This window comes from Phocoena phocoena, chromosome 8, assembly GCF_963924675.1.
Source record: "Phocoena phocoena chromosome 8, mPhoPho1.1, whole genome shotgun sequence".
NCBI lineage: Eukaryota > Metazoa > Chordata > Mammalia > Artiodactyla > Phocoenidae > Phocoena > Phocoena phocoena.
Window position 1 is genome coordinate 25,641,135 of NC_089226.1, and position 71,388 is coordinate 25,712,522.

Consider the following 71,388-nt stretch of genomic DNA (forward strand, 5'->3'; position numbering starts at 1 on the left):
AAACGACTTCTCCACGTTGCGGGCAGCAGCTCAGTGTCTGGACCCAGGACCCACTGCTCGTTCAGTCTTCCTGCAGTCAGCACTTCATCCTGAGAGCGATGCTTTCAAAGGCTGCAACGGGGAACACGGGGACAGTTTACTGAGTTGTGCAGCCGTCATTACTGCCGTGCTGTGGACCACTTCCGTGAACTCAAAAATGTCCCTCACGCCCTTAGCTATCAATCCGTCCTGTCGCTAGAGCCTGACTACCAGGAATCCACTCTCTGAATATGTGGATCTACCTGTTCTGGACGATTGTCCTCAGTCATATCACACACTGTGTGTCTTTTGGGGTCTGACGCCTCTCGCTGATCATCGTGTTCTCAGGATGCATCCAAGTGGCAGCGAGTGTCAGGGCTTCACCCTTTACCTGCACAGGGACTGAGAAAAGGCGAAAGAAGAGCAAGGAACACTGCATGCAAGTCTGGAGACAGGCGTTGAGGAAAACCAGCGGGAAGCCTCTGGCAACGGAGCGTCATGCCCTGTGAGGCCCTGGGGCTGCTGCGAGTCTCCGTGGAGGCTCAGTGACTCACAGTCACTTCCCCAAGTGGGGCGCCGGCAATTGAGGATCTGGGACCATGACCCACTGCTCGTTCAGTCTTCTTGCAGTCAGCCCTTCGCTCTTACTGCCATGTTCTCACAAGGCACGTCGGGCAGCATGGGGACAGTTTACTGAGCTGTGCAGTCGTCCCCCTTGCCGTGCTTCGGATAACTTCCATCACCCACTGAATGTCCCTAACGAACTGAGCTATCACTCCGTCCCCTCGCTAGACCCTATCCACCAGGAACCCACTCTCTGACTATGTGGATCTACCTGTTCTGGACGATTCTCCTCAGTCATATCACACACTGTGTGTCTTTCGGTGTCTGACGCCTCTCGCTGAGCATCGTGTTCTCAGGATGCATCCAAGTGGCAGCGAGTGTCAGGGCTTCACCCTTTACCTGCACAGGGACTGAGAAAAGGAGAAAGAAAAGCAAGGAACACTGCAGGCAAGTCTGGAGACAGGCGTTGAGGAAAACCAGCGGGAAGCCTCTGGCACCGGGGCGTTGTGCCCTGTGAGGCCCTGGGGCTGCTGCGAGTCTCCGTGGAGGCTCAGTAACTCACAGTCACTTCCCCAAGTGGGGCGCCGGCAATTGAGGATCTGCGACCATGACCCACTGCTCGTTCACTCTTCTTGCAGTCAGCCCTTCGCTCTGACAGCCATGTTCTCACAGGTCACGTCGGGCAGCATGGGGACAGTTTACTGAGCTGTGCAGTCGTCCCCCTGCCGTGCTTCGGATAACTTCCATCACCCACTGAATGTCCCTAACGCACTTAGCTATCACTCCGTCCCCTCGCTAGCCCCTACCCACCAGGAACCCACTCTCTGACTACGTGGATCTACCTGTTCTGGACGTTTCTCCGCAGTGGTGTCACACCCTGTGTGTCCTTCTGTATCTGGCTTCTCTTACTGAGCACTGTGATCTCAGGACGCAGCCACGTGGCATCGTCAGGGCTTCACCCCGCTGCATCGCCTAGTGATGTAAAGAAGACAAGAGAAGAGAAAGGAAAGTTGCTTGCAAATCTGGTGACAGCCGCTGATGAGGTTCAGCGGGGAGGCTCTGGGGCCGAGGGGAACAATGAACAGTGAGGCCCTGGGGCTGCTGCAAGTCTCCGTGGAGGCGCAGCAAGTCCAAACGACTTCTCCACGTTGGGGGCAGCAGCTCAGTGTCTGGACCCACTGCTCGTTCAGTCTTCCTGCAGTCAGCACTTCATTCTGAGAGCGATTCTTTCAAAGGCTGCAACGGGGAACACGGGGACAGTTTACTGAGTTGTGCAGCCGTCATGACTGCCGTGCTGTGGACCACTTCCGTCACCTCAAAAATGTCCCTCACACCCTTAGCTATCAATCCGTCCTCTCGCTAGACCCTGACAACCAGGAATCCACTCTCTGAATATGTGGATCTACCTATTCTGGACGATTCTCCTCAGTCATATCACACACTGTGGTCTTTCGGTGTCTGACGCCTCTCGCTGAGCATCGTGTTCTCAGGATGCATCCAAGTGGCAGCGAGTGTCAGGGCTTCACCCTTTACCTGCACAGGGACTGAGAAAAGGAGAAAGAAAAGCAAGGAACACTGCATGCAAGTCTGTAGACAGGTGTTGAGGAAAACCAGCGGGAAGCCTCTGGCAACGGAGCGTCGTGCCCTGTGAGGCCCTGGGGCTGCTGCGAGTCTCCGTGGAGGCTCAGTAACTCACAGTCACTTCCCCAAGTGGGGTGCTGGCAATTGAGGATCTGGGACCATGACCCACTGCTCGTTCAGTCTTCTTGCAGTCAGCCCTTCGCTCTTACTGCCATGTTCTCACAAGGCACGTCGGGCAGCATGGGGACAGTTTACTGAGCTGTGCAGTCGTCCCCACTGCCGTGCTTCGGATAACTTTCATCACCCACTAAATGTCCCTAACGCATTTAGCTATCACTCCGTCACCTCGCTAGACCCTACCCACCAGGAACCCACTCTCTGACTTCGTGGATCTACCTGTTCTGGACGTTTCTCCGCAGTGGTGTCACACCCTGTGTGTTCTTCTGTATCTGGCTTCTCTCACTGAGCACTGTGATCTCAGGACGCAACCAATTGGCAGCATCAGGGCTTCACGCCGCGGCGTCGCCTAGTGATGTAAAGAAGACAAGAGAAGAGAAAGGAAAGTTGCTTGCAAGTCTGGTTACAGCCGCTGATGAGGTTCATCGGGGAGGCTCTGGGGCCGAGTGGAACAATGAACAGTGAGTCACTGGGACTGCTGCAAGTCTCCGTGGAGGCGCAGCAAGTCCAAACGACTTCTCCACGTTGCGGGCAGCAGCTCAGTGTCTGGACCCAGGACCCACTGCTCGTTCAGTCTTCCTGCAGTCAGCACTTCATCCTGAGAGCGATGCTTTCAAAGGCTGCAACGGGGAACACGGGGACAGTTTACTGAGTTGTGCAGCCGTCATTACTGCCGTGCTGTGGACCACTTCCGTGAACTCAAAAATGTCCCTCACGCCCTTAGCTATCAATCCGTCCTGTCGCTAGAGCCTGACTACCAGGAATCCACTCTCTGAATATGTGGATCTACCTGTTCTGGACGATTGTCCTCAGTCATATCACACACTGTGTGTCTTTTGGGGTCTGACGCCTCTCGCTGATCATCGTGTTCTCAGGATGCATCCAAGTGGCAGCGAGTGTCAGGGCTTCACCCTTTACCTGCACAGGGACTGAGAAAAGGCGAAAGAAGAGCAAGGAACACTGCATGCAAGTCTGGAGACAGGCGTTGAGGAAAACCAGCGGGAAGCCTCTGGCAACGGAGCGTCATGCCCTGTGAGGCCCTGGGGCTGCTGCGAGTCTCCGTGGAGGCTCAGTGACTCACAGTCACTTCCCCAAGTGGGGCGCCGGCAATTGAGGATCTGGGACCATGACCCACTGCTCGTTCAGTCTTCTTGCAGTCAGCCCTTCGCTCTTACTGCCATGTTCTCACAAGGCACGTCGGGCAGCATGGGGACAGTTTACTGAGCTGTGCAGTCGTCCCCCTTGCCGTGCTTCGGATAACTTCCATCACCCACTGAATGTCCCTAACGAACTGAGCTATCACTCCGTCCCCTCGCTAGACCCTATCCACCAGGAACCCACTCTCTGACTATGTGGATCTACCTGTTCTGGACGATTCTCCTCAGTCATATCACACACTGTGTGTCTTTCGGTGTCTGACGCCTCTCGCTGAGCATCGTGTTCTCAGGATGCATCCAAGTGGCAGCGAGTGTCAGGGCTTCACCCTTTACCTGCACAGGGACTGAGAAAAGGAGAAAGAAAAGCAAGGAACACTGCAGGCAAGTCTGGAGACAGGCGTTGAGGAAAACCAGCGGGAAGCCTCTGGCACCGGGGCGTTGTGCCCTGTGAGGCCCTGGGGCTGCTGCGAGTCTCCGTGGAGGCTCAGTAACTCACAGTCACTTCCCCAAGTGGGGCGCCGGCAATTGAGGATCTGCGACCATGACCCACTGCTCGTTCACTCTTCTTGCAGTCAGCCCTTCGCTCTGACAGCCATGTTCTCACAGGTCACGTCGGGCAGCATGGGGACAGTTTACTGAGCTGTGCAGTCGTCCCCCTGCCGTGCTTCGGATAACTTCCATCACCCACTGAATGTCCCTAACGCACTTAGCTATCACTCCGTCCCCTCGCTAGCCCCTACCCACCAGGAACCCACTCTCTGACTTCGTGGATCTACCTGTTCTGGACGTTTCTCCGCAGTGGTGTCACACCCTGTGTGTCCTTCTGTATCTGGCTTCTCTTACTGAGCACTGTGATCTCAGGACGCAGCCACGTGGCATCGTCAGGGCTTCACCCCGCTGCATCGCCTAGTGATGTAAAGAAGACAAGAGAAGAGAAAGGAAAGTTGCTTGCAAATCTGGTGACAGCCGCTGATGAGGTTCAGCGGGGAGGCTCTGGGGCCGAGGGGAACAATGAACAGTGAGGCCCTGGGGCTGCTGCAAGTCTCCGTGGAGGCGCAGCAAGTCCAAACGACTTCTCCACGTTGGGGGCAGCAGCTCAGTGTCTGGACCCACTGCTCGTTCAGTCTTCCTGCAGTCAGCACTTCATTCTGAGAGCGATTCTTTCAAAGGCTGCAACGGGGAACACGGGGACAGTTTACTGAGTTGTGCAGCCGTCATGACTGCCGTGCTGTGGACCACTTCCGTCACCTCAAAAATGTCCCTCACACCCTTAGCTATCAATCCGTCCTCTCGCTAGACCCTGACAACCAGGAATCCACTCTCTGAATATGTGGATCTACCTATTCTGGACGATTCTCCTCAGTCATATCACACACTGTGGTCTTTCGGTGTCTGACGCCTCTCGCTGAGCATCGTGTTCTCAGGATGCATCCAAGTGGCAGCGAGTGTCAGGGCTTCACCCTTTACCTGCACAGGGACTGAGAAAAGGAGAAAGAAAAGCAAGGAACACTGCATGCAAGTCTGTAGACAGGTGTTGAGGAAAACCAGCGGGAAGCCTCTGGCAACGGAGCGTCGTGCCCTGTGAGGCCCTGGGGCTGCTGCGAGTCTCCGTGGAGGCTCAGTAACTCACAGTCACTTCCCCAAGTGGGGCGCCGGCAATTGAGGATCTGGGACCATGACCCACTGCTCGTTCAGTCTTCTTGCAGTCAGCCCTTCGCTCTTACTGCCATGTTCTCACAAGGCACGTCGGGCAGCATGGGGACAGTTTACTGAGCTGTGCAGTCGTCCCCACTGCCGTGCTTCGGATAACTTTCATCACCCACTAAATGTCCCTAACGCATTTAGCTATCACTCCGTCACCTCGCTAGACCCTACCCACCAGGAACCCACTCTCTGACTTCGTGGATCTACCTGTTCTGGACGTTTCTCCGCAGTGGTGTCACACCCTGTGTGTTCTTCTGTATCTGGCTTCTCTCACTGAGCACTGTGATCTCAGGACGCAACCAATTGGCAGCATCAGGGCTTCACGCCGCGGCGTCGCCTAGTGATGTAAAGAAGACAAGAGAAGAGAAAGGAAAGTTGCTTGCAAGTCTGGTTACAGCCGCTGATGAGGTTCATCGGGGAGGCTCTGGGACCGAGTGGAACAATGAACAGTGAGTCACTGGGACTGCTGCAAGTCTCCGTGGAGGCGCAGCAAGTCCAAACGACTTCTCCACATTGCGGGCAGCAGCTCAGTGTCTGGACCCAGGACCCACTGCTCGTTCAGTCTTCCTGCAGTCAGCACTTCATCCTGAGAGCGATGCTTTCAAAGGCTGCAACGGGGAACACGGGGACAGTTTACTGAGTTGTGCAGCCGTCATTACTGCCGTGCTGTGGACCACTTCCGTGAACTCAAAAATGTCCCTCACGCCCTTAGCTATCAATCCGTCCTGTCGCTAGAGCCTGACTACCAGGAATCCACTCTCTGAATATGTGGATCTACCTGTTCTGGACGATTGTCCTCAGTCATATCACACACTGTGTGTCTTTTGGGGTCTGACGCCTCTCGCTGATCATCGTGTTCTCAGGATGCATCCAAGTGGCAGCGAGTGTCAGGGCTTCACCCTTTACCTGCACAGGGACTGAGAAAAGGCGAAAGAAGAGCAAGGAACACTGCATGCAAGTCTGGAGACAGGCGTTGAGGAAAACCAGCGGGAAGCCTCTGGCAACGGAGCGTCGTGCCCTGTGAGGCCCTGGGGCTGCTGCGAGTCTCCGTGGAGGCTCAGTGACTCACAGTCACTTCCCCAAGTGGGGCGCCGGCAATTGAGGATCTGGGACCATGACCCACTGCTCGTTCAGTCTTCTTGCAGTCAGCCCTTCGCTCTTACTGCCATGTTCTCACAAGGCACGTCGGGCAGCATGGGGACAGTTTACTGAGCTGTGCAGTCGTCCCCCTTGCCGTGCTTCGGATAACTTCCATCACCCACTGAATGTCCCTAACGAACTGAGCTATCACTCCGTCCCCTCGCTAGACCCTATCCACCAGGAACCCACTCTCTGACTATGTGGATCTACCTGTTCTGGACGATTCTCCTCAGTCATATCACACACTGTGTGTCTTTCGGTGTCTGACGCCTCTCGCTGAGCATCGTGTTCTCAGGATGCATCCAAGTGGCAGCGAGTGTCACGGCTTTACCCTTTACCTGCACAGGGACTGAGAAAAGGAGAAAGAAAAGCAAGGAACACTGCATGCAAGCCTGGAGACCGGCGTCGAGGAAAACCAGCGGGAAGCCTCTGGCAACGGAGCGTCGTGCCCTGTGAGGCCCTGGGGCTGCTGCGAGTCTCCGTGGAGGCTCAGTAACTCACAGTCACTTCCCCAAGTGGGGCGCCGGCAATTGAGGATCTGGGCCCATGACCCACTGCTCGTTCAGTCTTCTTGCAGTCAGCCCTTCGCTCTGACAGCCATGTTCTCACAGGTCACGTCGGGCAGCATGGGGACAGTTTACTGAGCTGTGCAGTCGTCCCCCTGCCGTGCTTCGGATAACTTCCATCACCCACTGAATGTCCCTAACGCACTTAGCTATCACTCCGTCCCCTCGCTAGCCCCTACCCACCAGGAACCCACTCTCTGACTACGTGGATCTACCTGTTCTGGACGTTTCTCCGCAGTGGTGTCACACCCTCTGTGTCCTTCTGTATCTGGCTTCTCTTACTGAGCACTGTGATCTCAGGACGCAGCCACGTGGCATCGTCAGGGCTTCACCCCGCTGCATCGCCTAGTGATGTAAAGAAGACAAGAGAAGAGAAAGGAAAGTTGCTTGCAAATCTGGTGACAGCCGCTGATGAGGTTCAGGGGGGAGGCTCTGGGGCCGAGGGGAACAATGAACAGTGAGGCCCTGGGGCTGCTGCAAGTCTCCGTGGAGGCGCAGCAAGTCCAAACGACTTCTCCACGTTGGGGGCAGCAGCTCAGTGTCTGGACCCACTGCTCGTTCAGTCTTCCTGCAGTCAGCACTTCATCCTGAGAGCGATTCTTTCAAAGGCTGCAACGGGGAACACGGGGACAGTTTACTGAGTTGTGCAGCCGTCATTACTGCCGTGCTGTGGACCACTTCCGTCACCTCAAAAATGTCCCTCACACCCTTAGCTATCAATCCGTCCTCTCGCTAGACCCTGACAACCAGGAATCCACTCTCTGAATATGTGGATCTACCTATTCTGGAAGATTCTCCTCAGTCATATCACACACTGTGGTCTTTCGGTGTCTGACGCCTCTCGCTGAGCATCGTGTTCTCAGGATGCATCCAAGTGGCAGCGAGTGTCAGGGCTTCACCCTTTACCTGCACAGGGACTGAGAAAAGGAGAAAGAAAAGCAAGGAACACTGCATGCAAGTCTGTAGACAGGTGTTGAGGAAAACCAGCGGGAAGCCTCTGGCAACGGAGCGTCGTGCCCTGTGAGGCCCTGGGGCTGCTGCGAGTCTCCGTGGAGGCTCAGTAACTCACAGTCACTTCCCCAAGTGGGGCGCCGGCAATTGAGGATCTGGGACCATGACCCACTGCTCGTTCAGTCTTCTTGCAGTCAGCCCTTCGCTCTTACTGCCATGTTCTCACAAGGCACGTCGGGCAGCATGGGGACAGTTTACTGAGCTGTGCAGTCGTCCCCACTGCCGTGCTTCGGATAACTTCCATCACCCACTAAATGTCCCTAACGCATTTAGCTATCACTCCGTCACCTCGCTAGACCCTACCCACCAGGAACCCACTCTCTGACTTCGTGGATCTACCTGTTCTGGACGTTTCTCCGCAGTGGTGTCACACCCTGTGTGTTCTTCTGTATCTGGCTTCTCTCACTGAGCACTGTGATCTCAGGACGCAACCAATTGGCAGCGTCAGGGCTTCACGCCGCGGCGTCGCCTAGTGATGTAAAGAAGACAAGAGAAGAGAAAGGAAAGTTGCTTGCAAGTCTGGTTACAGCCGCTGATGAGGTTCATCGGGGAGGCTCTGGGGCCGAGTGGAACAAAGAACAGTGAGGCCCTGGGGCTGCTGCAAGTCTCCGTGGAGGTGCAGCAAGTCCAAACGACTTCTCCACGTTGCGGGCAGCAGCTCAGTGTCTGGACCCAGGACCCACTGCTCGTTCAGTCTTCCTGCAGTCAGCACTTCATCGTGAGAGCGATGCTTTCAAAGGCTGCAACGGGGAACACGGGGACAGTTTACTGAGTTGTGCAGCCGTCATTACTGCCGTGCTGTGGACCACTTTCGTCACCTCAAAAATGTCCCTCACGCCCCTAGCTATCAATCCGTCCTTTCGCTAGAGCCTGACAACCAGGAATCCACTCTCTGAATATGTGGATCTACCTGTTCTGGACGATTCTCCTCAGTCATATCACACACTGTGTGTCTTTCGGTGTCTGACGCCTCTCGCTGAGCATCGTGTTCTCAGGATGCATCCAAGTGGCAGCGAGTGTCAGGGCTTTACCCTTTACCTGCACAGGGACTGAGAAAAGGAGAAAGAAAAGCAAGGAACACTGAATGCAAGTCTGGAGACAGGCGTTGAGGAAAACCAGCGGGAAGCCTCTGGCAACGGAGCGTCGTGCCCTGTGAGGCCCTGGGGCTGCTGCGAGTCTCCGTGGAGGCTCAGTAACTCACAGTCACTTCCCCAAGTGGGGCGCCGGCAATTGAGGATCTGGGACCATGACCCACTGCTCGTTCAGTCTTCTTGCAGTCAGCCCTTCGCTCTTACTGCCATGTTCTCAGAAGGCACGTCGGGCAGCATGGGGACAGTTTACTGAGCTGTGCAGTCGTCACCCTTGCCGTGCTTCGGATAACTTCCATCACCCACTGAATGTCCCTAACGGACTGAGCTATCACTCCGTCCCCTCGCTAGCCCCTATCCACCAGGAACCCACTCTCTGACTATGTGGATCTACCTGTTCTTGATGATTCTCCGTAGTCGTATCACACACTGTGTTTCTTTCGGTGTCTGACGCCTCTCGCTGAGCATCGTGTTCTCAGGATGCATCCACGTGGCAGCGAGTGTCAGGGCTTCACCCTTTACCTGCACAGGGACTGAGAAAAGGCGAAAGAAGAGCAAGGAACACTGCATGCAAGTCTGGAGACAGGCGTTGAGGAATACCAGCGGGAAGCCTCTGGCAACGGAGCGTCGTGCCCTGTGAGGCCCTGGGGCTGCTGCGAGTCTCCGTGGAGGCTCAGTAACTCACAGTCTCTTCCCCAAGTGGGGCGCCGGCAATTGAGGATCTGGGACCATGACCCACTGCTCGTTCACTCTTCTTGCAGTCAGCCCTTTGCTCTTACTGCCATGTTCTCACAAGGCACGTCGGGCAGCATGGGGACAGTTTACTGAGCTGTGCAGTCGTCCCCACTGCCGTGCTTCGGATAACTTCCATCACCCACTAAATGTCCCTAACGCATTTAGCTATCACTCCGTCACCTCGCTAGACCCTACCCACCAGGAACCCACTCTCTGACTTCGTGGATCTACCTGTTCTGGACGTTTCTCCGCAGTGGTGTCACACCCTGTGTGTTCTTCTGTATCTGGCTTCTCTCACTGAGCACTGTGATCTCAGGACGCAACCAATTGGCAGCGTCAGGGCTTCACGCCGCGGCGTCGCCTAGTGATGTAAAGAAGACAAGAGAAGAGAAAGGAAAGTTGCTTGCAAGTCTGGTTACAGCCGCTGATGAGGTTCATCGGGGAGGCTCTGGGGCCGAGTGGAACCATGAACAGTGAGGCCCTGGGGCTGCTGCAAGTCTCCGTGGAGGCGCAGCAAGTCCAAACGACTTCTCCACGTTGCGGGCAGCAGCTCAGTGTCTGGACCCAGGACCCACTGCTCCTTCAGTCTTCCTGCAGTCAGCACTTCATCCTGAGAGCGATGCTTTCAAAGGCTGCAACGGGGAACACGGGGACAGTTTACTGAGTTGTGCAGCCGTCATTACTGCCGTGCTGTGGACCACTTCCGTGAACTCAAAAATGTCCCTCACGCCCTTAGCTATCAATCCGTCCTGTCGCTAGAGCCTGACTACCAGGAATCCACTCTCGGAATATGTGGATCTACCTGTTCTGGACGATTGTCCTCAGTCATATCACACACTGTGTGTCTTTTGGGGTCTGACGCCTCTCGCTGATCATCGTGTTCTCAGGATGCATCCAAGTGGCAGCGAGTGTCAGGGCTTCACCCTTTACCTGCACAGGGACTGAGAAAAGGAGAAAGAAAAGCAAGGAACACTGCATGCAAGTCTGGAGACAGGCGTTGAGGAAAACCAGCGGGAAGCCTCTGGCAACGGAGCGTCGTGCCCTGTGAGGCCCTGGGGCTGCTGCGAGTCTCCGTGGAGGCTCAGTAACTCACAGTCACTTCCCCAAGTGGGGCGCCGGCAATTGAGGATCTGGGACCATGACCCACTGCTCGTTCAGTCTTCTTGCAGTCAGCCCTTCGCTCTTACTGCCATGTTCTCAGAAGGCACGTCGGGCAGCATGGGGACAGTTTACTGAGCTGTGCAGTCGTCACCCTTGCCGTGCTTCGGATAACTTCCATCACCCACTGAATGTCCCTAACGGACTGAGCTATCACTCCGTCCCCTCGCTAGCCCCTATCCACCAGGAACCCACTCTCTGACTATGTGGATCTACCTGTTCTTGATGATTCTCCTCAGTCGTATCACACACTGTGTGTCTTTCGGTGTCTGACGCCTCTCGCTGAGCATCGTGTTCTCAGGATGCATCCACGTGGCAGCGAGTGTCAGGGCTTCACCCTTTACCTGCACAGGGACTGAGAAAAGGAGAGAGAAAAGAAAGGAACACTGCATGCAAGTCTGGAGACAGGCGTTGAGGAAAACCAGCGGGAAGCCTCTGGCAATGGAGCGTCGTGCCCTGTGAGGCCCTGGGGCTGCTGCGAGTCTCCGTGGAGGCTCAGTAACTCACAGTCACTTCCCCAAGTGGGGCGCCGGCAATTGAGGATCTGGGACCATGACCCACTGCTCGTTCAGTCTTCTTGCAGTCAGCCCTTCGCTCTTACTGCCATGTTCTCACAAGGCACGCCGGGCAGCATGGGGACAGTTTACTGAGCTGTGCAGTCGTCCCCCTTGCCGTGCTTCGGATAACTTCCATCACCCACTGAATGTCCCTAACGGACTGAGCTATCACTCCGTCCCCTCGCTAGACCCTATCCACCAGGAACCCACTCTCAGACTATGTGGATCTACCTGTTCTGGACGATTCTCCTCAGTCATATCACACACTGTGTGTCTTTCGGTGTCTGACGCCTCTCGCTGAGCATCGTGTTCTCAGGATGCATCCAAGTGGCAGCGAGTGTCACGGCTTTACCCTTTACCTGCACAGGGACTGAGAAAAGGAGAAAGAAAAGCAAGGAACACTGCAGGCAAGTCTGGAGACAGGCGTTGAGGAAAACCAGCGGGAAGCCTCTGGCAACGGAGCGTCGTGCCCTGTGAGACCCTGGGGCTGCTGCGAGTCTCCGTGGAGGCTCAGTAACTCACAGTCACTTCCCCAAGTGGGGCGCCGGCAATTGAGGATCTGGGACCATGACCCACTGCTCGTTCAGTCTTCTTGCAGTCAGCCCTTCGCTCTTACTGCCATGTTCTCACAAGGCACGTCGGGCAGCATGGGGACAGTTTACTGAGCTGTGCAGTCGTCCCCCTTGCCGTGCTTCGGATAACTTCCATCACCCACTGAATGTCCCTAACGGACTGAGCTATCACTCCGTCCCCTCGCTAGCCCCTATCCACCAGGAACCCACTCTCTGTCTATGTGGATCTACCTGTTCTGGACGATTCTCCTCAGTCATATCACACACTGTGTGTCTTTCGGTGTCTGACGCCTCTCGCTGAGCATCGTGTTCTCAGGATGCATCCAAGTGGCAGCGAGTGTCAGGGCTTTACCCTTTACCTGCACAGGGACTGAGAAAAGGAGAAAGAAAACAAGGAACACTGAATGCAAGTCTGGAGACAGGCGTTGAGGAAAACCAGCGGGAAGCCTCTGGCAATGGAGCGTCGTGCCCTGTGAGGCCCTGGGGCTGCTGCGAGTCTCCGTGGAGGCTCAGTAACTCACAGTCACTTCCCCAAGTGGGGCGCCGGCAATTGAGGATCTGGGACCATGACCCACTGCTCGTTCAGTCTTCTTGCAGTCAGCCCTTCGCTCTTACTGCCATGTTCTAGAAAGGCACGTCGGGCAGCATGGGGACAGTTTACTGAGCTGTGCAGTCGTCACCCTTGCCGTGCTTCGGATAACTTCCATCACCCACTGAATGTCCCTAACGGACTGAGCTATCACTCCGTCCCCTCGCTAGCCCCTATCCACCAGGAACCCACTCTCTGACTATGTGGATCTACCTGTTCTTGATGATTCTCCTCAGTCGTATCACACACTGTGTGTCTTTCGGTGTCTGACGCCTCTCGCTGAGCATCGTGTTCTCAGGATGCATCCACGTGGCAGCGAGTGTCAGGGCTTCACCCTTTACCTGCACAGGGACTGAGAAAAGGCGAAAGAAGAGCAAGGAACACTGCATGCAAGTCTGGAGACCGGCGTCGAGGAAAACCAGCGGGAAGCCTCTGGCAACGGAGCGTCGTTCCCTGTGAGGCCCTGGGGCTGCTGCGAGTCTCCGTGGAGGCTCAGTAACTCACAGTCACTTCCCCAAGTGGGGCGCCGGCAATTGAGGATCTGGGACCATGACCCACTGCTCGTTCAGTCTTCTTGCAGTCAGCCCTTCGCTCTTACTGCCATGTTCTCACAAGGCACGCCGGGCAGCATGGGGACAGTTTACTGAGCTGTGCAGTCGTCCCCCTTGCCGTGCTTCGGATAACTTCCATCACCCACTGAATGTCCCTAACGGACTGAGCTATCACTCCGTCCCCTCGCTAGCCCCTATCCACCAGGAACCCACTCTCTGACTATGTGGATCTACCTGTTCTTGATGATTCTCCTCAGTCGTATCACACACTGTGTGTCTTTCGGTGTCTGACGCCTCTCGCTGAGCATCGTGTTCTCAGGATGCATCCACGTGGCAGCGAGTGTCAGGGCTTCACCCTTTACCTGCACAGGGACTGAGAAAAGGCGAAAGAAGAGCAAGGAACACTGCATGCAAGTCTGGAGACCGGCGTCGAGGAAAACCAGCGGGAAGCCTCTGGCAACGGAGCGTCGTTCCCTGTGAGGCCCTGGGGCTGCTGCGAGTCTCCGTGGAGGCTCAGTAACTCACAGTCACTTCCCCAAGTGGGGCGCCGGCAATTGAGGATCTGGGACCATGACCCACTGCTCGTTCAGTCTTCTTGCAGTCAGCCCTTCGCTCTTACTGCCATGTTCTCACAAGGCACGCCGGGCAGCATGGGGACAGTTTACTGAGCTGTGCAGTCGTCCCCCTTGCCGTGCTTCGGATAACTTCCATCACCCACTGAATGTCCCTAACGGACTGAGCTATCATTCCGTCCCCTCGCTAGACCCTATCCACCAGGAACCCACTCTCAGCCTATGTGGATCTACCTGTTCTGGACGATTCTCCTCAGTCATATCACACACTGTGTGTCTTTCGGTGTCTGACGCCTCTCGCTGATCATCGTGTTCTCAGGATGCATCCAAGTGGCAGCGAGTGTCAGGGCTTCACCCTTTACCTGCACAGGGACTGAGAAAAGGAGAGAGAAAAGAAAGGAACACTGCATGCAAGTCTGGAGACAGGCGTTGAGGAAAACCAGCGGGAAGCCTCTGGCAATGGAGCGTCGTGCCCTGTGAGGCCCTGGGGCTGCTGCGAGTCTCCGTGGAGGCTCAGTAACTCACAGTCACTTCCCCAAGTGGGGCGCCGGCAATTGAGGATCTGGGACCATGACCCACTGCTCGTTCAGTCTTCTTGCAGTCAGCCCTTCGCTCTTACTGCCATGTTCTCACAAGGCACGCCGGGCAGCATGGGGACAGTTTACTGAGCTGTGCAGTCGTCCCCCTTGCCGTGCTTCGGATAACTTCCATCACCCACTGAATGTCCCTAACGGACTGAGCTATCACTCCGTCCCCTCGCTAGACCCTATCCACCAGGAACCCACTCTCAGACTATGTGGATCTACCTGTTCTGGACGATTCTCCTCAGTCATATCACACACTGTGTGTCTTTCGGTGTCTGACGCCTCTCGCTGAGCATCGTGTTCTCAGGATGCATCCAAGTGGCAGCGAGTGTCACGGCTTTACCCTTTACCTGCACAGGGACTGAGAAAAGGAGAAAGAAAAGCAAGGAACACTGCAGGCAAGTCTGGAGACAGGCGTTGAGGAAAACCAGCGGGAAGCCTCTGGCAATGGAGCGTCGTGCCCTGTGAGACCCTGGGGCTGCTGCGAGTCTCCGTGGAGGCTCAGTAACTCACAGTCACTTCCCCAAGTGGGGCGCCGGCAATTGAGGATCTGGGACCATGACCCACTGCTCGTTCAGTCTTCTTGCAGTCAGCCCTTCGCTCTTACTGCCATGTTCTCACAAGGCACGTCGGGCAGCATGGGGACAGTTTACTGAGCTGTGCAGTCGTCCCCCTTGCCGTGCTTCGGATAACTTCCATCACCCACTGAATGTCCCTAACGGACTGAGCTATCACTCCGTCCCCTCGCTAGCCCCTATCCACCAGGAACCCACTCTCTGACTATGTGGATCTACCTGTTCTGGACGATTCTCCTCAGTCATATCACACACTGTGTGTCTTTCGGTGTCTGACGCCTCTCGCTGAGCATCGTGTTCTCAGGATGCATCCAAGTGGCAGCGAGTGTCAGGGCTTTACCCTTTACCTGCACAGGGATTGAGAAAAGGAGAAAGAAAAGCAAGGAACACTGAATGCAAGTCTGGAGACAGGCGTTGAGGAAAACCAGCGGGAAGCCTCTGGCAACGGAGCGTCGTGCCCTGTGAGGCCCTGGGGCTGCTGCGAGTCTCCGTGGAGGCTCAGTAACTCACAGTCACTTCCCCAAGTGGGGCGCCGGCAATTGAGGATCTGGGACCATGACCCACTGCTCGTTCAGTCTTCTTGCAGTCAGCCCTTCGCTCTTACTGCCATGTTCTCAGAAGGCACGTCGGGCAGCATGGGGACAGTTTACTGAGCTGTGCAGTCGTCACCCTTGCCGTGCTTCGGATAACTTCCATCACCCACTGAATGTCCCTAACGGACTGAGCTATCACTCCGTCCCCTCGCTAGCCCCTATCCACCAGGAACCCACTCTCTGACTATGTGGATCTACCTGTTCTTGATGATTCTCCGTAGTCGTATCACACACTGTGTTTCTTTCGGTGTCTGACGCCTCTCGCTGAGCATCGTGTTCTCAGGATGCATCCACGTGGCAGCGAGTGTCAGGGCTTCACCCTTTACCTGCACAGGGACTGAGAAAAGGCGAAAGAAGAGCAAGGAACACTGCATGCAAGTCTGGAGACCGGCGTCGAGGAAAACCAGCGGGAAGCCTCTGGCAATGGAGCGTCGTTCCCTGTGAGGCCCTGGGGCTGCTGCGAGTCTCCGTGGAGGCTCAGTAACTCACAGTCACTTCCCCAAGTGTGGCGCCGGCAATTGAGGATCTGGGCCCATGACCCACTGCTCGTTCAGTCTTCTTGCAGTCAGCCCTTCGCTCTGAGAGCCATGTTCTCACAGGTCACGTCGGGCAGCATGGGACAGTTTACTGAGCTGTGCAGTCGTCCCCCTGCCGTGCTTCGGATAACTTCCATCACCCACTGAATGTCCCTAACGCACTTAGCTATCACTCCGTCCCCTCGCTAGCCCCTACCCACCAGGAACCCACTCTCTGACTACGTGGATCTACCTGTTCTGGACGTTTCTCCGCAGTGGTGTCACACCCTGTGTGTTCTTCTGTATCTGGCTTCTCTTACTGAGCACTGTGATCTCAGGACGCAGCCACGTGGCATCGTCAGGGCTTCACCCCGCTGCATCGCCTAGTGATGTAAAGAAGACAAGAGAAGAGAAAGGAAAGTTGCTTGCAAATCTGGTGACAGCCGCTGATGAGGTTCAGCGGGGAGGCTCTGGGGCCGAGGGGAACAATGAACAGTGAGGCCCTGGGGCTGCTGCAAGTCTCCGTGGAGGCGCAGCAAGTCCAAACGACTTCTCCACGTTGGGGGCAGCAGCTCAGTGTCTGGACCCACTGCTCGTTCAATCTTCCTGCAGTCAGCACTTCATCCTGAGAGCGATTCTTTCAAAGGCTGCAACGGGGAACACGGGGACAGTTTACTGAGTTGTGCAGCCGTCATTACTGCCGTGCTGTGGACCACTTCCGTCACCTCAAAAATGTCCCTCACACCCTTAGCTATCAATCCGTCCTCTCGCTAGACCCTGACAACCAGGAATCCACTCTCTGAATATGTGGATCTACCTATTCTGGACGATTCTCCTCAGTCATATCACACACTGTGGTCTTTCGGTGTCTGACGCCTCTCGCTGAGCATCGTGTTCTCAGGATGCATCCAAGTGGCAGCGAGTGTCAGGGCTTCACCCTTTACCTGCACAGGGACTGAGAAAAGGAGAAAGAAAAGCAAGGAACACTGCATGCAAGTCTGTAGACAGGTGTTGAGGAAAACCAGCCGGAAGCCTCTGGCAACGGAGCGTCGTGCCCTGTGAGGCCCTGGGGCTGCTGCGAGTCTCCGTGGAGGCTCAGTAACTCACAGTCACTTCCCCAAGTGGGGCGCCGGCAATTGAGGATCTGGGACCATGACCCACTGCTCGTTCAGTCTTCTTGCAGTCAGCCCTTTGCTCTTACTGCCATGTTCTCACAAGGCACGTCGGGCAGCATGGGGACAGTTTACTGAGCTGTGCAGTCGTCCCCACTGCCGTGCTTCGGATAACTTCCATCACCCACTAAATGTCCCTAACGCATTTAGCTATCACTCCGTCACCTCGCTAGACCCTACCCACCAGGAACCCACTCTCTGACTTCGTGGATCTACCTGTTCTGGACGTTTCTCCGCAGTGGTGTCACACCCTGTGTGTTCTTCTGTATCTGGCTTCTCTCACTGAGCACTGTGATCTCAGGACGCAACCAATTGGCAGCGCCAGGGCTTCACGCCGCGGCGTCGCCTAGTGATGTAAAGAAGACAAGAGAAGAGAAAGGAAAGTTGCTTGCAAGTCTGGTTACAGCCGCTGATGAGGTTCATCGGGGAGGCTCTGGGGCCGAGTGGAACAATGAACAGTGAGGCCCTGGGGCTGCTGCAAGTCTCCGTGGAGGCGCAGCAAGTCCAAACGACTTCTCCACGTTGCGGGCAGCAGCTCAGTGTCTGGACCCAGGACCCACTGCTCCTTCAGTCTTCCTGCAGTCAGCACTTCATCCTGAGAGCGATGCTTTCAAAGGCTGCAACGGGGAACACGGGGACAGTTTACTGAGTTGTGCAGCCGTCATTACTGCCGTGCTGTGGACCACTTCCGTGAACTCAAAAATGTCCCTCACGCCCTTAGCTATCAATCCGTCCTGTCGCTAGAGCCTGACTACCAGGAATCCACTCTCGGAATATGTGGATCTACCTGTTCTGGACGATTGTCCTCAGTCATATCACACACTGTGTGTCTTTTGGGGTCTGACGCCTCTCGCTGATCATCGTGTTCTCAGGATGCATCCAAGTGGCAGCGAGTGTCAGGGCTTCACCCTTTACCTGCACAGGGACTGAGAAAAGGAGAAAGAAAAGCAAGGAACACTGCATGCAAGTCTGGAGACAGGCGTTGAGGAAAACCAGCGGGAAGCCTCTGGCAACGGAGCGTCGTGCCCTGTGAGGCCCTTGGGCTGCTGCGAGTCTCCGTGGAGGCTCAGTAACTCACAGTCACTTCCCCAAGTGGGGCGCCGGCAATTGAGGATCTGGGACCATGACCCACTGCTCGTTCAGTCTTCTTGCAGTCAGCCCTTCGCTCTGAGAGCCATGTTCTCACAGGTCACGTCGGGCAGCATGGGGACAGTTTACTGAGCTGTGCAGTCGTCCCCCTGCCGTGCTTCGGATAACTTCCATCACCCACTGAATGTCCCTAACGCACTTAGCTATCACTCCGTCCCCTCGCTAGCCCCTACCCACCAGGAACCCACTCTCTGACTACGTGGATCTACCTGTTCTGGACGTTTCTCCGCAGTGGTGTCACACCCTGTGTGTTCTTCTGTATCTGGCTTCTCTTACTGAGCACTGTGATCTCAGGACGCAGCCACGTGGCATCGTCAGGGCTTCACCCCGCTGCATCGCCTAGTGATGTAAAGAAGACAAGAGAAGAGAAAGGAAAGTTGCTTGCAAATCTGGTGACAGCCGCTGATGAGGTTCAGCGGGGAGGCTCTGGGGCCGAGGGGAACAATGAACAGTGAGGCCCTGGGGCTGCTGCAAGTCTCCGTGGAGGCGCAGCAAGTCCAAACGACTTCTCCACGTTGGGGGCAGCAGCTCAGTGTCTGGACCCACTGCTCGTTCAATCTTCCTGCAGTCAGCACTTCATCCTGAGAGCGATTCTTTCAAAGGCTGCAACGGGGAACACGGGGACAGTTTACTGAGTTGTGCAGCCGTCATTACTGCCGTGCTGTGGACCACTTCAGTCACCTCAAAAATGTCCCTCACACCCTTAGCTATCAATCCGTCCTCTCGCTAGACCCTGACAACCAGGAATCCACTCTCTGAATATGTGGATCTACCTATTCTGGACGATTCTCCTCAGTCATATCACACACTGTGGTCTTTCGGTGTCTGACGCCTCTCGCTGAGCATCGTGTTCTCAGGATGCATCCAAGTGGCAGCGAGTGTCAGGGCTTCACCCTTTACCTGCACAGGGACTGAGAAAAGGAGAAAGAAAAGCAAGGAACACTGCATGCAAGTCTGTAGACAGGTGTTGAGGAAAACCAGCCGGAAGCCTCTGGCAACGGAGCGTCGTGCCCTGTGAGGCCCTGGGGCTGCTGCGAGTCTCCGTGGAGGCTCAGTACCTCACAGTCACTTCCCCAAGTGGGGCGCCGGCAATTGAGGATCTGGGACCATGACCCACTGCTCGTTCAGTCTTCTTGCAGTCAGCCCTTTGCTCTTACTGCCATGTTCTCACAAGGCACGTCGGGCAGCATGGGGACAGTTTACTGAGCTGTGCAGTCGTCCCCACTGCCGTGCTTCGGATAACTTCCATCACCCACTAAATGTCCCTAACGCATTTAGCTATCACTCCGTCACCTCGCTAGACCCTACCCACCAGGAACCCACTCTCTGACTTCGTGGATCTACCTGTTCTGGACGTTTCTCCGCAGTGGTGTCACACCCTGTGTGTTCTTCTGTATCTGGCTTCTCTCACTGAGCACTGTGATCTCAGGACGCAACCAATTGGCAGCGCCAGGGCTTCACGCCGCGGCGTCGCCTAGTGATGTAAAGAAGACAAGAGAAGAGAAAGGAAAGTTGCTTGCAAGTCTGGTTACAGCCGCTGATGAGGTTCATCGGGGAGGCTCTGGGGCCGAGTGGAACAATGAACAGTGAGGCCCTGGGGCTGCTGCAAGTCTCCGTGGAGGCGCAGCAAGTCCAAACGACTTCTCCACGTTGCGGGCAGCAGCTCAGTGTCTGGACCCAGGACCCACTGCTCCTTCAGTCTTCCTGCAGTCAGCACTTCATCCTGAGAGCGATGCTTTCAAAGGCTGCAACGGGGAACACGGGGACAGTTTACTGAGTTGTGCAGCCGTCATTACTGCCGTGCTGTGGACCACTTCCGTGAACTCAAAAATGTCCCTCACGACCTTAGCTATCAATCCGTCCTGTCGCTAGAGCCTGACTACCAGGAATCCACTCTCGGAATATGTGGATCTACCTGTTCTGGACGATTGTCCTCAGTCATATCACACACTGTGTGTCTTTTGGGGTCTGACGCCTCTCGCTGATCATCGTGTTCTCAGGATGCATCCAAGTGGCAGCGAGTGTCAGGGCTTCACCCTTTACCTGCACAGGGACTGAGAAAAGGAGAAAGAAAAGCAAGGAACACTGCATGCAAGTCTGGAGACAGGCGTTGAGGAAAACCAGCGGGAAGCCTCTGGCAACGGAGCGTCGTGCCCTGTGAGGCCCTTGGGCTGCTGCGAGTCTCCGTGGAGGCTCAGTAACTCACAGTCACTTCCCCAAGTGGGGCGCCGGCAATTGAGGATCTGGGACCATGACCCACTGCTCGTTCAGTCTTCTTGCAGTCAGCCCTTCGCTCTTACTGCCATGTTCTCACAAGGCACGCCGGGCAGCATGGGGACAGTTTACTGAGCTGTGCAGTCGTCCCCCTTGCCGTGCTTCGGATAACTTCCATCACCCACTGAATGTCCCTAACGGTCTGAGCTATCATTCCGTCCCCTCGCTAGACCCTATCCACCAGGAACCCACTCTCAGCCTATGTGGATCTACCTGTTCTGGACGATTCTCCTCAGTCATATCACACACTGTGTGTCTTTCGGTGTCTGACGCCTCTCGCTGAGCATCGTGTTCTCAGGATGCATCCAAGTGGCAGCGAGTGTGACGGCTTTACCCTTTACCTGCACAGGGACTGAGAAAAGGAGAAAGAAAAGCAAGGAACACTGAATGCAAGTCTGGAGACAGGCGTTGAGGAAAACCAGCGGGAAGCCTCTGGCAACGGAGCGTCGTGCCCTGTGAGGCCCTGGGGCTGCTGCGAGTCTCCGTGGAGGCTCAGTAACTCACAGTCACTTCCCCAAGTGGGGCGCCGGCAATTGAGGATCTGGGACCATGACCCACTGCTCGTTCAGTCTTCTTGCAGTCAGCCCTTCGCTCTTACTGCCATGTTCTCACAAGGCACGTCGGGCAGCATGGGGACAGTTTACTGAGCTGTGCAGTCGTCCCCACTGCCGTGCTTCGGATAACTTCCATCACCCACTAAATGTCCCTAACGCATTTAGCTATCACTCCGTCACCTCGCTAGACCCTACCCACCAGGAACCCACTCTCTGACTTCGTGGATCTACCTGTTCTGGACGTTTCTCCGCAGTGGTGTCACACCCTGTGTGTTCTTCTGTATCTGGCTTCTCTCACTGAGCACTGTGATCTCAGGACGCAACCAATTGGCAGCGTCAGGGCTTCACGCCGCGGCGTCGCCTAGTGATGTAAAGAAGACAAGAGAAGAGAAAGGAAAGTTGCTTGCAAGTCTGGTTACAGCCGCTGATGAGGTTCAGCGGGGAGGCTCTGGGGCCGAGGGGAACAATGAACAGTGAGGCCCTGGGGCTGCTGCAAGTCTCCGTGGAGGCGCAGCAAGTCCAAACGACTTCTCCACGTTGTGGGCAGCAGCTCAGTGTCTGGACCCAGGACCCACTGCTCGTTCAGTCTTCCTGCAGTCAGCACTTCATCCTGAGAGCGATGCTTTCAAAGGCTGCAACGGGGAACACGGGGACAGTTTACTGAGTTGTGCAGCCGTCATTACTGCCGTGCTGTGGACCACTTTCGTCACCTCAAAAATGTCCCTCACGCCCCTAGCTATCAATCCGTCCTTTCGCTAGAGCCTGACAACCAGGAATCCACTCTCTGAATATGTGGATCTACCTGTTCTGGACGATTCTCCTCAGTCATATCACACACTGTGTGTCTTTCGGTGTCTGACGCCTCTCGCTGAGCATCGTGTTCTCAGGATGCATCCAAGTGGCAGCGAGTGTCAGGGCTTTACCCTTTACCTGCACAGGGACTGAGAAAAGGAGAAAGAAAAGCAAGGAACACTGAATGCAAGTCTGGAGACAGGCGTTGAGGAAAACCAGCGGGAAGCCTCTGGCAATGGAGCGTCGTGCCCTGTGAGGCCCTGGGGCTGCTGCGAGTCTCCGTGGAGGCTCAGTAACTCACAGTCACTTCCCCAAGTGGGGCGCCGGCAATTGAGGATCTGGGACCATGACCCACTGCTCGTTCAGTCTTCTTGCAGTCAGCCCTTCGCTCTTACTGCCATGTTCTCAGAAGGCACGTCGGGCAGCATGGGGACAGTTTACTGAGCTGTGCAGTTGTCACCCTTGCCGTGCTTCGGATAACTTCCATCACCCACTGAATGTCCCTAACGGACTGAGCTATCACTCCGTCCCCTCGCTAGCCCCTATCCACCAGGAACCCACTCTCTGACTATGTGGATCTACCTGTTCTTGATGATTCTCCGTAGTCGTATCACACACTGTGTTTCTTTCGGTGTCTGACGCCTCTCGCTGAGCATCGTGTTCTCAGGATGCATCCACGTGGCAGCGAGTGTCAGGGCTTCACCCTTTACCTGCACAGGGACTGAGAAAAGGCGAAAGAAGAGCAAGGAACACTGCATGCAAGTCTGGAGACAGGCGTTGAGGAAAACCAGCGGGAAGCCTCTGGCAACGGAGCGTCGTGCCCTGTGAGGCCCTGGGGCTGCTGCGAGTCTCCGTGGAGGCTCAGTAACTCACAGTCACTTCCCCAAGTGGGGCGCCGGCAATTGAGGATCTGGGACCATGACCCACTGCTCGTTCAGTCTTCTTGCAGTCAGCCCTTTGCTCTTACTGCCATGTTCTCACAAGGCACGTCGGGCAGCATGGGGACAGTTTACTGAGCTGTGCAGTCGTCCCCACTGCCGTGCTTCGGATAACTTCCATCACCCACTAAATGTCCCTAACGCATTTAGCTATCACTCCGTCACCTCGCTAGACCCTACCCACCAGGAACCCACTCTCTGACTTCGTGGATCTACCTGTTCTGGACGTTTCTCCGCAGTGGTGTCACACCCTGTGTGTTCTTCTGTATCTGGCTTCTCTCACTGAGCACTGTGATCTCAGGACGCAACCAATTGGCAGCGTCAGGGCTTCACGCCGCGGCGTCGCCTAGTGATGTAAAGAAGACAAGAGAAGAGAAAGGAAAGTTGCTTGCAAGTCTGGTTACAGCCGCTGATGAGGTTCATCGGGGAGGCTCTGGGGCCGAGTGGAACAATGAACAGTGAGGCCCTGGGGCTGCTGCAAGTCTCCGTGGAGGCGCAGCAAGTCCAAACGACTTCTCCACGTTGCGGGCAGCAGCTCAGTGTCTGGACCCAGGACCCACTGCTCCTTCAGTCTTCCTGCAGTCAGCACTTCATCCTGAGAGCGATGCTTTCAAAGGCTGCAACGGGGAACACGGGGACAGTTTACTGAGTTGTGCAGCCGTCATTACTGCCGTGCTGTGGACCACTTCCGTGAACTCAAAAATGTCCCTCACGCCCTTAGCTATCAATCCGTCCTTTCGCTAGAGCCTGACAACCAGGAATCCACTCTCTGAATATGTGGATCTACCTGTTCTGGACGATTGTCCTCAGTCATATCACACACTGTGTATCTTTTGGGGTCTGACGCCTCTCGCTGATCATCGTGTTCTCAGGATGCATCCAAGTGGCAGCGAGTGTCAGGGCTTCACCCTTTACCTGCACAGGGACTGAGAAAAGGAGAAAGAAAAGCAAGGAACACTGCATGCAAGTCTGGAGACAGGCGTTGAGGAAAACCAGCGGGAAGCCTCTGGCAACGGAGCGTCGTGCCCTGTGAGGCCCTTGGGCTGCTGCGAGTCTCCGTGGAGGCTCAGTAACTCACAGTCACTTCCCCAAGTGGGGCGCCGGCAATTGAGGATCTGGGACCATGACCCACTGCTCGTTCAGTCTTCTTGCAGTCAGCCCTTCGCTCTTACTGCCATGTTCTCACAAGGCACGCCGGGCAGCATGGGGACAGTTTACTGAGCTGTGCAGTCGTCCCCCTTGCCGTGCTTCGGATAACTTCCATCACCCACTGAATGTCCCTAACGGACTGAGCTATCATTCCGTCCCCTCGCTAGACCCTATCCACCAGGAACCCACTCTCAGCCTATGTGGATCTACCTGTTCTGGACGATTCTCCTCAGTCATATCACACACTGTGTGTCTTTCGGTGTCTGACGCCTCTCGCTGATCATCGTGTTCTCAGGATGCATCCAAGTGGCAGCGAGTGTCAGGGCTTCACCCTTTACCTGCACAGGGACTGAGAAAAGGAGAGAGAAAAGAAAGGAACACTGCATGCAAGTCTGGAGACAGGCGTTGAGGAAAACCAGCGGGAAGCCTCTGGCAATGGAGCGTCGTGCCCTGTGAGGCCCTGGGGCTGCTGCGAGTCTCCGTGGAGGCTCAGTAACTCACAGTCACTTCCCCAAGTGGGGCGCCGGCAATTGAGGATCTGGGACCATGACCCACTGCTCGTTCAGTCTTCTTGCAGTCAGCCCTTCGCTCTTACTGCCATGTTCTCACAAGGCACGCCGGGCAGCATGGGGACAGTTTACTGAGCTGTGCAGTCGTCCCCCTTGCCGTGCTTCGGATAACTTCCATCACCCACTGAATGTCCCTAACGGACTGAGCTATCACTCCGTCCCCTCGCTAGACCCTATCCACCAGGAACCCACTCTCAGACTATGTGGATCTACCTGTTCTGGACGATTCTCCTCAGTCATATCACACACTGTGTGTCTTTCGGTGTCTGACGCCTCTCGCTGAGCATCGTGTTCTCAGGATGCATCCAAGTGGCAGCGAGTGTCACGGCTTTACCCTTTACCTGCACAGGGACTGAGAAAAGGAGAAAGAAAAGCAAGGAACACTGCAGGCAAGTCTGGAGACAGGCGTTGAGGAAAACCAGCGGGAAGCCTCTGGCAACGGAGCGTCGTGCCCTGTGAGACCCTGGGGCTGCTGCGAGTCTCCGTGGAGGCTCAGTAACTCACAGTCACTTCCCCAAGAGGGGCGCCGGCAATTGAGGATCTGGGACCATGACCCACTGCTCGTTCAGTCTTCTTGCAGTCAGCCCTTCGCTCTTACTGCCATGTTCTCACAAGGCACGTCGGGCAGCATGGGGACAGTTTACTGAGCTGTGCAGTCGTCCCCCTTGCCGTGCTTCGGATAACTTCCATCACCCACTGAATGTCCCTAACGGACTGAGCTATCACTCCGTCCCCTCGCTAGCCCCTATCCACCAGGAACCCACTCTCTGACTATGTGGATCTACCTGTTCTGGACGATTCTCCTCAGTCATATCACACACTGTGTGTCTTTCGGTGTCTGACGCCTCTCGCTGAGCATCGTGTTCTCAGGATGCATCCAAGTGGCAGCGAGTGTCAGGGCTTTACCCTTTACCTGCACAGGGACTGAGAAAAGGAGAAAGAAAACAAGGAACACTGAATGCAAGTCTGGAGACAGGCGTTGAGGAAAACCAGCGGGAAGCCTCTGGCAATGGAGCGTCGTGCCCTGTGAGGCCCTGGGGCTGCTGCGAGTCTCCGTGGAGGCTCAGTAACTCACAGTCACTTCCCCAAGTGGGGCGCCGGCAATTGAGGATCTGGGACCATGACCCACTGCTCGTTCAGTCTTCTTGCAGTCAGCCCTTCGCTCTTACTGCCATGTTCTCAGAAGGCACGTCGGGCAGCATGGGGACAGTTTACTGAGCTGTGCAGTCGTCACCCTTGCCGTGCTTCGGATAACTTCCATCACCCACTGAATGTCCCTAACGGACTGAGCTATCACTCCGTCCCCTCGCTAGCCCCTATCCACCAGGAACCCACTCTCTGACTATGTGGATCTACCTGTTCTTGATGATTCTCCTCAGTCGTATCACACACTGTGTGTCTTTCGGTGTCTGACGCCTCTCGCTGAGCATCGTGTTCTCAGGATGCATCCACGTGGCAGCGAGTGTCAGGGCTTCACCCTTTACCTGCACAGGGACTGAGAAAAGGCGAAGGAAGAGCAAGGAACACTGCATGCAAGTCTGGAGACCGGCGTCGAGGAAAACCAGCGGGAAGCCTCTGGCAACGGAGCGTCGTTCCCTGTGAGGCCCTGGGGCTGCTGCGAGTCTCCGTGGAGGCTCAGTAACTCACAGTCACTTCCCCAAGTGGGGCGCCGGCAATTGAGGATCTGGGCCCATGACCCACTGCTCGTTCAGTCTTCTTGCAGTCAGCCCTTTGCTCTGACAGCCATGTTCTCACAGGTCACGTCGGGCAGCATGGGGACAGTTTACTGAGCTGTGCAGTCGTCCCCCTGCCGTGCTTCGGATAACTTCCATCACCCACTGAATGTCCCTAACGCACTTAGCTATCACTCCGTCCCCTCGCTAGCCCCTACCCACCAGGAACCCACTCTCTGACTACGTGGATCTACCTGTTCTGGAAGTTTCTCCGCAGTGGTGTCACACCCTGTGTGTCCTTCTGTATCTGGCTTCTCTTACTGAGCACTGTGATCTCAGGACGCAGCCACGTGGCATCGTCAGGGCTTCACCCCGCTGCATCGCCTAGTGATGTAAAGAAGACAAGAGAAGTGAAAGGAAAGTTGCTTGCAAATCTGGTGACAGCCACTGATGAGGTTCAGCGGGGAGGCTCTGGGGCCGAGGGGAACAATGAACAGTGAGGCCCTGGGGCTGCTGCAAGTCTCCGTGGAGGCGCAGCAAGTCCAAACGACTTCTCCACGTTGGGGGCAGCAGCTCAGTGTCTGGACCCACTGCTCGTTCAGTCTTCCTGCAGTCAGCACTTCATCCTGAGAGCGATTCTTTCAAAGGCTGCAACGGGGAACACGGGGACAGTTTACTGAGTTGTGCAGCCGTCATTACTGCCGTGCTGTGGACCACTTCCGTCACCTCAAAAATGTCCCTCACACCCTTAGCTATCAATCCGTCCTCTCGCTAGAGCCTGACAACCAGGAATCCACTCTCTGAATATGTGGATCTACCTATTCTGGACGATTCTCCTCAGTCATATCACACACTGTGTGTCTTTCGGTGTCTGACGCCTCTCGCTGAGCATCGTGTTCTCAGGATGCATCCAAGTGGCAGCGAGTGTCAGGGCTTCACCCTTTACCTGCACAGGGACTGAGAAAAGGAGAAAGAAAAGCAAGGAACACTGCATGCAAGTCTGTAGACAGGTGTTGAGGAAAACCAGCGGGAAGCCTCTGGCAACGGAGCGTCGTGCCCTGTGAGGCCCTGGGGCTGCTGCGAGTCTCCGTGGAGGCTCAGTAACTCACAGTCACTTCCCCAAGTGGGGCGCCGGCAATTGAGGATCTGGGACCATGACCCACTGCTCGTTCAGTCTTCTTGCAGTCAGCCCTTCGCTCTTACTGCCATGTTCTCACAAGGCACGTCGGGCAGCATGGGGACAGTTTACTGAGCTGTGCAGTCGTCCCCACTGCCGTGCTTCGGATAACTTCCATCACCCACTAAATGTCCCTAACGCATTTAGCTATCACTCCGTCACCTCGCTAGACCCTACCCACCAGGAACCCACTCTCTGACTTCGTGGATCTACCTGTTCTGGACGTTTCTCCGCAGTGGTGTCACACCCTGTGTGTTCTTCTGTATCTGGCTTCTCTCACTGAGCACTGTGATCTCAGGACGCAACCAATTGGCATCGCCAGGGCTTCACGCCGCGGCGTCGCCTAGTGATGTAAAGAAGACAAGAGAAGAGAAAGGAAAGTTGCTTGCAAGTCTGGTTACAGCCGCTGATGAGGTTCATCGGGGAGGCTCTGGGGCCGAGTGGAACAATGAACAGTGAGGCCCTGGGGCTGCTGCAAGTCTCCGTGGAGGCGCAGCAAGTCCAAACGACTTCTCCACGTTGCGGGCAGCAGCTCAGTGTCTGGACCCAGGACCCACTGCTCCTTCAGTCTTCCTGCAGTCAGCACTTCATCCTGAGAGCGATGCTTTCAAAGGCTGCAACGGGGAACACGGGGACAGTTTACTGAGTTGTGCAGCCGTCATTACTGCCGTGCTGTGGACCACTTCCGTGAACTCAAAAATGTCCCTCACGCCCTTAGCTATCAATCCGTCCTGTCGCTAGAGCCTGACTACCAGGAATCCACTCTCGGAATATGTGGATCTACCTGTTCTGGACGATTGTCCTCAGTCATATCACACACTGTGTGTCTTTTGGGGTCTGACGCCTCTCGCTGATCATCGTGTTCTCAGGATGCATCCAAGTGGCAGCGAGTGTCAGGGCTTCACCCTTTACCTGCACAGGGACTGAGAAAAGGAGAAAGAAAAGCAAGGAACACTGCATGCAAGTCTGGAGACAGGCGTTGAGGAAAACCAGCGGGAAGCCTCTGGCAACGGAGCGTCGTGCCCTGTGAGGCCCTTGGGCTGCTGCGAGTCTCCGTGGAGGCTCAGTAACTCACAGTCACTTCCCCAAGTGGGGCGCCGGCAATTGAGGATCTGGGACCATGACCCACTGCTCGTTCAGTCTTCTTGCAGTCAGCCCTTCGCTCTGAGAGCCATGATCTCACAGGTCACGTCGGGCAGCATGGGGACAGTTTACTGAGCTGTGCAGTCGTCCCCCTGCCGTGCTTCGGATAACTTCCATCACCCACTGAATGTCCCTAACGCACTTAGCTATCACTCCGTCCCCTCGCTAGCCCCTACCCACCAGGAACCCACTCTCTGACTACGTGGATCTACCTGTTCTGGACGTTTCTCCGCAGTGGTGTCACACCCTGTGTGTTCTTCTGTATCTGGCTTCTCTTACTGAGCACTGTGATCTCAGGACGCAGCCACGTGGCATCGTCAGGACTTCACCCCGCTGCATCGCCTAGTGATGTAAAGAAGACAAGAGAAGAGAAAGGAAAGTTGCTTGCAAATCTGGTGACAGCCGCTGATGAGGTTCAGCGGGGAGGCTCTGGGGCCGAGGGGAACAATGAACAGTGAGGCCCTGGGGCTGCTGCAAGTCTCCGTGGAGGCGCAGCAAGTCCAAACGACTTCTCCACGTTGGGGGCAGCAGCTCAGTGTCTGGACCCACTGCTCGTTCAATCTTCCTGCAGTCAGCACTTCATCCTGAGAGCGATTCTTTCAAAGGCTGCAACGGGGAACACGGGGACAGTTTACTGAGTTGTGCAGCCGTCATTACTGCCGTGCTGTGGACCACTTCAGTCACCTCAAAAATGTCCCTCACACCCTTAGCTATCAATCCGTCCTCTCGCTAGACCCTGACAACCAGGAATCCACTCTCTGAATATGTGGATCTACCTATTCTGGACGATTCTCCTCAGTCATATCACACACTGTGGTCTTTCGGTGTCTGACGCCTCTCGCTGAGCATCGTGTTCTCAGGATGCATCCAAGTGGCAGCGAGTGTCAGGGCTTCACCCTTTACCTGCACAGGGACTGAGAAAAGGAGAAAGAAAAGCAAGGAACACTGCATGCAAGTCTGTAGACAGGTGTTGAGGAAAACCAGCCGGAAGCCTCTGGCAACGGAGCGTCGTGCCCTGTGAGGCCCTGGGGCTGCTGCGAGTCTCCGTGGAGGCTCAGTAACTCACAGTCACTTCCCCAAGTGGGGCGCCGGCAATTGAGGATCTGGGACCATGACCCACTGCTCGTTCAGTCTTCTTGCAGTCAGCCCTTTGCTCTTACTGCCATGTTCTCACAAGGCACGTCGGGCAGCATGGGGACAGTTTACTGAGCTGTGCAGTCGTCCCCACTGCCGTGCTTCGGATAACTTCCATCACCCACTAAATGTCCCTAACGCATTTAGCTATCACTCCGTCACCTCGCTAGACCCTACCCACCAGGAACCCACTCTCTGACTTCGTGGATCTACCTGTTCTGGACGTTTCTCCGCAGTGGTGTCACACCCTGTGTGTTCTTCTGTATCTGGCTTCTCTCACTGAGCACTGTGATCTCAGGACGCAACCAATTGGCAGCGCCAGGGCTTCACGCCGCGGCGTCGCCTAATGATGTAAAGAAGACAAGAGAAGAGAAAGGAAAGTTGCTTGCAAGTCTGGTTACAGCCGCTGATGAGGTTCATCGGGGAGGCTCTGGGGCCGAGTGGAACAATGAACAGTGAGGCCCTGGGGCTGCTGCAAGTCTCCGTGGAGGCGCAGCAAGTCCAAACGACTTCTCCACGTTGCGGGCAGCAGCTCAGTGTCTGGACCCAGGACCCACTGCTCCTTCAGTCTTCCTGCAGTCAGCACTTCATCCTGAGAGCGATGCTTTCAAAGGCTGCAACGGGGAACACGGGGACAGTTTACTGAGTTGTGCAGCCGTCATTACTGCCGTGCTGTGGACCACTTCCGTGAACTCAAAAATGTCCCTCACGCCCTTAGCTATCAATCCGTCCTGTCGCTAGAGCCTGACTACCAGGAATCCACTCTCGGAATATGTGGATCTACCTGTTCTGGACGATTGTCCTCAGTCATATCACACACTGTGTGTCTTTTGGGGTCTGACGCCTCTCGCTGATCATCGTGTTCTCAGGATGCATCCAAGCGGCAGCGAGTGTCAGGGCTTCACCCTTTACCTGCACAGGGACTGAGAAAAGGAGAAAGAAAAGCAAGGAACACTGCATGCAAGTCTGGAGACAGGCGTTGAGGAAAACCAGCGGGAAGCCTCTGGCAACGGAGCGTCGTGCCCTGTGAGGCCCTTGGGCTGCTGCGAGTCTCCGTGGAGGCTCAGTAACTCACAGTCACTTCCCCAAGTGGGGCGCCGGCAATTGAGGATCTGGGACCATGACCCACTGCTCGTTCAGTCTTCTTGCAGTCAGCCCTTCGCTCTTACTGCCATGTTCTCACAAGGCACGCCGGGCAGCATGGGGACAGTTTACTGAGCTGTGCAGTCGTCCCCCTTGCCGTGCTTCGGATAACTTCCATCACCCACTGAATGTCCCTAACGGTCTGAGCTATCATTCCGTCCCCTCGCTAGACCCTATCCACCAGGAACCCACTCTCAGCCTATGTGGATCTACCTGTTCTGGACGATTCTCCTCAGTCATATCACACACTGTGTGTCTTTCGGTGTCTGACGCCTCTCGCTGAGCATCGTGTTCTCAGGATGCATCCAAGTGGCAGCGAGTGTGACGGCTTTACCCTTTACCTGTACAGGGACTGAGAAAAGGAGAAAGAAAAGCAAGGAACACTGAATGCAAGTCTGGAGACAGGCGTTGAGGAAAACCAGCGGGAAGCCTCTGGCAACGGAGCGTCGTGCCCTGTGAGGCCCTGGGGCTGCTGCGAGTCTCCGTGGAGGCTCAGTAACTCACAGTCACTTCCCCAAGTGGGGCGCCGGCAATTGAGGATCTGGGACCATGACCCACTGCTCGTTCAGTCTTCTTGCAGTCAGCCCTTCGCTCTTACTGCCATGTTCTCACAAGGCACGCCGGGCAGCATGGGGACAGTTTACTGAGCTGTGCAGTCTTCCCCCTTGGCGTGCTTCGGATAACTTCCATCACCCACTGAATGTCCCTAACGGACTGAGCTATCACTCCGTCCCCTCGCTAGACCCTATCCACCAGGAACCCACTCTCAGACTATGTGGATCTACCTGTTCTGGACGATTCTCCTCAGTCATATCACACACTGTGTGTCTTTCGGTGTCTGACGCCTCTCGCTGAGCATCGTGTTCTCAGGATGCATCCAAGTGGCAGCGAGTGTCACGGCTTTACCCTTTACCTGCACAGGGACTGAGAAAAGGAGAAAGAAAAGCAAGGAACACTGCAGGCAAGTCTGGAGACAGGCGTTGAGGAAAACCAGCGGGAAGCCTCTGGCAACGGAGCGTCGTGCCCTGTGAGACCCTGGGGCTGCTGCGAGTCTCCGTGGAGGCTCAGTAACTCACAGTCACTTCCCCAAGTGGGGCGCCGGCAATTGAGGATCTGGGACCATGACCCACTGCTCGTTCAGTCTTCTTGCAGTCAGCCCTTCGCTCTTACTGCCATGTTCTCACAAGGCACGTCGGGCAGCATGGGGACAGTTTACTGAGCTGTGCAGTCGTCCCCCTTGCCGTGCTTCGGATAACTTCCATCACCCACTGAATGTCCCAAACGGACTGAGCTATCACTCCGTCCCCTCGCTAGCCCCTATCCACCAGGAACCCACTCTCTGACTATGTGGATCTACCTGTTCTGGACGATTCTCCTCAGTCATATCACACACTGTGTGTCTTTCGGTGTCTGACGCCTCTCGCTGAGCATCGTGTTCTCAGGATGCATCCAAGTGGCAGCGAGTGTCAGGGCTTCACCCTTTACCTGCACAGGGACTGAGAAAAGGAGAAAGAAAAGCAAGGAACACTGCATGCAAGTCTGTAGACAGGTGTTGAGGAAAACCAGCCGGAAGCCTCTGGCAACGGAGCGTCGTGCCCTGTGAGGCCCTGGGGCTGCTGCGAGTCTCCGTGGAGGCTCAGTAACTCACAGTCACTTCCCCAAGTGGGGCGCCGGCAATTGAGGATCTGGGACCATGACCCACTGCTCGTTCAGTCTTCTTGCAGTCAGCCCTTTGCTCTTACTGCCATGTTCTCACAAGGCACGTCGGGCAGCATGGGGACAGTTTACTGAGCTGTGCAGTCGTCCCCACTGCCGTGCTTCGGATAACTTCCATCACCCACTAAATGTCCCTAACGCATTTAGCTATCACTCCGTCACCTCGCTAGACCCTACCCACCAGGAACCCACTCTCTGACTTCGTGGATCTACCTGTTCTGGACGTTTCTCCGCAGTGGTGTCACACCCTGTGTGTTCTTCTGTATCTGGCTTCTCTCACTGAGCACTGTGATCTCAGGACGCAACCAATTGGCAGCGCCAGGGCTTCACGCCGCGGCGTCGCCTAATGATGTAAAGAAGACAAGAGAAGAGAAAGGAAAGTTGCTTGCAAGTCTGGTTACAGCCGCTGATGAGGTTCATCGGGGAGGCTCTGGGGCCGAGTGGAACAATGAACAGTGAGGCCCTGGGGCTGCTGCAAGTCTCCGTGGAGGCGCAGCAAGTCCAAACGACTTCTCCACGTTGCGGGCAGCAGCTCAGTGTCTGGACCCAGGACCCACTGCTCCTTCAGTCTTCCTGCAGTCAGCACTTCATCCTGAGAGCGATGCTTTCAAAGGCTGCAACGGGGAACACGGGGACAGTTTACTGAGTTGTGCAGCCGTCATTACTGCCGTGCTGTGGACCACTTCCGTGAACTCAAAAATGTCCCTCACGCCCTTAGCTATCAATCCGTCCTGTCGCTAGAGCCTGACTACCAGGAATCCACTCTCGGAATATGTGGATCTACCTGTTCTGGACGATTGTCCTCAGTCATGTCACACACTGTGTGTCTTTTGGGGTCTGACGCCTCTCGCTGATCATCGTGTTCTCAGGATGCATCCAAGCGGCAGCGAGTGTCAGGGCTTCACCCTTTACCTGCACAGGGACTGAGAAAAGGAGAAAGAAAAGCAAGGAACACTGCATGCAAGTCTGGAGACAGGCGTTGAGGAAAACCAGCGGGAAGCCTCTGGCAACGGAGCGTCGTGCCCTGTGAGGCCCGTGGGCTGCTGCGAGTCTCCGTGGAGGCTCAGTAACTCACAGTCACTTCCCCAAGTGGGGCGCCGGCAATTGAGGATCTGGGACCATGACCCACTGCTCGTTCAGTCTTCTTGCAGTCAGCCCTTCGCTCTTACTGCCATGTTCTCACAAGGCACGCCGGGCAGCATGGGGACAGTTTACTGAGCTGTGCAGTCGTCCCCCTTGCCGTGCTTCGGATAACTTCCATCACCCACTGAATGTCCCTAACGGTCTGAGCTATCATTCCGTCCCCTCGCTAGACCCTATCCACCAGGAACCCACTCTCAGCCTATGTGGATCTACCTGTTCTGGACGATTCTCCTCAGTCATATCACACACTGTGTGTCTTTCGGTGTCTGACGCCTCTCGCTGAGCATCGTGTTCTCAGGATGCATCCAAGTGGCAGCGAGTGTGACGGCTTTACCCTTTACCTGTACAGGGACTGAGAAAAGGAGAAAGAAAAGCAAGGAACACTGAATGCAAGTCTGGAGACAGGCGTTGAGGAAAACCAGCGGGAAGCCTCTGGCAACGGAGCGTCGTGCCCTGTGAGGCCCTGGGGCTGCTGCGAGTCTCCGTGGAGGCTCAGTAACTCACAGTCACTTCCCCAAGTGGGGCGCCGGCAATTGAGGATCTGGGACCATGACCCACTGCTCGTTCAGTCTTCTTGCAGTCAGCCCTTCGCTCTTACTGCCATGTTCTCACAAGGCACGCCGGGCAGCATGGGGACAGTTTACTGAGCTGTGCAGTCTTCCCCCTTGGCGTGCTTCGGATAACTTCCATCACCCACTGAATGTCCCTAACGGACTGAGCTATCACTCCGTCCCCTCGCTAGACCCTATCCACCAGGAACCCACTCTCAGACTATGTGGATCTACCTGTTCTGGACGATTCTCCTCAGTCATATCACACACTGTGTGTCTTTCGGTGTCTGACGCCTCTCGCTGAGCATCGTGTTCTCAGGATGCATCCAAGTGGCAGCGAGTGTCACGGCTTTACCCTTTACCTGCACAGGGACTGAGAAAAGGAGAAAGAAAAGCAAGGAACACTGCAGGCAAGTCTGGAGACAGGCGTTGAGGAAAACCAGCGGGAAGCCTCTGGCAACGGAGCGTCGTGCCCTGTGAGACCCTGGGGCTGCTGCGAGTCTCCGTGGAGGCTCAGTAACTCACAGTCACTTCCCCAAGTGGGGCGCCGGCAATTGAGGATCTGGGACCATGACCCACTGCTCGTTCAGTCTTCTTGCAGTCAGCCCTTCGCTCTTACTGCCATGTTCTCACAAGGCACGTCGGGCAGCATGGGGACAGTTTACTGAGCTGTGCAGTCGTCCCCCTTGCCGTGCTTCGGATAACTTCCATCACCCACTGAATGTCCCAAACGGACTGAGCTATCACTCCGTCCCCTCGCTAGCCCCTATCCACCAGGAACCCACTCTCTGACTATGTGGATCTACCTGTTCTGGACGATTCTCCTCAGTCATATCACACACTGTGTGTCTTTCGGTGTCTGACGCCTCTCGCTGAGCATCGTGTTCTCAGGATGCATCCAAGTGGCAGCGAGTGTCAGGGCTTCACCCTTTACCTGCACAGGGACTGAGAAAAGGAGAAAGAAAAGCAAGGAACACTGCATGCAAGTCTGTAGACAGGTGTTGAGGAAAACCAGCGGGAAGCCTCTGGCAACGGAGCGTCGTGCCCTGTGAGGCCCTGGGGCTGCTGCGAGTCTCCGTGGAGGCTCAGTAACTCACAGTCACTTCCCCAAGTGGGGCGCCGGCAATTGAGGATCTGGGACCATGACCCACTGCTCGTTCAGTCTTCTTGCAGTCAGCCCTTCGCTCTTACTGCCATGTTCTCACAAGGCACGTCGGGCAGCATGGGGACAGTTTACTGAGCTGTGCAGTCGTCCCCACTGCCGTGCTTCGGATAACTTCCATCACCCACTAAATGTCCCTAACGCATTTAGCTATCACTCCGTCACCTCGCTAGACCCTACCCACCAGGAACCCACTCTCTGACTTCGTGGATCTACCTGTTCTGGACGTTTCTCCGCAGTGGTGTCACACCCTGTGTGTTCTTCTGTATCTGGCTTCTCTCACTGAGCACTGTGATCTCAGGACGCAACCAATTGGCAGCGCCAGGGCTTCACGCCGCGGCGTCGCCTAATGATGTAAAGAAGACAAGAGAAGAGAAAGGAAAGTTGCTTGCAAGTCTGGTTACAGCCGCTGATGAGGTTCATCGGGGAGGCTCTGGGGCCGAGTGGAACAATGAACAGTGAGGCCCTGGGGCTGCTGCAAGTCTCCGTGGAGGCGCAGCAAGTCCAAACGACTTCTCCACGTTGCGGGCAGCAGCTCAGTGTCTGGACCCAGGACCCACTGCTCCTTCAGTCTTCCTGCAGTCAGCACTTCATCCTGAGAGCGATGCTTTCAAAGGCTGCAACGGGGAACACGGGGACAGTTTACTGAGTTGTGCAGCCGTCATTACTGCCGTGCTGTGGACCACTTCCGTGAACTCAAAAATGTCCCTCACGCCCTTAGCTATCAATCCGTCCTGTCGCTAGAGCCTGACTACCAGGAATCCACTCTCGGAATATGTGGATCTACCTGTTCTGGACGATTGTCCTCAGTCATGTCACACACTGTGTGTCTTTTGGGGTCTGACGCCTCTCGCTGATCATCGTGTTCTCAGGATGCATCCAAGCGGCAGCGAGTGTCAGGGCTTCACCCTTTACCTGCACAGGGACTGAGAAAAGGAGAAAGAAAAGCAAGGAACACTGCATGCAAGTCTGGAGACAGGCGTTGAGGAAAACCAGCGGGAAGCCTCTGGCAACGGAGCGTCGTGCCCTGTGAGGCCCGTGGGCTGCTGCGAGTCTCCGTGGAGGCTCAGTAACTCACAGTCACTTCCCCAAGTGGGGCGCCGGCAATTGAGGATCTGGGACCATGACCCACTGCTCGTTCAGTCTTCTTGCAGTCAGCCCTTCGCTCTTACTGCCATGTTCTCACAAGGCACGCCGGGCAGCATGGGGACAGTTTACTGAGCTGTGCAGTCGTCCCCCTTGCCGTGCTTCGGATAACTTCCATCACCCACTGAATGTCCCTAACGGTCTGAGCTATCATTCCGTCCCCTCGCTAGACCCTATCCACCAGGAACCCACTCTCAGCCTATGTGGATCTACCTGTTCTGGACGATTCTCCTCAGTCATATCACACACTGTGTGTCTTTCGGTGTCTGACGCCTCTCGCTGAGCATCGTGTTCTCAGGATGCATCCAAGTGGCAGCGAGTGTGACGGCTTTACCCTTTACCTGTACAGGGACTGAGAAAAGGAGAAAGAAAAGCAAGGAACACTGAATGCAAGTCTGGAGACAGGCGTTGAGGAAAACCAGCGGGAAGCCTCTGGCAACGGAGCGTCGTGCCCTGTGAGGCCCTGGGGCTGCTGCGAGTCTCCGTGGAGGCTCAGTAACTCACAGTCACTTCCCCAAGTGGGGCGCCGGCAATTGAGGATCTGGGACCATGACCCACTGCTCGTTCAGTCTTCTTGCAGTCAGCCCTTCGCTCTTACTGCCATGTTCTCACAAGGCACGCCGGGCAGCATGGGGACAGTTTACTGAGCTGTGCAGTCTTCCCCCTTGGCGTGCTTCGGATAACTTCCATCACCCACTGAATGTCCCTAACGGACTGAGCTATCACTCCGTCCCCTCGCTAGACCCTATCCACCAGGAACCCACTCTCAGACTATGTGGATCTACCTGTTCTGGACGATTCTCCTCAGTCATATCACACACTGTGTGTCTTTCGGTGTCTGACGCCTCTCGCTGAGCATCGTGTTCTCAGGATGCATCCAAGTGGCAGCGAGTGTCACGGCTTTACCCTTTACCTGCACAGGGACTGAGAAAAGGAGAAAGAAAAGCAAGGAACACTGCAGGCAAGTCTGGAGACAGGCGTTGAGGAAAACCAGCGGGAAGCCTCTGGCAACGGAGCGTCGTGCCCTGTGAGACCCTGGGGCTGCTGCGAGTCTCCGTGGAGGCTCAGTAACTCACAGTCACTTCCCCAAGTGGGGCGCCGGCAATTGAGGATCTGGGACCATGACCCACTGCTCGTTCAGTCTTCTTGCAGTCAGCCCTTCGCTCTTACTGCCATGTTCTCACAAGGCACGTCGGGCAGCATGGGGACAGTTTACTGAGCTGTGCAGTCGTCCCCCTTGCCGTGCTTCGGATAACTTCCATCACCCACTGAATGTCCCAAACGGACTGAGCTATCACTCCGTCCCCTCGCTAGCCCCTATCCACCAGGAACCCACTCTCTGACTATGTGGATCTACCTGTTCTGGACGATTCTCCTCAGTCATATCACACACTGTGTGTCTTTCGGTGTCTGACGCCTCTCGCTGAGCATCGTGTTCTCAGGATGCATCCAAGTGGCAGCGAGTGTCAGGGCTTCACCCTTTACCTGCACAGGGACTGAGAAAAGGAGAAAGAAAAGCAAGGAACACTGCATGCAAGTCTGTAGACAGGTGTTGAGGAAAACCAGCGGGAAGCCTCTGGCAACGGAGCGTCGTGCCCTGTGAGGCCCTGGGGCTGCTGCGAGTCTCCGTGGAGGCTCAGTAACTCACAGTCACTTCCCCAAGTGGGGCGCCGGCAATTGAGGATCTGGGCCCATGACCCACTGCTCGTTCAGTCTTCTTGCAGTCAGCCCTTCGCTCTGACAGCCATGTTCTCACAGGTCACGTCGGGCAGCATGGGAACAGTTTACTGAGCTGTGCAGTCGTCCCCCTGCCGTGCTTCGGATAACTTCCATCACCCACTGAATGTCCCTAACGCACTTAGCTATCACTCCGTCCCCTCGCTAGCCCCTACCCACCAGGAACCCACTCTCTGACTACGTGGATCTACCTGTTCTGGACGTTTCTCCGCAGTGGTGTCACACCCTGTGTGTCCTTCTGTATCTGGCTTCTCTTACTGAGCACTGTGATCTCAGGACGCAGCCACGTGGCATCGTCAGGGCTTCACCCCGCTGCATCGCCTAGTGATGTAAAGAAGACAAGAGAAAGGAAAGTTGCTTGCAAATCTGGTGACAGCCGCTGATGAGGTTCAGCGGGGAGGCTCTGGGGCCGAGGGGAACAATGAACAGTGAGGCCCTGGGGCTGCTGCAAGTCTCCGTGGAGGCGCAGCAAGTCCAAACGACTTCTCCACGTTGGGGGCAGCAGCTCAGTGTCTGGACCCAGGACCCACTGCTCGTTCAGTCTTCCTGCAGTCAGCACTTCATCCTGAGAGCGATGCTTTCAAAGGCTGCAACGGGGAACACGGGGACAGTTTACTGAGTTGTGCAGCCGTCATTACTGCCGTGCTGTGGACCACTTTTGTCACCTCAAAAATGTCCCTCACGCCCCTAGCTATCAATCCGTCCTTTCGCTAGAGCCTGACAACCAGGAATCCACTCTCTGAATATGTGGATCTACCTGTTCTGGACGATTCTCCTCAGTCATATCACACACTGTGTGTCTTTCGGTGTCTGACGCCTCTCGCTGAGCATCGTGTTCTCAGGATGCATCCAAGTGGCAGCGAGTGTCAGGGCTTCACCCTTTACCTGCACAGGGACTGAAAAAAGGAGAAAGAAAAGCAAGGAACACTGCATGCAAGTCTGGAGACAGGCGTTGAGGAAAACCAGCGGGAAGCCTCTGGCAACGGAGCATCGTGCCCTGTGAGGCCCTGGGGCTGCTGCGAGTCTCCGTGGAGGCTCAATAACTCACAGTCACTTCCCCAAGTGGGGCGCCGGCAATTGAGGATCTGGGACCATGACCCACTGCTCGTTCAGTCTTCTTGCAGTCAGCCCTTCGCTCTTACTGCCATGTTCTCAGAAGGCACGTCGGGCAGCATGGGGACAGTTTACTGAGCTGTGCAGTCGTCCCCACTGCCGTGCTTCGGATAACTTCCATCACCCACTGAATGGCCCTAACGGACTGAGCTATCACTCCGTCCCCTCGATAGCCCCTACCCACCAGGAACCCACTCTCAGACTATGTGGATCTACCTGTTCTGGACGATTCTCCTCAGTGATATAACACACTGTGTGTCTTTCGGTGTCTGACGCCTCTCGCTGAGCATCGTGTTCTCAGGATGCATCCAAGTGGCAGTGAGTGTCAGGGCTTCACCCTTTACCTGCACAGGGACTGAGAAAAGGAGAAAGAAAAGCAAGGAACACTGCATGCAAGTCTGGAGACAGGCGTTGAGGAAAACCAGCGGGAAGCCTCTGGCAACGGAGCGTCGTGCCCTGTGAGGCCCTGGGGCTGCTGCGAGTCTCCGTGGAGGCTCAGTAACTCACAGTCACTTCCCCAAGTGGGGCGCCGGCAATTGAGGATCTGGGACCATGACCCACTGCTCGTTCAGTCTTCTTGCAGTCAGCCCTTCGCTCTGACAGCCATGTTCTCACAGGTCACGTCGGGCAGCATGGGGACAGTTTACGGAGCTGTGCAGTCGTCCCCCTGCCGGGCTTCGGATAACTTCCATCACCCACTGAATGTCCCTAACGCACTTAGCTATCACTCCGTCCCCTCGCTAGCCCCTACCCACCAGGAACCCACTCTCTGACTACGTGGATCTACCTGTTCTGGACGTTTCTCCGCAGTGGTGTCACACCCTTTGTGTCCTTCTGTATCTGGCTTCTCTTACTGAGCACTGTGATATAAGGACGCAGCCACGTGGCATCTTCAGGGCTTCACCCCGCTGCATCGCCTAGTGATGTAAAGAAGACAAGAGAAGAGAAAGGAAAGTTGCTTGCAAATCTGGTGACAGCCGCTGATGAGGTTCAGAGGGGAGGCTCTGGGGCCGTGGGCTCCATGAACTGTGAGACCCTGGGGCTGCTGCCACTCTCCGTGGAGGCGCAGCAAGTCCAAACGACTTCTCCACGTTGGGGGCAGCAGCTCAGTGTCTGGACCCAGGACCCACTGCTCGTTCAGTCTTCCTGCAGTCAGCACTTCATCCTGAGAGCGATGCTTTCAAAGGCTGCAAAGGGGAACACGGGGACAGTTTACTGAGTTGTGCAGCCGTCATTACTGCCGTGCTGTGGACCACTTCCGTCACCTCAAAAATGTCCCTCACGCCCTTAGCTATCAATCCGTCCTGTCGCTAGAGCCTGACAACCAGGAATCCACTCTCTGAATATGTGGATCTACCTGTTCTGGACGATTCTCCTCAGTCATATCACACACTGTGTGTCTTTCGGTGTCTGACGCCTCTCGCTGAGCATCGTGTTCTCAGGATGCATCCAAGTGGCAGTGAGTGTCAGGGCTTCACCCTTTACCTGCACAGGGACTGAGAAAAGGAGAAACAAAAGCAAGGAACACTGCATGCAAGTCTGGAGACAGGCGTTGAGGAAAAGCAACGGGAAGCCTCTGGCAACGGAGCGTCGTGCCCTGTGAGGCCCTGGGGCTGCTGCGAGTCTCCGTGGAGGCTCAGTAACTCACAGTCACTTCCCCAAGTGGGGCGCCGGCAATTGAGGATCTGGGACCATGACCCACTGCTCGTTCAGTCTTCTTGCAGTCAGCCCTTCGCTCTTACTGCCATGTTCTAAGAAGGCACGTCGGGCAGCATGGGGACAGTTTACTGAGCTGTGCAGTCGTCCCCCTTGCCGTGCTTCGGATAACTTCCATCACCCACTGAATGTCCCTAACGGACTGAGCTGTCACTCCGTCCCCTCGCTAGCCCCTATCCACCAGGAACCCACTCTCAGACTATGTGGATCTACCTGTTCTGGACGATTCTGCTCAGTCATATCACACACTGTGTGTCTTTCGGTGTCTGACGCCTCTCGCTGAGCATCGTGTTCTCAGGATGCATCCAAGTGGCAGTGAGTGTCAGGGCTTCACCCTTTACCTGCACAGGGACTGAGAAAAGGAGAAAGAAAAGCAAGGAACACTGCATGCAAGTCTGGAGACAGGCGTTGAGGAAAACCAACGGGAAGCCTCTGGCAACGGAGCGTCGTGCCCTGTGAGGCCCTGGGGCTGCTGCGAGTCTCCGTGGAGGCTCAGTAACTCACAGTCACTTCCCCAAGTGGGGCGCCGGCAATTGAGGATCTGGGACCATGACCCACTGCTCGTTCAGTCTTCTTGCAGTCAGCCCTTCGCTCTGACAGCCATGTTCTCACAGGTCACGTCGGGCAGCATGGGGACAGTTTACTGAGCTGTGCAGTCGTCCCCCTGCTGTGCTTCGGATAACTTCCATCACCAACTGAATGTCCCTAACGCACTTAGCTATCACTCCGTCACCTCGCTAGACCCTACCCACCAGGAACCCACTCTCTGACTTCGTGGATCTACCTGTTCTGGACGTTTCTCCGCAGTGGTGTCACACCCTGTGTGTTCTTCTGTATCTGGCTTCTCGCACTGAGCACTGTGATCTCAGGACGCAACCAATTGGCAGCGTCAGGGCTTCACCCCGCGGCGTCGCCTAGTGATGTAAAGAAGACAAGAGAAGAGAAAGGAAAGTTGCTTGCAAGTCTGGTTACAGCCGCTGATGAGGTTCAGCGGGGAGGCTCTGGGGCCGAGGGGAACAATGAACAGTGAGGCCCTGGGGCTGCTGCAAGTCTCCGTGGAGGCGCAGCAAGTCCAAACGACTTCTCCACGTTGGGGGCAGCAGCTCAGTGTCTGGACCCAGGACCCACTGCTCGTTCAGTCTTCCTGCAGTCAGCACTTCATCCTGAGAGCGATGCTTTCAAAGGCTGCAACGGGGAACACGGGGACAGTTTACTGAGTTGTGCAGCCGTCATTACTGCCGTGCTGTGGACCACTATCGTCACCTCAAAAATGTCCCTCACGCCCCTAGCTATCAATCCGTCCTTTCGCTAGAGCCTGACAACCAGGAATCCACTCTCAGACTATGTGGATACACCTGTTCTGGACGATTCTCCTCAGTGATATAACACACTGTGTGTCTTTCGGTGTCTGACGCCTCTCGCTGAGCATCGTGTTCTCAGGATGCCTCCAAGTGGCAGTGAGTGTCAGGGCTTCACCCTTTTCCTGCACAGGGACTGAGAAAAGGAGAAAGAAAAGCAAGGAACACTGCATGCAAGTCTGGAGACAGGCGTTGAGGAAAACCAACCGGAAGCCACTGGCAACGGAGCGTCATGCCCTGTGAGGCCCTGGGGCTGCTGCGAGTCTCCGTGGAGGCTCAGTAACTCACAGTCACTTCCCCAAGTGGGGCGCCGGCAATTGAGGATCTGGGACCATGACCCACTGCTCGTTCATTCTTCTTGCAGTCAGCCCTTCGCTCTGACAGCCATGTTCTCACAGGTCACGTCGGGCAGCATGGGGACAGTTTACTGAGCTGTGCAGTCGTCGCCCTGCCGTGCTTCGGATAACTTCCATCACCCACTGAATGTCCCTAACGCACTTAGCTATCACTCCGTCCCCTCGCTAGCCCCTACCCACCAGGAACCCACTCTCTGACTAGGTGGATCTACCTGTTCTGGACGTTTCTCCGCAGTGGTGTCACACCCTGTGTGTCCTTCTGTATCTGGCTTCTCTCGCTGAGCACTGTGATCTCAGGACGCAGCCACGTGGCATCGTCAGGGCTTCACCCCGCTGCATCGCCTAGTGATGTAAAGAAGACAAGAGAAGAGAAAGGAAAGTTGCTTGCAAATCTGGTGACAGCCGCTGATGAGGTTCAGCGGGGAGGCTCTGGGGCCGAGGGGAACCATGAACAGTGAGGCCCTGGGGCTGCTGCCACTCTCCGTGGAGGCGCAGCATGTCCAATCGACTTCTCCGCGTTGGGGGCAGCAGCTCAGTGTCTGGACCCACTGCTCGTTCAGTCTTCCTGCAGTCAGCACTTCATCCTGAGAGCGATGCTTTCAAAGGCTGCAACGGGGAACACGGGGACAGTTTACTGAGTTGTGCAGCCGTCCTTACTGCTGTGCTGTGGACCACTTCCGTCACCTCAAAAATGTCCCTCACGCCCTTAGCTATCAATCCGTCCTGTCGCTAGAGCCTGACAACCAGGAATCCACTCTCTGAATATGTGGATCTACCTGTTCTGGACGATTCTCCTCAGTCATATCACACACTGTGTGTCTTTCGGTGTCTGACGCCTCTCGCTGAGCATCGTGTTCTCAGGATGCATCCAAGTGGCAGTGAGTGTCAGGGCTTCACCCTTTACCTGCACAGGGACTGAGAAAAGGAGAAACAAAAGCAAGGAACACTGCATGCAAGTCTGGAGACAGGCGTTGAGGAAAACCAACGGGAAGCCTCTGGCAACGGACCGTCGTGCCCTGTGAGGCCCTGGGGCTGCTGCGAGTCTCCGTGGAGGCTCAGTAACTCACAGTCACTTCCCCAAGTGGGGCGCCGACAATTGAGGATCTGGGACCATGACCCACTGCTCGTTCAGTCTTCTTGCAGTCAGCCCTTCGCTCTTACTGCCATGTTCTGAGAAGGCACGTCGGGCAGCATGGGGACAGTTTACTGAGCTGTGCAGTCGTCCCCACTGCCGTGCTTCGGATAACTTCCATCTCCCAGTAAATGTCCCTAACGCATTTAGCTATCACTCCGTCACCTCGCTAGACCCTACCCACCAGGAACCCACTCTCTGACTTCGTGGAACTACCTGTTCTGGACGTTTCTCCGCAGTTGTGTCACACACTGTGTTTTCTTCTGTATCTGGCTTCTCTCACTGAGCACTGTGATCTCAGGACGCAACCAATTGGCAGCGTCAGGGCTTCACGCCGCGGCGCCGCCTAGTGATGTAAAGAAGACAAGGGAAGAGAAAAGAAAGTTGCTTGCAAGTCTGGTTACAGCCGCTGATGAGGTTCAGCGGGGAGGCTCTGGGGCCGAGGGGAACAATGAACAGTGAGGCCCTGGGGCTGCTGCAAGTCTCCGTGGAGGCGCAGCAAGTCCAAACGACTTCTCCACGTTGGGGGCAGCAGCTCAGTGTCTGGACCCAGGACCCACTGCTCGTTCAGTCTTCCTGCACTCAGCACTTCATACTGAGAGCGATGCTTTCAAAGGCTGCAACGGGGAACACGGGGACAGTTTACTGAGTTGTGCAGCCGTCATTACTGCCGTGCTGTGGACCACTTCCGTCACCTCAAAAATGTCCCTCACGCCCTTAGCTATCAATCCGTCCTGTCGCTAGCGCCTGACAACCAGGAATCCACTCTCTGAATATATGGATCTACCTGTTCTGGACGATTCTCCTCAGTGATATCACACACTGTGGGTCTTTCGGTGTCTGACGCCTCTCGCTGAGCATCGTGTTCTCAGGATGCATCCAAGTGGCAGCGAGTGTCAGGGCTTCACCCTTTACCTGCACAGGGACTGAGAAAAGGAGAAAGAAAAGCAAGGAACACTGCATGTAAGTCTGGAGACAGGCGTTGAGTAAAACCAGCGGGAAGCCTCTGGCAACGGAGCGTCGTGCCCTGTGAGGCCCTGGGGCTGCTGCGAGTCTCCGTGGAGGCTCAGTAACTCACAGTCACTTCCCCAAGTGGGGCGCCGGCAATTGAGGATCTGGGACCATGACCCACTGCTCGTTCAGTCTTCTTGCTGTCAGCCCTTCGCTCTTACTGCCATGTTCTCACAAGGCACGTCGGACAGCATGGGGACAGTTTACTGAGCTGTGTAGTCGTCCCCACTGCCGTGCTTCGGATAACTTCCATCACCCACTAAATGTCCCTAACGCATTTAGCTATCACTCCGTCACCTCGCTAGACCCTACCCACCAGGAACCCAATCTCTGACTTCTTGGATCTACCTGTTCTGGACGTTTCTCCGCAGTGGTGTCACACCCTGTGTGTTCTTCTGTATCTGGCTTCTCTCACTGAGCACTGTGATCTCAGGACGCAACCAATTGGCAGCGTCAGGGCTTCACGCCGCGGCGTCGCCTAGTGATGTAAAGAAGACAAGAGAAGAGAAAGGAAAGTTGCTTGCAAGTCTGGTGACAGCCGCTGATGAGGTTCAGCGGGGAGGCTCTGGGGCCGAGGGGAACAATGAACAGTGAGGCCCTGGGGCTTCTGCAAGTCTCCGTGGAGGCGCAGCAAGTCCAAACGACTTCTCCACGTTGGGGGCAGCAGCTCAGTGTCTGGACCCAGGATCCACTGCTCGTTCAGTCTTCCTGCAGTCAGCACTTCATCCTGAGAGCGATGCTTTCAAAGGCTGCAACGGGGAACACGGGGACAGTTTACTGAGTTGTGCAGCCGTCATTACTGCCGTGCTGTGGACCACTATCGTCACCTCAAAAATGTCCCTCACGCCCCTAGCTATCAATCCGTCCTTTCGCTAGAGCCTGACAACCAGGAATCCACTCTCTGAATATGTGGATCTACCTGTTCTGGACGATTCTCCTCAGTCATATCACACACTGTGTGTCTTTCGGTGTCTGACGCCTCTCGCTGAGCATCGTGTTCTCAGGATGCATCCAAGTGGCAGCGAGTGTCAGGGCTTCACCCTTTACCTGCACAGGGACTGAGAAAAGGAGAAAGAAAAGCAAGGAACACTGCATGCAAGTCTGGAGACAGGCGTTGAGGAAAACCAGCGGGAAGCCTCTGGCAACGGAGCATCGTGCCCTGTGAGGCCCTGGGGCTGCTGCGAGTCTCCGTGGAGGCTCAATAACTCACAGTCACTTCCCCAAGTGGGGCGCCGGCAATTGAGGATCTGGGACCATGACCCACTGCTCGTTCAGTCTTCTTGCAGTCAGCCCTTCGCTCTTACTGCCATGTTCTCACAAGGCACGTCGGGCAGCATGGGGACAGTTTACTGAGCTGTGCAGTCGTCCCCACTGCCGTGCTTCGGATAACTTCCATCACCCACTAAATGTCCCTAACGCATTTAGCTATCACTCCGTCACCTCGCTAGACCCTACCCACCAGGAACCCACTCTCTGACTTCGTGGATCTACCTGTTCTGGACGTTTCTCCGCAGTGGTGTCACACCCTGTGTGTTCTTCTGTATCTGGCTTCTCTCACTGAGCACTGTGATCTCAGGACGCAACCAATTGGCAGCGTCAGGGCTTCACGCCGCGGCGTCGCCTAGTGATGTAAAGAAGACAAGAGAAGAGAAAGGAAAGTTGCTTGCAAGTCTGGTTACAGCCGCTGATGAGGTTCAGCGGGGAGGCTCTGGGGCCGAGGGGAACAATGAACAGTGAGGCCCTGGGGCTGCTGCAAGTCTCCGTGGAGGCGCAGCAAGTCCAAACGACTTCTCCACGTTGGGGGCAGCACCTCAGTGTCTGGACCCAGGACCCACTGCTCGTTCAGTCTTCCTGCAGTCAGCACTTCATCCTGAGAGCGATGTTTTCAAAGGCTGCAACGGGGAACACGGGGAGAGTTTACTGAGTTGTGCAGCCGTCATTACTGCCATGCTGTGGACCACTATCGTCACCTCAAAAATGTCCCTCACGCCCCTAGCTATCAATCCGTCCTTTCGCTAGAGCCTGACAACCAGGAATCCACTCTCTGAATATGTGGATCTACCTGTTCTGGACGATTCTCCTCAGTCATATCACACACTGTGTGTCTTTCGGTGTCTGACGCCTCTCGCTGAGCATCGTGTTCTCAGGATGCATCCAAGTGGCAGCGAGTGTCAGGGCTTCACCCTTTACCTGCACAGGGACTGAGAAAAGGAGAAAGAAAAGCAAGGAACACTGCATGCAAGTCTGGAGACAGGGGTTGAGGAAAACCAGCGGGAAGCCTCTGGCAACGGATCATCGTGCCCTGTGAGGCCCTGGGGCTGCTGCGAGTCTCCGTGGAGGCTCAATAACTCACAGTCACTTCCCCAAGTGGGGCGCCGGCAATTGAGGATCTGGGACCATGACCCACTGCTCGTTCAGTCTTCTTGCAGTCAGCCCTTCGCTCTTACTGCCATGTTCTCAGAAGGCACGTCGGGCAGCATGGGGACAGTTTACTGAGCTGTGCAATCGTCCCCCTTGCCGTGCTTCGGATAACTTCCATCACCCACTGAATGTCCCTAACGGACTGAGCTATCACTCCGTTCCCTCGCTAGCCCCTACCCACCAGGAACCCACTCTCAGACTATGTGGGTCTACCTGTTCTGGACGATTCTCCTCAGTGATATAACACACTGTGTGTCTTTCGGTGTCTGACGCCTCTCGCTGAGCATCGTGTTCTCAGGATGCATCCAAGTGGCAGTGAGTATCAGGGCTTCACCCTTTACCTGCACAGGGACTGAGAAAAGGAGAAAGAAAAGCAAGGAACACTGCATGCAAGTCTGGAGACAGGCGTTGAGGAAAACCAACGGGAAGCCTCTGGCAACGGAGCGTCGTGCCCTGTGAGGCCCTGGGACTGCTGCGAGTCTCCGTGGAGGCTCAGTAACTCACAGTCACTTCCCCAAGTGGGGCGCCGGCAATTGAGGATCTGGGACCATGACCCACTGCTCGTTCACTCTTCTTGCAGTCAGCCCTTCGCTCTGACAGCCATGTTCTCACCGGTCACGTCGGGCAGCATGGGGACGGTTTACTGAGCTGTGCAGTCGTCCCCACTGCCGTGCTTCGGATAACTTCCATCACCCACTAAATGTCCGTAACGCATTTAGCTATCACTCCGTCACCTCGCTAGACCCTACCCACCAGGAACCCACTCTCTGACTTCGTGGATCTACCTGTTCTGGACGTTTCTCCGCAGTGGTGTCACACCCTGTGTGTTCTTCTGTATCTGGCTTCTCTCACTGAGCACTGTGATCTCAGGACGCAACCAATTGGCAGCGTCAGGGCTTCACGCCGCGGCGTCGCCTAGTGATGTAAAGAAGACAAGAGAAGAGAAAGGAAAGTTGCTTGCAAGTCTGGTTACAGCCGCTGATGAGGTTCAGCGGGGAGGCTCTGGGGCCGAGGGGAACAATGAACAGTGAGGCCCTGGGGCTGCTGCAAGTCTCCGTGGAGGCGCAGCAAGTCCAAACGACTTCTCCACGTTGGGGGCAGCAGCTCAGTGTCTGGACCCAGGACCCACTGCTCGTTCAGTCTTCCTGCAGTCAGCACTTCATCCTGAGAGCGATGCTTTCAAAGGCTGCAACGGAGAACACGGGGACAGTTTACTGAGTTGTGCAGCCGTCATTACTGCCGTGCTGTGGACCACTATCGTCACCTCAAAAATGTCCCTCACGCCCCTAGCTATCAATCCGTCCTTTCGCTAGAGCCTGACAACCAGGAATCCACTCTCTGAATATGTGGATCTGCCTGTTCTGGACGATTCTCCTCAGTCATATCACACACTGTGTGTCTTTCGGTGTCTGACGCCTCTCGCTGAGCATCGTGTTCTCAGGATGCATCCAAGTGGCAGCGAGTGTCAGGGCTTCACCCTTTACCTGCACAGGGACTGAGAAAAGGAGAAAGAAAAGCAAGGAACACTGCATGCAAGTCTGGAGACAGGCGTTGAGGAAAACCAGCGGGAAGCCTCTGGCAACGGAGCATCGTGCCCTGTGAGGCCCTGGGGCTGCTGCGAGTCTCCGTGGAGGCTCAATAACTCACAGTCACTTCCCCAAGTGGGGCGCAGGCAATTGAGGATCTGGGACCATGACCCACTGCTCGTTCAGTCTTCTTGCAGTCAGCCCTTCGCTCTTACTGCCATGTTCTCAGAAGGCACGTGGGGCAGCATGGGGACAGTTTACTGAGCTGTGCAATCGTCCCCCTTGCCGTGCTTCGGATAACTTCCATCACCCACTGAATGTCCCTAACGGACTGAGCTATCACTCCGTTCCCTCGCTAGCCCCTACCCACCAGGAACCCACTCTCAGACTATGTGGGTCTACCTGTTCTGGACGATTCTCCTCAGTGATATAACACACTGTGTGTCTTTCGGTGTCTGACGCCTCTCGCTGAGCATCGTGTTCTCAGGATGCATCCAAGTGGCAGTGAGTATCAGGGCTTCACCCTTTACCTGCACAGGGACTGAGAAAAGGAGAAAGAAAAGCAAGGAACACTGCATGCAAGTCTGGAGACAGGCGTTGAGGAAAACCAACGGGAAGCCTCTGGCAACGGAGCGTCGTGCCCTGTGAGGCCCTGGGGCTGCTGCGAGTCTCCGTGGAGGCTCAGTAACTCACAGTCACTTCCCCAAGTGGGGCGCCGGCAATTGAGGATCTGGGACCATGACCCACTGCTCGTTCACTCTTCTTGCAGTCAGCCCTTCGCTCTGACAGCCATGTTCTCACCGGTCACGTCGGGCAGCATGGGGACGGTTTACTGAGCTGTGCAGTCGTCCCCACTGCCGTGCTTCGGATAACTTCCATCACCCACTAAATGTCCGTAACGCATTTAGCTATCACTCCGTCACCTCGCTAGACCCTACCCACCAGGAACCCACTCTCTGACTTCGTGGATCTACCTGTTCTGGACGTTTCTCCGCAGTGGTGTCACACCCTGTGTGTTCTTCTGTATCTGGCTTCTCTCACTGAGCACTGTGATCTCAGGACGCAACCAATTGGCAGCGTCAGGGCTTCACGCCGCGGCGTCGCCTAGTGATGTAAAGAAGACAAGAGAAGAGAAAGGAAAGTTGCTTGCAAGTCTGGTTACAGCCGCTGATGAGGTTCATCGGGGAGGCTCTGGGGCCGAGGGGAACAATGAACAGTGAGGCCCTGGGGCTGCTGCAAGTCTCCGTGGAGGCGCAGCAAGTCCAAACGACTTCTCCACGTTGGGGGCAGCAGCTCAGTGTCTGGACCCAGGACCCACTGCTCGTTCAGTCTTCCTGCACTCAGCACTTCATCCTGAGAGCGATGCTTTCAAAGGCTGCAACGGGGAACACGGGGACAGTTTACTGAGTTGTGCAGCCGTCATTACTGCCGTGCTGTGGACCACTTTCGTCACCTCAAAAATGTCCCTCACGCCCCTAGCTATCAATCCGTCCTTTCGCTAGAGCCTGACAACCAGGAATCCACTCTCTGAATATGTGGATCTACCTGTTCTGGACGATTCTCCTCAGTCATATCACACACTGTGTGTCTTTCGGTGTCTGACGCCTCTCGCTGAGCATCGTGTTCTCAGGATGCATCCAAGTGGCAGCGAGTGTCAGGGCTTCACCCTTTACCTGCACAGGGACTGAGAAAAGGAGAAAGAAAAGCAAGGAACACTGCATGCAAGTCTGGAGACAGGCGTTGAGGAAAACCAGCGGGAAGCCTCTGGCAACGGAGCATCGTGCCCTGTGAGGCCCTGGGGCTGCTGCGAGTCTCCGTGGAGGCTCAATAAATCACAGTCACTTCCCCAAGTGGGGCGCCGGCAATTGAGGATCTGGGACCATGACCCACTGCTCGTTCAGTCTTCTTGCAGTCAGCCCTTCGCTCTTACTGCCATGTTCTCAGAAGGCACGTCGGGCAGCATGGGGACAGTTTACTGAGCTGTGCAATCGTCCCCCTTGCCGTGCTTCGGATAATTTCCATCACCCACTGAATGTCCCTAACGGATTGAGCTATCACTCCGTTCCCTCGCTAGCCCCTACCCACCAGGAACCCACTCTCAGACTATGTGGGTCTACCTGTTCTGGACGATTCTCCTCAGTGATATAACAAACTGTGTGTCTTTCGGTGTCTGACGCCTCTCGCTGAGCATCGTGTTCTCAGGATGCATCCAAGTGGCAGTGAGTGTCAGGGCTTCACCCTTTACCTGCACAGGGACTGAGAAAAGGAGAAAGAAAAGCAAGGAACACTGCATGCAAGTCTGGAGACAGGCGTTGAGGAAAACCAACGGGAAGCCTCTGGCAACGGAGCGTCGTGCCCTGTGAGGCCCTGGGGCTGCTGGGAGTCTCCGTGGAGGCTCAGTAACTCACAGTCACTTCCCCAAGAGGGGCGCCGGCAATTGAGGATCTGGGACCATGACCCACTGCTCGTTCAGTCTTCTTGCAGTCAGCCCTTCGCTCTTACTGCCATGTTCTCACCGGTCACGTCGGGCAGCATGGGGACGGTTTACTGAGCTGTGCAGTCGTCCCCACTGCCGTGCTTCGGATAACTTCCATCACCCACTAAATGTCCCTAACGCATTTAGCTATCACTCCGTCACCTCGCTAGACCCTACCCACCAGGAACCCACTCTCTGACTTCGTGGATCTACCTGTTCTGGACGTTTCTCCGCAGTGGTGTCACACCCTGTGTGTTCTTCTGTATCTGGCTTCTCTCACTGAGCACTGTGATCTCAGGACGCAACCAATTGGCAGCGTCAGGGCTTCACGCCGCGGCGTCGCCTAGTGATGTAAAGAAGACAAGAGAAGAGAAAGGAAAGTTGCTTGCAAGTCTGGTTACAGCCGCTGATGAGGTTCAGCTGGGAGGCTCTGGGGCCGAGGGGAACAATGAACAGTGAGGCCCTGGGGCTGCTGCAAGTCTCCGTGGAGGCGCAGCAAGTCCAAACGACTTCTCCTCGTTGGAGGCAGCAGCTCAGTGTCTGGACCCAGGACCCACTGCTCGTTCAGTCTTCCTGCACTCAGCACTTCATCCTGAGAGCGATGCTTTCAAAGGCTGCAACGGGGAACACGGGGACAGTTTACTGAGTTGTGCAGCCGTCATTACTGCCGTGCTGTGGACCACTTCCGTCACCTCAAAAATGTCCCTCACGCCCTTAGCTATCAATCCGTCCTGTCGTTAGAGCCTGACAACCAGGAATCCACTCTCTGAATATGTGGATCTACCTGTTCTGGACGATTCTCCTCAGTGATATCACACACTGTGGGTCTTTCGGTGTCTGACGCCTCTCGCTGAGCATCGTGTTCTCAGGATGCATCCAAGTGGCAGCGAGTGTCAGGGCTTCACCCTTTACCTGCACAGGGACTGAGAAAAGGAGAAAGAAAAGCAAGGAACACTGCATGTAAGTCTGGAGACAGGCGTTGAGGAAAACCAGCGGGAAGCCTCTGGCAACGGAGCGTCGTGCCCTGTGAGGCCCTGGGGCTGCTGCGAGTCTCCGTGGAGGCTCAGTAACTCACAGTCACTTCCCCAAGTGGGGCGCCGGCAATTGAGGATCTGGGACCATGACCCACTGCTCGTTCAGTCTTCTTGCTGTCAGCCCTTCGCTCTTACTGCCATGTTCTCACAAGGCACGTCGGACAGCATGGGGACAGTTTACTGAGCTGTGTAGTCGTCCCCACTGCCGTGCTTCGGATAACTTCCATCACCCACTAAATGTCCCTAACGCATTTAGCTATCACTCCGTCACCTTGCTAGACCCTACCCACCAGGAACCCAATCTCTGACTTCGTGGATCTACCTGTTCTGGACGTTTCTCCGCAGTGGTGTCACACCCTGTGTGTTCTTCTGTATCTGGCTTCTCTCACTGAGCACTGTGATCTCAGGACGCAACCAATTGGCAGCGTCAGGGCTTCACGCCGCGGCGTCGCCTAGTGATGTAAAGAAGACAAGAGAAGAGAAAGGAAAGTTGCTTGCAAGTCTGGTTACAGCCGCTGATGAGGTTCAGCGGGGAGGCTCTGGGGCCGAGGGGAACAATGAACAGTGAGGCCCTGGGGCTTCTGCAAGTCTCCGTGGAGGCGCAGCAAGTCCAAACGACTTCTCCACGTTGGGGGCAGCAGCTCAGTGTCTGGACCCAGGATCCACTGCTCGTTCAGTCTTCCTGCAGTCAGCACTTCATCCTGAGAGCGATGCTTTCAAAGGCTGCAACGGGGAACACGGGGACAGTTTACTGAGTTGTGCAGCCGTCATTACTGCCGTGCTGTGGACCACTATCGTCACCTCAAAAATGTCCCTCACGCCCCTAGCTATCAATCCGTCCTTTCGCTAGAGCCTGACAACCAGGAATCCACTCTCTGAATATGTGGATCTACCTGTTCTGGACGATTCTCCTCAGTCATATCACACACTGTGTGTCTTTCGGTGTCTGACGCCTCTCGCTGAGCATCGTGTTCTCAGGATGCATCCAAGTGGCAGCGAGTGTCAGGGCTTCACCCTTTACCTGCACAGGGACTGAGAAAAGGAGAAAGAAAAGCAAGGAACACTGCATGCAAGTCTGGAGACAGGCGTTGAGGAAAACCAGCGGGAAGCCTCTGGCAACGGAGCATCGTGCCCTGTGAGGCCCTGGGGCTGCTGCGAGTCTCCGTGGAGGCTCAATAACTCACAGTCACTTCCCCAAGTGGGGCGCCGGCAATTGAGGATCTGGGACCATGACCCACTGCTCGTTCAGTCTTCTTGCAGTCAGCCCTTCGCTCTTACTGCCATGTTCTCACAAGGCACGTCGGGCAGCATGGGGACAGTTTACTGAGCTGTGCAGTCGTCCCCACTGCCGTGCTTCGGATAACTTCCATCACCCACTAAATGTCCCTAACGCATTTAGCTATCACTCCGTCCCCTCGCTAGACCCTACCCACCAGGAACCCACTCTCTGACTTCGTGGATCTACCTGTTCTGGACGTTTCTCCGCAGTGGTGTCACACCCTGTGTGTTCTTCTGTATCTGGCTTCTCTCACTGAGCACTGTGATCTCAGGACGCAACCAATTGGCAGCGTCAGGGCTTCACGCCGCGGCGTCGCCTAGTGATGTAAAGAAGACAAGAGAAGAGAAAGGAAAGTTGCTTGCAAGTCTGGTTACAGCCGCTGATGAGGTTCAGCGGGGAGGCTCTGGGGCCGAGGGGAACAATGAACAGTGAGGCCCTGGGGCTGCTGCAAGTCTCCGTGGAGGCGCAGCAAGTCCAAACGGCTTCTCCACGTTGCGGGCAGCAGCTCAGTGTCTGGACCCAGGACCCACTGCTCGTTCAGTCTTCCTGCAGTCAGCACTTCATCCTGAGAGCGATGTTTTCAAAGGCTGCAACGGGGAACACGGGGACAGTTTACTGAGTTGTGCAGCCGTCATTACTGCCATGCTGTGGACCACTATCGTCACCTCAAAAATGTCCCTCACGCCCCTAGCTATCAATCCGTCCTTTCGCTAGAGCCTGACAACCAGGAATCCACTCTCTGAATATGTGGATCTACCTGTTCTGGACGATTCTCCTCAGTCATATCACACACTGTGTGTCTTTCGGTGTCTGACGCCTCTCGCTGAGCATCGTGTTCTCAGGATGCATCCAAGTGGCAGCGAGTGTCAGGGCTTCACCCTTTACCTGCACAGGGACTGAGAAAAGGAGAAAGAAAAGCAAGGAACACTGCATGCAAGTCTGGAGGCAGGGGTTGAGGAAAACCAGCGGGAAGCCTCTGGCAACGGATCATCGTGCCCTGTGAGGCCCTGGGGCTGCTGCGAGTCTCCGTGGAGGCTCAATAACTCACAGTCACTTCCCCAAGAGGGGCGCCGGCAATTGAGGATCTGGGACCATGACCCACTGCTCGTTCAGTCTTCTTGCAGTCAGCCCTTCGCTCTTACTGCCATGTTCTCAGAAGGCACGTCGGGCAGCATGGGGACAGTTTACTGAGCTGTGCAATCGTCCCCCTTGCCGTGCTTCGGATAACTTCCATCACCCACTGAATGTCCCTAACGGACTGAGCTATCACTCCGTTCCCTCGCTAGCCCCTACCCACCAGGAACCCACTCTCAGACTATGTGGGTCTACCTGTTCTGGACGATTCTCCTCACTGATATAACACACTGTGTGTCTTTCGGTGTCTGACGCCTCTCGCTGAGCATCGTGTTCTCAGGATGCATCCAAGTGGCAGTGAGTATCAGGGCTTCACCCTTTACCTGCACAGGGACTGAGAAAAGGAGAAAGAAAAGCAAGGAACACTGCATGCAAGTCTGGAGACAGGCGTTGAGGAAAACCAACGGGAAGCCTCTGGCAACGGAGCGTCGTGCCCTGTGAGGCCCTGGGGCTGCTGCGAGTCTCCGTGGAGGCTCAGTAACTCACAGTCACTTCCCCAAGTGGGGCGCCGGCAATTGAGGATCTGGGACCATGACCCACTGCTCGTTCACTCTTCTTGCAGTCAGCCCTTCGCTCTGACAGCCATGTTCTCACCGGTCACGTCGGGCAGCATGGGGACGGTTTACTGAGCTGTGCAGTCGTCCCCACTGCCGTGCTTCGGATAACTTCCATCACCCACTAAATGTCCCTAACGCATTTAGCTATCACTCCGTCCCCTCGCTAGACCCTACCCACCAGGAACCCACTCTCTGACTTCGTGGATCTACCTGTTCTGGACGTTTCTCCGCAGTGGTGTCACACCCTGTGTGTTCTTCTGTATCTGGCTTCTCTCACTGAGCACTGTGATCTCAGGACGCAACCAATTGGCAGCGTCAGGGCTTCACGCCGCGGCGTCGCCTAGTGATGTAAAGAAGACAAGAGAAGAGAAAGGAAAGTTGCTTGCAAGTCTGGTTACAGCCGCTGATGAGGTTCAGCGGGGAGGCTCTGGGGCCGAGGGGAACAATGAACAGTGAGGCCCTGGGGCTGCTGCAAGTCTCCGTGGAGGCGCAGCAAGTCCAAACGACTTCTCCACGTTGGGGGCAGCAGCTCAGTGTCTGGACCCAGGACCCACTGCTCGTTCAGTCTTCCTGCAGGCAGCACTTCATCCTGAGAGCGATGCTTTCAAAGGCTGCAACGGGGAACACGGGGACAGTTTACTGAGTTGTGCAGCCGTCATTACTGCCGTGCTGTGGACCACTATCGTCACCTCAAAAATGTCCCTCACGCCCCTAGCTATCAATCCGTCCTTTCGCTAGAGCCTGACAACCAGGAATCCACTCTCTGAATATGTGGATCTGCCTGTTCTGGACGATTCTCCTCAGTCATATCACACACTGTGTGTCTTTCGGTGTCTGACGCCTCTCGCTGAGCATCCTGTTCTCAGGATGCATCCAAGTGGCAGCGAGTGTCAGGGCTTCACCCTTTACCTGCACAGGGACTGAGAAAAGGAGAAAGAAAAGCAAGGAACACTGCATGCAAGTCTGGAGACAGGCGTTGAGGAAAACCAGCGGGAAGCCTCTGGCAACGGAGCATCGTGCCCTGTGAGGCCCTGGGGCTGCTGCGAGTCTCCGTGGAGGCTCAATAACTCACAGTCACTTCCCCAAGTGGGGCGCAGGCAATTGAGGATCTGGGACCATGACCCACTGCTCGTTCAGTCTTCTTGCAGTCAGCCCTTCGCTCTTACTGCCATGTTCTCAGAAGGCACGTGGGGCAGCATGGGGACAGTTTACTGAGCTGTGCAATCGTCCCCCTTGCCGTGCTTCGGATAACTTCCATCACCCACTGAATGTCCCTAACGGACTGAGCTATCACTCCGTTCCCTCGCTAGCCCCTACCCACCAGGAACCCACTCTCAGACTATGTGGGTCTACCTGTTCTGGACGATTCTCCTCAGTGATATAACACACTGTGTGTCTTTCGGTGTCTGACGCCTCTCGCTGAGCATCGTGTTCTCAGGATGCATCCAAGTGGCAGTGAGTATCAGGGCTTCACCCTTTACCTGCACAGGGACTGAGAAAAGGAGAAAGAAAAGCAAGGAACACTGCATGCAAGTCTGGAGACAGGCGTTGAGGAAAACCAACGGGAAGCCTCTGGCAACGGAGCGTCGTGCCCTGTGAGGCCCTGGGGCTGCTGCGAGTCTCCGTGGAGGCTCAGTAACTCACAGTCACTTCCCCAAGTGGGGCGCCGGCAATTGAGGATCTGGGACCATGACCCACTGCTCGTTCACTCTTCTTGCAGTCAGCCCTTCGCTCTGACAGCCATGTTCTCACCGGTCACGTCGGGCAGCATGGGGACGGTTTACTGAGCTGTGCAGTCGTCCCCACTGCCGTGCTTCGGATAACTTCCATCACCCACTAAATGTCCGTAACGCATTTAGCTATCACTCCGTCACCTCGCTAGACCCTACCCACCAGGAACCCACTCTCTGACTTCGTGGATCTACCTGTTCTGGACGTTTCTCCGCAGTGGTGTCACACCCTGTGTGTTCTTCTGTATCTGGCTTCTCTCACTGAGCACTGTGATCTCAGGACGCAACCAATTGGCAGCGTCAGGGCTTCACGCCGCGGCGTCGCCTAGTGATGTAAAGAAGACAAGAGAAGAGAAAGGAAAGTTGCTTGCAAGTCTGGTTACAGCCGCTGATGAGGTTCATCGGGGAGGCTCTGGGGCCGAGGGGAACAATGAACAGTGAGGCCCTGGGGCTGCTGCAAGTCTCCGTGGACGCGCAGCAAGTCCAAACGACTTCTCCACGTTGGGGGCAGCAGCTCAGTGTCTGGACCCAGGACCCACTGCTCGTTCAGTCTTCCTGCACTCAGCACTTCATCCTGAGAGCGATGCTTTCAAAGGCTGCAACGGGGAACACGGGGACAGTTTACTGAGTTGTGCAGCCGTCATTACTGCCGTGCTGTGGACCACTTTCGTCACCTCAAAAATGTCCCTCACGCCCCTAGCTATCAATCCGTCCTTTCGCTAGAGCCTGACAACCAGGAATCCACTCTCTGAATATGTGGATCTACCTGTTCTGGACGATTCTCCTCAGTCATATAACACACTGTGTGTCTTTCGGTGTCTGACGCCTCTCGCTGAGCATCGTGTTCTCAGGATGCATCCAAGTGGCAGCGAGTGTCAGGGCTTCACCCTTTACCTGCACAGGGACTGAGAAAAGGAGAAAGAAAAGCAAGGAACACTGCATGCAAGTCTGGAGACAGGCGTTGAGGAAAACCAGCGGGAAGCCTCTGGCAACGGAGCATCGTGCCCTGTGAGGCCCTGGGGCTGCTGCGAGTCTCCGTGGAGGCTCAATAAATCACAGTCACTTCCCCAAGTGGGGCGCCGGCAATTGAGGATCTGGGACCATGACCCACTGCTCGTTCAGTCTTCTTGCAGTCAGCCCTTCGCTCTTACTGCCATGTTCTCAGAAGGCACGTCGGGCAGCATGGGGACAGTTTACTGAGCTGTGCAATCGTCCCCCTTGCCGTGCTTCGGATAATTTCCATCACCCACTGAATGTCCCTAACGGATTGAGCTATCACTCCGTTCCCTCGCTAGCCCCTACCCACCAGGAACCCACTCTCAGACTATGTGGGTCTACCTGTTCTGGACGATTCTCCTCAGTGATATAACAAACTGTGTGTCTTTCGGTGTCTGACGCCTCTCGCTGAGCATCGTGTTCTCAGGATGCATCCATGTGGCAGTGAGTGTCAGGGCTTCACCCTTTACCTGCACAGGGACTGAGAAAAGGAGAAAGAAAAGCAAGGAACACTGCATGCAAGTCTGGAGACAGGCGTTGAGGAAAAACAACGGGAAGCCTCTGGCAACGGAGCGTCGTGCCCTGTGAGGCCCTGGGGCTGCTGGGAGTCTCCGTGGAGGCTCAGTAACTCACAGTCACTTCCCCAAGAGGGGCGCCGGCAATTGAGGATCTGGGACCATGACCCACTGCTCGTTCACTCTTCTTGCAGTCAGCCCTTCGCTCTTACTGCCATGTTCTCACCGGTCACGTCGGGCAGCATGGGGACGGTTTACTGAGCTGTGCAGTCGTCCCCACTGCCGTGCTTCGGATAACTTCCATCACCCACTAAATGTCCGTAACGCATTTAGCTATCACTCCGTCACCTCGCTAGACCCTACCCACCAGGAACCCACTCTCTGACTTCGTGGATCTACCTGTTCTGGACGTTTCTCCGCAGTGGTGTCACACCCTGTGTGTTCTTCTGTATCTGGCTTCTCTCACTGAGCACTGTGATCTCAGGACGCAACCAATTGGCAGCGTCAGGGCTTCACGCCGCGGCGTCGCCTAGTGATGTAAAGAAGACAAGAGAAGAGAAAGGAAAGTTGCTTGCAAGTCTGGTTACAGCCGCTGATGAGGTTCAGCTGGGAGGCTCTGGGGCCGAGGGGAACAATGAACAGTGAGGCCCTGGGGCTGCTGCAAGTCTCCGTGGAGGCGCAGCAAGTCCAAACGACTTCTCCACGTTGGAGGCAGCAGCTCAGTGTCTGGACCCAGGACCCACTGCTCGTTCAGTCTTCCTGCACTCAGCACTTCATCCTGAGAGCGATGCTTTCAAAGGCTGCAACGGGGAACACGGGGACAGTTTACTGAGTTGTGCAGCCGTCATTACTGCCGTGCTGTGGACCACTTCCGTCACCTCAAAAATGTCCCTCACGCCCTTAGCTATCAATCCGTCCTGTCGTTAGAGCCTGACAACCAGGAATCCACTCTCTGAATATGTGGATCTACCTGTTCTGGACGATTCTCCTCAGTGATATCACACACTGTGGGTCTTTCGGTGTCTGACGCCTCTCGCTGAGCATCGTGTTCTCAGGATGCATCCAAGTGGCAGCGAGTGTCAGGGCTTCACCCTTTACCTGCACAGGGACTGAGAAAAGGAGAAAGAAAAGCAAGGAACACTGCATGTAAGTCTGGAGACAGGCGTTGAGGAAAACCAGCGGGAAGCCTCTGGCAACGGAGCGTCGTGCCCTGTGAGGCCCTGGGGCTGCTGCGAGTCTCCGTGGAGGCTCAGTAACTCACAGTCACTTCCCCAAGTGGGGCGCCGGCAATTGAGGATCTGGGACCATGACCCACTGCTCGTTCAGTCTTCTTGCTGTCAGCCCTTCGCTCTTACTGCCATGTTCTCACAAGGCACGTCGGACAGCATGGGGACAGTTTACTGAGCTGTGTAGTCGTCCCCACTGCCGTGCTTCGGATAACTTCCATCACCCACTAAATGTCCCTAACGCATTTAGCTATCACTCCGTCACCTTGCTAGACCCTACCCACCAGGAACCCAATCTCTGACTTCGTGGATCTACCTGTTCTGGACGTTTCTCCGCAGTGGTGTCACACCCTGTGTGTTCTTCTGTATCTGGCTTCTCTCACTGAGCACTGTGATCTCAGGACGCAACCAATTGGCAGCGTCAGGGCTTCACGCCGCGGCGTCGCCTAGTGATGTAAAGAAGACAAGAGAAGAGAAAGGAAAGTTGCTTGCAAGTCTGGTTACAGCCGCTGATGAGGTTCAGCGGGGAGGCTCTGGGGCCGAGGGGAACAATGAACAGTGAGGCCCTGGGGCTTCTGCAAGTCTCCGTGGAGGCGCAGCAAGTCCAAACGACTTCTCCACGTTGGGGGCAGCAGCTCAGTGTCTGGACCCAGGATCCACTGCTCGTTCAGTCTTCCTGCAGTCAGCACTTCATCCTGAGAGCGATGCTTTCAAAGGCTGCAACGGGGAACACGGGGACAGTTTACTGAGTTGTGCAGCCGTCATTACTGCCGTGCTGTGGACCACTATCGTCACCTCAAAAATGTCCCTCACGCCCCTAGCTATCAATCCGTCCTTTCGCTAGAGCCTGACAACCAGGAATCCACTCTCTGAATATGTGGATCTACCTGTTCTGGACGATTCTCCTCAGTCATATCACACACTGTGTGTCTTTCGGTGTCTGACGCCTCTCGCTGAGCATCGTGTTCTCAGGATGCATCCAAGTGGCAGCGAGTGTCAGGGCTTCACCCTTTACCTGCACAGGGACTGAGAAAAGGAGAAAGAAAAGCAAGGAACACTGCATGCAAGTCTGGAGACAGGCGTTGAGGAAAACCAGCGGGAAGCCTCTGGCAACGGAGCATCGTGCCCTGTGAGGCCCTGGGGCTGCTGCGAGTCTCCGTGGAGGCTCAATAACTGACAGTCACTTCCCCAAGTGGGGCGCCGGCAATTGAGGATCTGGGACCATGACCCACTGCTCGTTCAGTCTTCTTGCAGTCAGCCCTTCGCTCTTACTGCCATGTTCTCAGAAGGCACGTCGGGCAGCATGGGGACAGTTTACTGAGCTGTGCAATCGTCCCCCTTGCCGTGCTTCGGATAACTTCCATCACCCACTGAATGTCCCTAACGGACTGAGCTATCACTCCGTTCCCTCGCTAGCCCCTACCCACCAGGAACCCACTCTCAGACTATGTGGGTCTACCTGTTCTGGACGATTCTCCTCAGTGATATAACACACTGTGTGTCTTTCGGTGTCTGACGCCTCTCGCTGAGCATCGTGTTCTCAGGATGCATCCAAGTGGCAGTGAGTATCAGGGCTTCACCCTTTACCTGCACAGGGACTGAGAAAAGGAGAAAGAAAAGCAAGGAACACTGCATGCAAGTCTGGAGACAGGCGTTGAGGAAAACCAACGGGAAGCCTCTGGCAACGGAGCGTCGTGCCCTGTGAGGCCCTGGGGCTGCTGCGAGTCTCCGTGGAGGCTCAGTAACTCACAGTCACTTCCCCAAGTGGGGCGCCGGCAATTGAGGATCTGGGACCATGACCCACTGCTCGTTCACTCTTCTTGCAGTCAGCCCTTCGCTCTGACAGCCATGTTCTCACCGGTCACGTCGGGCAGCATGGGGACGGTTTACTGAGCTGTGCAGTCGTCCCCACTGCCGTGCTTCGGATAACTTCCATCACCCACTAAATGTCCCTAACGCATTTAGCTATCACTCCGTCCCCTCGCTAGACCCTACCCACCAGGAACCCACTCTCTGACTTCGTGGATCTACCTGTTCTGGACGTTTCTCCGCAGTGGTGTCACACCCTGTGTGTTCTTCTGTATCTGGCTTCTCTCACTGAGCACTGTGATCTCAGGACGCAACCAATTGGCAGCGTCAGGGCTTCACGCCGCGGCGTCGCCTAGTGATGTAAAGAAGACAAGAGAAGAGAAAGGAAAGTTGCTTGCAAGTCTGGTTACAGCCGCTGATGAGGTTCAGCGGGGAGGCTCTGGGGCCGAGGGGAACAATGAACAGTGAGGCCCTGGGGCTGCTGCAAGTCTCCGTGGAGGCGCAGCAAGTCCAAACGACTTCTCCACGTTGGGGGCAGCAGCTCAGTGTCTGGACCCAGGACCCACTGCTCGTTCAGTCTTCCTGCACTCAGCACTTCATCCTGAGAGCGATGCTTTCAAAGGCTGCAACGGGGAACACGGGGACAGTTTACTGAGTTGTGCAGCCGTCATTACTGCCGTGCTGTGGACCACTTTCGTCACCTCAAAAATGTCCCTCACGCCCCTAGCTATCAATCCGTCCTTTCGCTAGAGCCTGACAACCAGGAATCCACTCTCTGAATATGTGGATCTACCTGTTCTGGACGATTCTCCTCAGTCATATCACACACTGTGTGTCTTTCGGTGTCTGACGCCTCTCGCTGAGCATCGTGTTCTCAGGATGCATCGAAGTGGCAGCGAGTGTCAGGGCTTCACCCTTTACCTGCACAGGGACTGAGAAAAGGAGAAAGAAAAGCAAGGAACACTGCATGCAAGTCTGGAGACAGGCGTTGAGGAAAACCAGCGGGAAGCCTCTGGCAACGGAGCATCGTGCCCTGTGAGGCCCTGGGGCTGCTGCGAGTCTCCGTGGAGGCTCAATAACTCACAGTCACTTCCCCAAGTGGGGCGCCGGCAATTGAGGATCTGGGACCATGACCCACTGCTCGTTCAGTCTTCTTGCAGTCAGCCCTTCGCTCTTACTGCCATGTTCTCAGAAGGCACGTCGGGCAGCATGGGGACAGTTTACTGAGCTGTGCAATCGTCCCCCTTGCCGTGCTTCGGATAACTTCCATCACCCACTGAATGTCCCTAACGGACTGAGCTATCACTCCGTTCCCTCGCTAGCCCCTACCCACCAGGAACCCACTCTCAGACTATGTGGGTCTACCTGTTCTGGACGATTCTCCTCAGTGATATAACACACTGTGTGTCTTTCGGTGTCTGACGCCTCTCGCTGAGCATCGTGTTCTCAGGATGCATCCAAGTGGCAGTGAGTATCAGGGCTTCACCCTTTACCTGCACAGGGACTGAGAAAAGGAGAAAGAAAAGCAAGGAACACTGCATGCAAGTCTGGAGACAGGCGTTGAGGAAAACCAACGGGAAGCCTCTGGCAACGGAGCGTCGTGCCCTGTGAGGCCCTGGGGCTGCTGCGAGTCTCCGTGGAGGCTCAGTAACTCACAGTCACTTCCCCAAGTGGGGCGCCGGCAATTGAGGATCTGGGACCATGACCCACTGCTCGTTCACTCTTCTTGCAGTCAGCCCTTCGCTCTGACAGCCATGTTCTCACCGGTCACGTCGGGCAGCATGGGGACGGTTTACTGAGCTGTGCAGTCGTCCCCACTGCCGTGCTTCGGATAACTTCCATCACCCACTAAATGTCCCTAACGCATTTAGCTATCACTCCGTCCCCTCGCTAGACCCTACCCACCAGGAACCCACTCTCTGACTTCGTGGATCTACCTGTTCTGGACGTTTCTCCGCAGTGGTGTCACACCCTGTGTGTTCTTCTGTATCTGGCTTCTCTCACTGAGCACTGTGATCTCAGGACGCAACCAATTGGCAGCGTCAGGGCTTCACGCCGCGGCGTCGCCTAGTGATGTAAAGAAGACAAGAGAAGAGAAAGGAAAGTTGCTTGCAAGTCTGGTTACAGCCGCTGATGAGGTTCAGCGGGGAGGCTCTGGGGCCGAGGGGAACAATGAACAGTGAGGCCCTGGGGCTGCTGCAAGTCTCCGTGGAGGCGCAGCAAGTCCAAACGACTTCTCCACGTTGGGGGCAGCAGCTCAGTGTCTGGACCCAGGACCCACTGCTCGTTCAGTCTTCCTGCACTCAGCACTTCATCCTGAGAGCGATGCTTTCAAAGGCTGCAACGGGGAACACGGGGACAGTTTACTGAGTTGTGCAGCCGTCATTACTGCCGTGCTGTGGACCACTTTCGTCACCTCAAAAATGTCCCTCACGCCCCTAGCTATCAATCCGTCCTTTCGCTAGAGCCTGACAACCAGGAATCCACTCTCTGAATATGTGGATCTACCTGTTCTGGACGATTCTCCTCAGTCATATCACACACTGTGTGTCTTTCGGTGTCTGACGCCTCTCGCTGAGCATCGTGTTCTCAGGATGCATCGAAGTGGCAGCGAGTGTCAGGGCTTCACCCTTTACCTGCACAGGGACTGAGAAAAGGAGAAAGAAAAGCAAGGAACACTGCATGCAAGTCTGGAGACAGGCGTTGAGGAAAACCAGCGGGAAGCCTCTGGCAACGGAGCATCGTGCCCTGTGAGGCCCTGGGGCTGCTGCGAGTCTCCGTGGAGGCTCAATAACTCACAGTCACTTCCCCAAGTGGGGCGCCGGCAATTGAGGATCTGGGACCATGACCCACTGCTCGTTCAGTCTTCTTGCAGTCAGCCCTTCGCTCTTACTGCCATGTTCTCAGAAGGCACGTCGGGCAGCATGGGGACAGTTTACTGAGCTGTGCAATCGTCCCCCTTGCCGTGCTTCGGATAACTTCCATCACCCACTGAATGTCCCTAACGGACTGAGCTATCACTCCGTTCCCTCGCTAGCCCCTACCCACCAGGAACCCACTCTCAGACTATGTGGGTCTACCTGTTCTGGACGATTCTCCTCAGTGATATAACACACTGTGTGTCTTTCGGTGTCTGACGCCTCTCGCTGAGCATCGTGTTCTCAGGATGCATCCAAGTGGCAGTGAGTATCAGGGCTTCACCCTTTACCTGCACAGGGACTGAGAAAAGGAGAAAGAAAAGCAAGGAACACTGCATGCAAGTCTGGAGACAGGCGTTGAGGAAAACCAACGGGAAGCCTCTGGCAACGGAGCGTCGTGCCCTGTGAGGCCCTGGGGCTGCTGCGAGTCTCCGTGGAGGCTCAGTAACTCACAGTCACTTCCCCAAGTGGGGCGCCGGCAATTGAGGATCTGGGACCATGACCCACTGCTCGTTCACTCTTCTTGCAGTCAGCCCTTCGCTCTGACAGCCATGTTCTCACCGGTCACGTCGGGCAGCATGGGGACGGTTTACTGAGCTGTGCAGTCGTCCCCACTGCCGTGCTTCGGATAACTTCCATCACCCACTAAATGTCCCTAACGCATTTAGCTATCACTCCGTCCCCTCGCTAGACCCTACCCACCAGGAACCCACTCTCTGACTTCGTGGATCTACCTGTTCTGGACGTTTCTCCGCAGTGGTGTCACACCCTGTGTGTTCTTCTGTATCTGGCTTCTCTCACTGAGCACTGTGATCTCAGGACGCAACCAATTGGCAGCGTCAGGGCTTCACGCCGCGGCGTCGCCTAGTGATGTAAAGAAGACAAGAGAAGAGAAAGGAAAGTTGCTTGCAAGTCTGGTTACAGCCGCTGATGAGGTTCAGCGGGGAGGCTCTGGGGCCGAGGGGAACAATGAACAGTGAGGCCCTGGGGCTGCTGCAAGTCTCCGTGGAGGCGCAGCAAGTCCAAACGACTTCTCCACGTTGGGGGCAGCAGCTCAGTGTCTGGACCCAGGACCCACTGCTCGTTCAGTCTTCCTGCACTCAGCACTTCATCCTGAGAGCGATGCTTTCAAAGGCTGCAACGGGGAACACGGGGACAGTTTACTGAGTTGTGCAGCCGTCATTACTGCCGTGCTGTGGACCACTTTCGTCACCTCAAAAATGTCCCTCACGCCCCTAGCTATCAATCCGTCCTTTCGCTAGAGCCTGACAACCAGGAATCCACTCTCTGAATATGTGGATCTACCTGTTCTGGACGATTCTCCTCAGTCATATCACACACTGTGTGTCTTTCGGTGTCTGACGCCTCTCGCTGAGCATCGTGTTCTCAGGATGCATCGAAGTGGCAGCGAGTGTCAGGGCTTCACCCTTTACCTGCACAGGGACTGAGAAAAGGAGAAAGAAAAGCAAGGAACACTGCATGCAAGTCTGGAGACAGGCGTTGAGGAAAACCAGCGGGAAGCCTCTGGCAACGGAGCATCGTGCCCTGTGAGGCCCTGGGGCTGCTGCGAGTCTCCGTGGAGGCTCAATAACTCACAGTCACTTCCCCAAGTGGGGCGCCGGCAATTGAGGATCTGGGACCATGACCCACTGCTCGTTCAGTCTTCTTGCAGTCAGCCCTTCGCTCTTACTGCCATGTTCTCAGAAGGCACGTCGGGCAGCATGGGGACAGTTTACTGAGCTGTGCAATCGTCCCCCTTGCCGTGCTTCGGATAACTTCCATCACCCACTGAATGTCCCTAACGGACTGTGCTATCACTCCGTTCCCTCGCTAGCCCCTACCCACCAGGAACCCACTCTCAGACTATGTGGGTCTACCTGTTCTGGACGATTCTCCTCAGTGATATAACACACTGTGTGTCTTTCGGTGTCTGACGCCTCTCGCTGAGCATCGTGTTCTCAGGATGCATCCAAGTGGCAGTGAGTATCAGGGCTTCACCCTTTACCTGCACAGGGACTGAGAAAAGGAGAAAGAAAAGCAAGGAACACTGCATGCAAGTCTGGAGACAGGCGTTGAGGAAAACCAACGGGAAGCCTCTGGCAACGGAGCGTCGTGCCCTGTGAGGCCCTGGGGCTGCTGCGAGTCTCCGTGGAGGCTCAGTAACTCACAGTCACTTCCCCAAGTGGGGCGCCGGCAATTGAGGATCTGGGACCATGACCCACTGCTCGTTCACTCTTCTTGCAGTCAGCCCTTCGCTCTGACAGCCATGTTCTCACCGGTCACGTCGGGCAGCATGGGGACGGTTTACTGAGCTGTGCAGTCGTCCCCACTGCCGTGCTTCGGATAACTTCCATCACCCACTAAATGTCCCTAACGCATTTAGCTATCACTCCGTCCCCTCGCTAGACCCTACCCACCAGGAACCCACTCTCTGACTTCGTGGATCTACCTGTTCTGGACGTTTCTCCGCAGTGGTGTCACACCCTGTGTGTTCTTCTGTATCTGGCTTCTCTCACTGAGCACTGTGATCTCAGGACGCAACCAATTGGCAGCGTCAGGGCTTCACGCCGCGGCGTCGCCTAGTGATGTAAAGAAGACAAGAGAAGAGAAAGGAAAGTTGCTTGCAAGTCTGGTTACAGCCGCTGATGAGGTTCAGCGGGGAGGCTCTGGGGCCGAGGGGAACAATGAACAGTGAGGCCCTGGGGCTGCTGCAAGTCTCCGTGGAGGCGCAGCAAGTCCAAACGACTTCTCCACGTTGGGGGCAGCAGCTCAGTGTCTGGACCCAGGACCCACTGCTCGTTCAGTCTTCCTGCACTCAGCACTTCATCCTGAGAGCGATGCTTTCAAAGGCTGCAACGGGGAACACGGGGACAGTTTACTGAGTTGTGCAGCCGTCATTACTGCCGTGCTGTGGACCACTTTCGTCACCTCAAAAATGTCCCTCACGCCCCTAGCTATCAATCCGTCCTTTCGCTAGAGCCTGACAACCAGGAATCCACTCTCTGAATATGTGGATCTACCTGTTCTGGACGATTCTCCTCAGTCATATCACACACTGTGTGTCTTTCGGTGTCTGACGCCTCTCGCTGAGCATCGTGTTCTCAGGATGCATCGAAGTGGCAGCGAGTGTCAGGGCTTCACCCTTTACCTGCACAGGGACTGAGAAAAGGAGAAAGAAAAGCAAGGAACACTGCATGCAAGTCTGGAGACAGGCGTTGAGGAAAACCAGCGGGAAGCCTCTGGCAACGGAGCATCGTGCCCTGTGAGGCCCTGGGGCTGCTGCGAGTCTCCGTGGAGGCTCAATAACTCACAGTCACTTCCCCAAGTGGGGCGCCGGCAATTGAGGATCTGGGACCATGACCCACTGCTCGTTCAGTCTTCTTGCAGTCAGCCCTTCGCTCTTACTGCCATGTTCTCAGAAGGCACGTCGGGCAGCATGGGGACAGTTTACTGAGCTGTGCAATCGTCCCCCTTGCCGTGCTTCGGATAACTTCCATCACCCACTGAATGTCCCTAACGGACTGAGCTATCACTCCGTTCCCTCGCTAGCCCCTACCCACCAGGAACCCACTCTCAGACTATGTGGGTCTACCTGTTCTGGACGATTCTCCTCAGTGATATAACACACTGTGTGTCTTTCGGTGTCTGACGCCTCTCGCTGAGCATCGTGTTCTCAGGATGCATCCAAGTGGCAGTGAGTATCAGGGCTTCACCCTTTACCTGCACAGGGACTGAGAAAAGGAGAAAGAAAAGCAAGGAACACTGCATGCAAGTCTGGAGACAGGCGTTGAGGAAAACCAACGGGAAGCCTCTGGCAACGGAGCGTCGTGCCCTGTGAGGCCCTGGGGCTGCTGCGAGTCTCCGTGGAGGCTCAGTAACTCACAGTCACTTCCCCAAGTGGGGCGCCGGCAATTGAGGATCTGGGACCATGACCCACTGCTCGTTCACTCTTCTTGCAGTCAGCCCTTCGCTCTGACAGCCATGTTCTCACCGGTCACGTCGGGCAGCATGGGGACGGTTTACTGAGCTGTGCAGTCGTCCCCACTGCCGTGCTTCGGATAACTTCCATCACCCACTAAATGTCCCTAACGCATTTAGCTATCACTCCGTCCCCTCGCTAGACCCTACCCACCAGGAACCCACTCTCTGACTTCGTGGATCTACCTGTTCTGGACGTTTCTCCGCAGTGGTGTCACACCCTGTGTGTTCTTCTGTATCTGGCTTCTCTCACTGAGCACTGTGATCTCAGGACGCAACCAATTGGCAGCGTCAGGGCTTCACGCCGCGGCGTCGCCTAGTGATGTAAAGAAGACAAGAGAAGAGAAAGGAAAGTTGCTTGCAAGTCTGGTTACAGCCGCTGATGAGGTTCAGCGGGGAGGCTCTGGGGCCGAGGGGAACAATGAACAGTGAGGCCCTGGGGCTGCTGCAAGTCTCCGTGGAGGCGCAGCAAGTCCAAACGACTTCTCCACGTTGGGGGCAGCAGCTCAGTGTCTGGACCCAGGACCCACTGCTCGTTCAGTCTTCCTGCACTCAGCACTTCATCCTGAGAGCGATGCTTTCAAAGGCTGCAACGGGGAACACGGGGACAGTTTACTGAGTTGTGCAGCCGTCATTACTGCCGTGCTGTGGACCACTATCGTCACCTCAAAAATGTCCCTCACGCCCCTAGCTATCAATCCGTCCTTTCGCTAGAGCCTGACAACCAGGAATCCACTCTCTGAATATGTGGATCTGCCTGTTCTGGACGATTCTCCTCAGTCATATCACACACTGTGTGTCTTTCGGTGTCTGACGCCTCTCGCTGAGCATCGTGTTCTCAGGATGCATCCAAGTGGCAGCGAGTGTCAGGGCTTCACCCTTTACCTGCACAGGGACTGAGAAAAGGAGAAAGAAAAGCAAGGAACACTGCATGCAAGTCTGGAGACAGGCGTTGAGGAAAACCAGCGGGAAGCCTCTGGCAACGGAGCATCGTGCCCTGTGAGGCCCTGGGGCTGCTGCGAGTCTCCGTGGAGGCTCAATAACTCACAGTCACTTCCCCAAGTGGGGCGCCGGCAATTGAGGATCTGGGACCATGACCCACTGCTCGTTCAGTCTTCTTGCAGTCAGCCCTTCGCTCTTACTGCCATGTTCTCAGAAGGCACGTCGGGCAGCATGGGGACAGTTTACTGAGCTGTGCAATCGTCCCCCTTGCCGTGCTTCGGATAACTTCCATCACCCACTGAATGTCCCTAACGGACTGAGCTATCACTCAGTTCCCTCGCTAGCCCCTACCCACCAGGAACCCACTCTCAGACTATGTGGGTCTACCTGTTCTGGACGATTCTCCTCAGTGATATAACACACTGTGTGTCTTTCGGTGTCTGACGCCTCTCGCTGAGCATCGTGTTCTCAGGATGCATCCAAGTGGCAGTGAGTATCAGGGCTTCACCCTTTACCTGCACAGGGACTGAGAAAAGGAGAAAGAAAAGCAAGGAACACTGCATGCAAGTCTGGAGACAGGCGTTGAGGAAAACCAACGGGAAGCCTCTGGCAACGGAGCGTCGTGCCCTGTGAGGCCCTGTGGCTGCTGCGAGTCTCCGTGGAGGCTCAGTAACTCACAGTCACTTCCCCAAGTGGGGCGCCGGCAATTGAGGATCTGGGACCATGACCCACTGCTCGTTCACTCTTCTTGCAGTCAGCCCTTCGCTCTGACAGCCATGTTCTCACCGGTCACGTCGGGCAGCATGGGGACGGTTTACTGAGCTGTGCAGTCGTCCCCACTGCCGTGCTTCGGATAACTTCCATCACCCACTAAATGTCCGTAACGCATTTAGCTATCACTCCGTCACCTCGCTAGACCCTACCCACCAGGAACCCACTCTCTGACTTCGTGGATCTACCTGTTCTGGACGTTTCTCCGCAGTGGTGTCACACCCTGTGTGTTCTTCTGTATCTGGCTTCTCTCACTGAGCACTGTGATCTCAGGACGCAACCAATTGGCAGCGTCAGGGCTTCACGCCGCGGCGTCGCCTAGTGATGTAAAGAAGACAAGAGAAGAGAAAGGAAAGTTGCTTGCAAGTCTGGTTACAGCCGCTGATGAGGTTCAGCGGGGAGGCTCTGGGGCCGAGGGGAACAATGAACAGTGAGGCCCTGGGGCTGCTGCAAGTCTCCGTGGAGGCGCAGCAAGTCCAAACGACTTCTCCACGTTGGGGGCAGCAGCTCAGTGTCTGGACCCAGGACCCACTGCTCGTTCAGTCTTCCTGCACTCAGCACTTCATCCTGAGAGCGATGCTTTCAAAGGCTGCAACGGGGAACACGGGGACAGTTTACTGAGTTGTGCAGCCGTCATTACTGCCGTGCTGTGGACCACTTTCGTCACCTCAAAAATGTCCCTCACGCCCCTAGCTATCAATCCGTCCTTTCGCTAGAGCCTGACAACCAGGAATCCACTCTCTGAATATGTGGATCTACCTGTTCTGGACGATTCTCCTCAGTCATATCACACACTGTGTGTCTTTCGGTGTCTGACGCCTCTCGCTGAGCATCGTGTTCTCAGGATGCATCGAAGTGGCAGCGAGTGTCAGGGCTTCACCCTTTACCTGCACAGGGACTGAGAAAAGGAGAAAGAAAAGCAAGGAACACTGCATGCAAGTCTGGAGACAGGCGTTGAGGAAAACCAGCGGGAAGCCTCTGGCAACGGAGCATCGTGCCCTGTGAGGCCCTGGGGCTGCTGCGAGTCTCCGTGGAGGCTCAATAACTCACAGTCACTTCCC